At 29.7% G+C, this 72,089-nt stretch overlaps 4 protein-coding genes and 2 long non-coding RNA genes across 7 annotated transcripts; 2 read left to right on the top strand and 4 right to left on the bottom strand.

Annotated features, from left to right (window-relative positions):
* The first annotated feature begins 17,502 nt into the window (after positions 1 to 17,502).
* Positions 17,503 to 19,023, top strand: LOC107941944 (uncharacterized). Its single transcript, XR_005924107.1, has 2 exons — positions 17,503 to 17,839; positions 18,050 to 19,023. It is a non-coding gene; the product is annotated as an uncharacterized lncRNA (long non-coding RNA).
* Positions 19,024 to 20,834: 1,811 nt separating this feature from the next.
* Positions 20,835 to 21,671, bottom strand: LOC121226252 (uncharacterized). Its single transcript, XM_041110284.1, has 2 exons — positions 21,184 to 21,671; positions 20,835 to 21,066 (listed from the first exon to the last, which is right to left on the bottom strand). Coding segments are annotated over exons 1-2 (489 nt in total). The 3' UTR covers positions 20,835 to 21,065.
* Positions 21,672 to 39,542: 17,871 nt separating this feature from the next.
* LOC107941945 (uncharacterized) lies at positions 39,543 to 41,881 on the top strand. 2 transcript variants are annotated; one of them, XR_001695728.2, is made up of 2 exons: positions 39,543 to 40,459; positions 41,354 to 41,881. It is a non-coding gene; the product is annotated as an uncharacterized lncRNA (long non-coding RNA). The 2 variants fall into 2 exon arrangements; XR_001695727.2 differs by lacking the exon at positions 39,543 to 40,459 and adding an exon at positions 40,466 to 40,816.
* A 3,469-nt stretch (positions 41,882 to 45,350) lies between these two features.
* On the bottom strand, positions 45,351 to 46,446 carry LOC121226258 (uncharacterized). The gene is made up of 4 exons (XM_041110291.1): positions 46,238 to 46,446; positions 46,030 to 46,151; positions 45,519 to 45,543; positions 45,351 to 45,376 (listed from the first exon to the last, which is right to left on the bottom strand). The coding sequence occupies exons 1-4, from the start codon at positions 46,374 to 46,376 to the stop codon at positions 45,351 to 45,353; spliced, it is 312 nt and encodes a 103-aa protein (XP_040966225.1). The 5' UTR covers positions 46,377 to 46,446.
* Positions 46,447 to 56,303: 9,857 nt separating this feature from the next.
* On the bottom strand, positions 56,304 to 58,774 carry LOC121226256 (uncharacterized). The gene is made up of 3 exons (XM_041110290.1): positions 58,271 to 58,774; positions 56,510 to 57,479; positions 56,304 to 56,392 (listed from the first exon to the last, which is right to left on the bottom strand). Exons 1-3 carry the CDS (start codon positions 58,772 to 58,774, stop codon positions 56,304 to 56,306), a joined length of 1,563 nt encoding a protein of 520 aa, XP_040966224.1.
* Positions 58,775 to 61,167: 2,393 nt separating this feature from the next.
* LOC121226255 (uncharacterized) lies at positions 61,168 to 62,067 on the bottom strand. Its single transcript, XM_041110289.1, has one exon. The coding sequence runs from the start codon at positions 62,065 to 62,067 to the stop codon at positions 61,168 to 61,170; it is 900 nt and encodes a 299-aa protein (XP_040966223.1).
* Between the last annotated feature and the right edge of the window lie 10,022 nt (positions 62,068 to 72,089).

Here is a 72,089-nt window from a genome sequence, read left to right as displayed (position 1 = left end):
TCCGGATAAAAATAATTTGGTGACTATAACTTGATTAGACAGCTTTAAATTTAAATATAAGCGGATAGTGAAATTATGTATAATGCTATTTAAGCATGTTTTATACATAAAGGATGTGGAATGGAGAGGAGGAGGAGGACAATAAAGTATATGAATGAATTGTGTATAAATGGTCATATGCTCGATAATCGATAAACGATTGAAAAGAAATGATGTTTATAATTGTGCATTATTAGTTATGGTTAAAGTTCATGTGAGAAAATAAAGTTTTATAGTATGTATATGTGGTGTACTTGGTATATGATTTGGTGGGTAACAATGTCAGAAAAGTCTTATGAATTAACTCATGTTAGTAAGTTTGATACGTGAATAAATGTGGTGCTTATCCATGTTTATAATGCTTATACTATATGTTTACTTGGCTAGCATGTTTGGTGTGTATGCTTAGGCTTTGGCCAAGTTGTGGTTGGATTACGCCACATTAAATTTATAAAATTATGTATTGAGATGGTAAATGTCTAGATGGAAATATGCTTGTAATCATAAAAGAGTGGTAAGGTTTAAAGTTTGTAATCTTTATTAAAATGGTTTATCATTTGGTTAGTCTTCAAAAAGACTAGCTTGCGACTATGGTTATGTGTAATGTTTATAACTTGCGTGATATGCATAGGAAAAAGGAGTGGAAAGGAAATGGAATACTAAGTTCATGCTTGAACTGTAGAATGACGCAAAAAGAGGACGTTAAACTGTACGTGAATTAAATGGAAATTGCAAATGATATGATTTGAATTAAATGAATTATTGTGGTATTGAAATATATATTGGATTGAGAAATTGAATTGAATTGTGGATTAAATGAAATGGAAATGAAGTATTGGAATGCATGAGTATGTATTGGGTCCCAGAAACCCTATTTATTACAAACATAGTATTTGAAGTTATAATGTGAAAATTTATAAAAGCATGTTCAAAATTAGAAGAGTTTAAAATTTGAATGAAATTTTACAAATTGGTTTACTACGGTTAAAAGTGTATATGTTCTGGTAATACCTTATACCCTATTTCGGTATCGAATACGGGTAAAGGGGTGTTACATATGGCATTGGCACCGAGATGAGAGGTCCCCAGTAAGACCATGTCTGGGACATGGCATGGGTACCAATATGAGAACTCTCATGTAAGACCATATATGGGATATGACATTGACAGTATAATAAACATCCCATGTAAAATCATGTCTGGGACATGGCTTTGGCATGTTATTATCATATAGGAGACCCGAGTATCCTTAGTATTCTAAGTGGTTCAACGGGCAAGTAAATAGACTATGTTACATGAAATTTCAAGTAAAAGCATAATAAATAGATTCAGGTGAGTTATAAGGGTTAAGAATATCTCAATTATCAGTTGAGAAAAATATTTCAGCAAAGGAGGAGTAAATTATAATCATGAGTTATTTAGGCAAGCAAGTAAGTAAACAAGTAAGAGAGTAAGTAAAGAAGAAAGTAAAGATCATGGTACTTGATGATAACTTATGAGTATAATTATTTATGATAAATGTTATTATTTATTTGCTTGTAAACTTACCAAGCTTTATGCTTACTTCCTTTATTGTCCTTATTTTTATAGTATCACCAAGCCAATTCGGGAATTGTAAGGACGTCGGAGATCATTTCACACTATCAATAGACCGTTTCAGTATTTTATGATTCCAAATATGTAAAGTTATGGTATGTATAGGGACTTAGACATTTTGTATGTGTCCGTATGATATGGCCAATGAATGGCATGAAAATACTCAATGATGATTAGCTATTGAAATGGCTATTTAAGAACATGTTTTGGTGTTATGTATGCTTAAATGATAGTTAATATAAAGAAATGATAATAGAGTAAGAATTTACAATGGAACAGTTTTTGGACAACAACATATGATGTGATTTTGAAAAATCACTAAGGATAGTAGAAATGGAATTAGAGAGTGAATGAGATATATAATTAAATCTTATCGAGTCTATTTTAACATGAAAGAAACGGTGTAGGCAAATGAATTTTATATTATGAGATATTTGAATTTTAGTGAGACAAGGTCAGAATTGTTTTTGAAGTCCCCTATTTGAATTTAGAAAATCATTAAAAATTGTACAGAAAGAATTATGAGTTATAATTTATATGTATAGATTTTTTGGTGAGTCTATTTTCAATATAAACAAGCCGAAGAACTATATGAAGCCTGTACAATGAGATAAATGATTTTTAGTGAATAAGGATCAGAACCATTAGATAGTGAAATAGGGGAGAATTTAACAAATAACTGTACTATTTGGCTAACCTAAAAATTCTGGAAATTTTATGATAAGAAGATACATGAGTCTAGTTTCAGGAAAAATTTACGGATCTAAATTTCAAGTTTCGTAGCTCGATTTATAATTAAATTAGTGACTATTGTACGTGTGGACAGTTTTATTGTGAACAGTGAAATAAATTATTTTGTTTTGTTTAAGTATTCAAAAAAATTTTAATGTTCCCGGTTTGGACCAAAACCGTTTTTGTTACATGTTTTAGGGTTTCGAGGGCTCTTTTTAGGTACATATTGAATGAACCTGAGTGAATTAATTTTAAAAGCAAATTTTTATGCTCCGAACTAGTAAGTTAAGTCATGTAACGCCTCATGCTTGACTCCGACAACGGTCTCGGGTAAGGGGTGTTACATGTTGAAGTATCCAAATCTTATCACTTTAATAATAATAAAAATAAAAGTATTGTGGTTTTGCTTAATTGTAAGCACAAATAATAATAATAATAATAATACCTTAATTGTTTTAAAATACTTAAGTTTTGAAATAATCCAAATATTCATTTCAAGTTTTCCAAGAAAATATGTATATGGTGTATAAGTTTTGGAAAACATTCAAAACCATATTTATTGATCCAATATTAACCATACTTAAAATTATTATTCTATAACTCTTAAATTAATAAGAACAATAATAGATTGTGCTATACATCAGTGATCATCAACCCGAGTTCTTCATATTGTACCATCATTTATTTATTCAATTACTGAAAAGCTGAAGCCTTCTTTACCTGGGATTTTTCCCTCTTTGAGGGTTTTTCACGTAAAATATTTGTGTTCGTCTTCTCCAAATTTACTTGTTTATTGTTTATATGTGTCGGGGAGTCAAGGTAGTACAATTTCTTTCTAATAATGAGTTTAAATTTCCCATTACAGTTAGTGATTTATATTTTTATATTTTATTATTTTTAATGGACTTATTCGCCAAATAGATGATGATCTCCTAGCCTATTAAGCCTGTCCCACCTTGACTCAAGAACGTGAAATGTCGAGCTTTAATATCAAACTGTGCAGAAATCGAAACCTTTATGTAACAGCCCGATTTTAGTTAAATTAGAACAGTGATTTCGGAACTACAAATCTAAGGTCGAAAAATTATTTTAGTATTATTTTTGGTATTTACAGCATGTGATTATATATGTGTGAAAGTCTTATTCTTATGCTCTTTTGGAAAGTATGTTTCGAGGTATATATGTATGATAATGTTTGGTTATAAGATTCAACTTGAGTAATGATTTAGTTGGTGGATGTGTTTTGTTATAATGTAATATGATTAGACGTATGTTAGTTGGTTCGAAAATTTGAATAGTAGAATGATTATGACTTGGTTAAATTTCAGAGTATGATTTGTATTGTGAAATTGGTTTGCACGGAAAAGAAGTATGGTTTGTATATGAGATATGATTAGTATACATGAATTGTAATAAATGACTGTGTTAGACTGTGTTGTGTTAGGTAATTCCTGGTAACCCTAATCCAGCGACGGATATGGGTTAGGGGTGTTACACCTTACCAATGACCAGTGAACATCTCTATCTTGCTTGTTTCAGTAAACAACAATTGTTGAACAATGATCATACCAGAATCAAATCAAACCCTTGACAATGATCAATGAAATTTCACCTATTGAACCTGATCTCGGCCATGTAAATGATGTTAAGAATTATGGTCAACACATAGTATTATAGCTACAACATTTGCAAAGATGGCCCCATCACACATCGTTGAACCTATATTGTTGTACTATATGAAAAGATGGCGACACATTGTAATACAACATATGAAAAGATGGCAAGCAAAAGGCCATCACACATTGTTCTACTTTAGAAGTTGTATACTAACCGTTCTCCATGGATTCATAGTTGTTTAATTCCAAATAACGACATTGATTTCACTTTTCTATATCTTTTGATACATTTGGATAATTGTATCCCATAACCATGTCCGAGTATGTGTTACGTAAAAATAAAGAGTTTTTTTTCTTTAATTGAAATTACAATTACAATTACTTACAAGTAATACATCTGAATAGTTACAACAAAAATCGATCATTACAATACACACTGATTGTTAGACTAGCTGCATGTTTATGTACCTTGGTATTACTATATTATTATACTGTATCTCATCAACTCATACTATAAAAGATACTATTGGAAAATAATTAAGGTAATGCACATCAAATTCGTGTTTGAATGTGGTTAGATTCTGGGTGAACTCAAGGGTGTAGTTAGGGAATGGCAGAAGTCTAGCTCCCCTTAAAATGGAAAATTTTTCATTTAAATATTTTAAAATTTTTAAAATTTTAAATTAGTAAAGGTAAAATTACACTTTGACCTCCTAAAAATAATAAAAAGTTGATTTAATCATTTAAAAATTATAAAGAAATAAACTATTAAAATGATGAAATTGCATTTTTACTATTGAAAAATTTACTATTTAATTTCAGCACTCTAACAAAATTTTGTAACTCCACCCTAGGTTAACTTATTTTTTCGAATCTAAGCTTCGAGTGACATCCCTCATAAGCTTGTCAAAATGATGCATCAAAAGAATAAACAAAGTTAAAATCTTGGAAAAAAGTTTATGTATTGTAAATAAAATAAAATTTGTTCCATGTACAGTATAACATAATAAGTCAGTAAGTTCGTCACTCACTTGCGAAAATAAACTAGGGCAGGCTAGTCTGCAATATGCTGGGCAAGTTTAACAATAGCAGATGAAGTGGGTGCCTCCACCTTTGCAATGTTGTTGAAGTAGAATGCATCCAAATTGTTGATAGCAGATGCACACTAAAATAATGTGTTCATTCTCCTACATTCAACTTTAAACAAATATAGTATTTTAGTTAAGGAAAAGTCAGCAATATTTATTTTAAGTTATAGTAAGCACTGATATGAATTTGTAACACTTCAGACTCAACCTAGACGTTATTGTCAAATTTAGAGATGTCACAAAGATGAGTTTTGAAAACTGAGTCATTACTATAAATCGTTCCAGTTTTATAACTCAAATTCGTTTATATTTATTATCAAAAGTGTTATTTAATTAACTTATTTTCCAAAATGTAATTTATAGCAGAAGTCATAGAAAACGTATTTTTTGGAAATCCCATTCGTATAAATATATATTTGAAAACCTTTGTTTTAGTAAAAACCACATTTTTAAATATCTGCCGCAGATAAAATGTTAAAATGAAAATCCTAAAATTTAACCAAACAGTCCGGAGAGTCCAATTATAACAAAACTCCCAGAAATAAACCTTAAATTAAAAAAACCCACAACCTTAAACAATTTATGAATTCATTGTCACCGTGAGGCTCCGTCACATCGATTCGCCTAAGCCCGTGGGTTACCTGAACAAAATAGATAGGCAGAAGTGAGTTTTCGTAAAATCAGTGTAACCCAACAAAATAGACATAGAGTTCATACAGAAATCACAGATATAGTCAGATTCAGTCTCGAATCTATGTCCTTTACAGATACAGATAACAGAATCAAATATGCAGAACAAATATACAAAATCCTACCCCCATCCTCTATACACCAACTCCGACCATCCCATCACATAATGTGGGGTTAAAAACACCTACCCATCCCTACACACCACATTGTGTCTTTACGACACATATCAAATAATATGCAACCAAGATGCCAGAATATAGGCGAAGGTCACCATGCAAATTACTTCATCCACATATACAATACCCACCCCAGACATAATTATAGATTACAGATAAAGAAATATCATACTTAACATGCTCGCATACAAATGTTAGATATATATAGTAGAATAATCAAACATGTATTACAGTGTCCTACTCAGAGCAAACTATCAGAATATCAAATCATAGAATCTAAGGTTTAGTTAGCCCTTACTGACCCTACGTTAAGCCCACAGTTGATCGAAATGACTCGTGTGACCTTAGGGAAAATTTTAGAATTATGGGCCTACATGCCCGTGTGGGCCCACACACTCAGATTGGTCTTACCTGTGTGGCTCACACACCCCGTGTGGCATGTTCGTGTGGCCCATATGCCCAACTTGGCCTAGCTCATGTGGCCCACATGGCCATATTCACACCACCACATGACCATGCCCTGCGCATGGCTACGCCCTCGTCAAACACACGGTCGTTTCTCGCACACGGCCAACCACACGGCTAGGCACATGCCTATGTGACGTCAACAGAATACCTTTTTTAGCTTTCACCGAAGCTCAGTTTTTCGCGTTAGGAGTACACACCTGGTTCAGTTTTGATGCGAAAACACACCTGAGACCACTAGCACCTAAAATTGACCAATAAATCACCGAATTAGCCGTTCAAATCGATAACAAACCGAACTACCTCGAAATAGACAATCCTTTAATCAACAAAAACTCTCACCTTTAACGGTTAAATGATTTAATAAATTAAAATACATTCAATAGCTCAATCGAATAATAAAAAAAGAAGTATAAGGGCTTAATTATTTTTGAAAAAATTCAGGGGCTTTTAAATATCCTTTAGCCTTAATTATACACCATAGTTAAAAAAAAATTTAATGCATCAAGCGTATCATACACTCAAAAAATTTCTTAAATGAAAAGACAATTAAATACGAAGTAAAGTTTATATGTTTTCAAAAAATCCAAACAAAGTAAAACATTTCTACAAGAATAATATTTTGCTTTCTTTATTAAAGTAAAAATTGTTCTTTTCTTTTACTTGCAAATTAGGTAACTATTTTGGTTCTTTACGGATTTAAAATTACTTAATCATGCTATGAATACATGGACAATAGTCGAAAACCATAAGAAACTATTATACTTACATGTTTCACTCGATATTATTGTCATTTATATATTCTTATATATCTAATTCACCCATCAATCGAGGTAAATGAGATGCTTTGCTTTTGCTAATTAAATGGAGGAGTTCAAAGAATTTTACTTTTGCTAATTAAAAAGTATTTTGCTTTGATTAATTGTAAGCACAAAGAATGTTACTTTTTGGTAATTAAAAGGAAGCATGTCTTATTCTTAGAAAATATAGGTCTGAGAAATGAGTTTGGACTTAAGAATATGACCCGTATAAAAAATGGGTTGAGCTTCAGGCAAAGTTTTTCAGTCCGAACCCAGCCTCATTTTATTACCTAAATTTTTCTACCCTATTCCCTCCCAGACCCAGTCCTTTATTTGGTCATTCCCCTTCCCAATTCCAATCCCTAATTCCCTATCAGTTCCTATTTCTTAAAAAAGAAAACCCCTAGCGCTAAGTGTCGCTCACCACCTCCACAACTACACGAGTGACCTCTAGCACCACTACCCATACGTCCGTCTGCCCATGAATATAATTGTACATGCATTTATTTATTTGAATGATGATTGCATAATGCGTAATATGCTATTATGCTATGAATTAAATATTTTATTGTTTGAATAATTATATATAATGATTTAAAATTAGTCTCATGTTGAGTCATTGTAAGTTCTTTCTCTTTTTTCTTTCTTTTCAGGTAGCACAGAAAATCAAAATGGCATCGAAGGAATCTCAAATTAACAGCTTATTTTGCTTTTATTTAAATGTTTCAGTAGAGTTTTCTTAATCGTTTATTTTTGTGTTTGTAAGTTTTAATTTTATATGATATGATATGTTGTATATATATATATATATTGATTTTCGGTATTCAATTTGGTTGGTTGATGTTAGACTTAAATTTAGGCATATAATGTAATGGATGAAATGGCATTAGTTTGGCCACATTAATTTGGTTTTAGTAGAGTAAATTTAGCATTAGGTTTTAAATACGACAAGTTAGTTTGATTATAAGCATGCTTATATTCAGTTTATGAACGAATGGCTTAACTCGTACCATTTAAGTGGTTAATTAAACAAGAATGAATTTAGAAAGCATATGTGGGATTGGCATACTATATAGCTTTTCAAATTTCAGTAAGCTTAACTCGGAAAAATGCATTAAAGATATGGAAAATAATAATCAAGGTTTGAACATGAAGAGCATAGAGTTTTATATGGTTTATTGATAGCCGAATATAGGTTATAGTGTGCACTTAACCATGCTAGAATGACTTATTTGGGTGAGATTTTTTGTGCATAAGTTTTAATATTAAATAAAGTATGATTATTCATGTTACTCAATGGTTAATGCCGTATTCATGTGGACATCAAACTATGATCAAGTATATATATATATATATATATATATACTTTAAGGCATGTTTAACTTTCTGAATATTATAATTATATTCCTAAAATGGATTCGAATAAATTTACTAAGGTATGATTTGTATTTTTGATGTGAGTATGTCTTGCTTGAAAGTTAAAATTTGCACTTGTGTTTGGTAATACCTCTTGACCTTAATCCAGAGACGGACGTAGGTTAGGGGTGTTACAATGTTTCTTAAAATAAATAATTTATTTAGTATAGAATTCCAATTTGCAGTTGAAGTATATCATACCAATAAGTGTTAGATGTTGTGATAAGACATATTACACTCTTAAGCAAAGAACGTAGGTTTGAACCTTGAATGTGACATTATTGAGAGAGGCAATCACGAACCCAGAACATGAACAATAAAATAAACTTGAAGAATGGTAAAAAAAAGTCATTATTTATAATAATAAGTTAATTATTTTAAATATTTTATTAACAAATTTATGCTTTTTTATAATAGTTTTGAAATTTTATTAACAATTTTAATAATTTTCTATATTTTAAAATATTTTTTCATAGTTTTACAATTTTTATTTTTTGTAATTTTAATAATGATTAATGTCATACTTTTTGTTATTTTAATAATGATTAATGCTTTTTTGTAATTTTTAATAATTTTTATAGTTTATATATTTTATTTCATTTATAATATGTTTTTATATGTTTTTATAAATTTTTATATATTTGTATTATTTGTATATTATTTGTAATATAAAATATCATATTTCGTTGCATAGCACAATCTTGGTGTGCCATGTGGCAAAAGCAACCCTTAGAAATAGTTATTGTTACTCTTCAACGATTGACCACTAACTTTAACGGTTAAATAATTTAATAAATTAAAATAAGTTAAATAGCTGAATATATATATATATATAAAGAGGTATAAGGGCTTAATTAGTTTTTAAAAAAAATTCAGGGGCTTTTTAAATCCCTTAGCCTTAATTTTTACATCATAGTTAAAAAAAATTTAATACATCAAACGTATCATACCCTCAAAAAATTTCTTAAAAGAAAAGACAATTAAATACAAAGTAAAGTTTATATGCTATAAAAAAATCCAAACAAAGTAAAGCATTTCTACAAGAATAATATTTTGCTTTCTTTATTAAAGTAAAAATTGTTCTTTTCTTTTACTTGCAAATTAGGTAACTATTTTAGTTCTTTACGGATTTAAGATTACTTAATCATGCTATGAATACATGGACAACAGTCGAAAACCATAAGAAACTATTATACTTGCATGTACTCGAAGTTATTGTTATTTATATATTCTTATATATATCTAATTCACCCATCAATCGAGGTAAACGAGATGCTTTGCTTTTACTAATCAAAATGAGGAGTACAAAGAATTTAAATACAAAGAATTTTACTTTTGCTAATTAAAAAGTATTTTGCTTTGATTAATTGTAAGCACAAAGAATGTTACTCTTTGGTAATTAAAAGGCAACATGTCTTATTCTTAAAAAATATAGGTCCAAGAAATAAATTTAAACTTAAGAATAAGGCCCGTTCAAAAAATAGGTCAAAGTTGAGGCAAAATTTTTCTACCCTATTCCCTCCCAAACCCAATCATTTATTCGGTAATTCCCCTTCCCCTTCCCAATCCCAATCCCTAATTCCCTTCCTTATCAGTTCCTATTTCATAGGAAAGAAAACCCCTAGCGCTAAGTGTCGCTCACCACCTCCACAACTACACCAGTGACCTCTAGCACCACTACCCATACGTCCGTCTACCCATGAATATAATTGTACGTGCATTAATTTATTGAATGATCATCGCATAATGCGTAATATGCTATTATGCTATAAATTAAATACTTTAGAATAATTATGTATAATGATTTAAGATTAGTCTCATAATAAGTCATTATAAGTTCATTTCCTCTATCACGCATTATGCTATAAATTAAATACTTTCAAATAATTATGTATAATGATTTAAGATTAGTCTCATACTAAGTCGTTATACGTTCATTCCCTCTTTCTTTTCCTTTCAGGTAGCACAAAAAATTAAGACTCGAAATGACATCGAAGGAATCTCAAATTTGTAGTTTATTTTACTTTTATTTAAAAGTTTCAGCAGAGTTTTCTTTAATCGTTTATATTTATGTTTGTAATTATTAATTATTTCTTTATTTTATAACGTAGCTTTGAGATTGCTTATTTAAAGTATGATAGTTGGTTTTCCTGCATGGTTTTTGAACTATATGTTCTCTTTTATCTCTATTTCTTTAGTGTTTGTGGATATAAGTTAATTGTTTCTGACATTTGAATCTTGCAGGCTGCCCCAGCTAGCTCCTCTGGGCTGGCACTTGAAGCATCAGCAACAACACCATCAAGGGTTAGATTTTTTTTTCCTTTTAACTCCAAAAGTCATTGTCTATTTCTATTTTTCTAGAAAATATGTTTGGTAGTTAATTGATTAAATATTAAAAAAATTAAATGGTCCAATTAAGATCAATAAAAACCATTTTTTAAAACAACATGTTATTAAACTATTAATAAATTTACGTTTTAGTCATTCAATTTCAAAAATTTATAAAATGGTTCTTGAATTCTTTTAAAATTTTTATTTAAGTCACTTAATTATCACGGCTTCTTTGTTCGCACCGTGAAAACTTTGCTTACCCTTCTCTTCCATTGTTCAGTTTTTTTTTTTATATAAAACAATTCTAAATGTCACGAATTAATTAATAAAAATCCAAACAACATAAAATAGAGTCACTTTTAAAATAAGATCTATCCTATTTTAGTCACTCTAAATTTCTTTCCTCAATTTAATAACTCTAATTAAAATAATTATGTGAAATAATGATTGCAGCTAAATTTTCCATTTTCTTCCACTGATTTGTTCACATGACATTTTTTTAATTTTCAAAACTCTACTACAGTGAAAATTGGAAATTATATTTCCTCCATCATCATCATCATCATCTTCATCATCATCATCAACAACCTCTGTGGCAAGCGAGTTTTGCCAAAAACATTGAGAAGAGCAGCCTGGATAATATGTAGCATACAAATGGGCCCATTCACTCATTTTCTATTTCTAATATTATATATAATTTTTGCATTTGTTCTATTTTTCTTAAAAAAATTGTTGGCAGTTAATATATAAAATATTTTTTTAAAAATCAAATAGTCAAATTAAGATTAAACTTTTGATTGTCCAATAAATGTTGAAAGAGTAAATGATAATTAAATAAAATAATACTTAAAAAATATAAAATAAGTTAAAATTTAATAAATTTTATTTGAATATTTTATAAAAAATATTCTTATATGAAAATTTTAAGAGATTTAATCCATTTGTGTAACAGCTTAATTTTCAGCAGTGTCGGAAACAGTGATTCGAGATCACTAAATCTGACCAATCAGTCATAAAATTTAATAAACTAATAATTATGGGTCAAGTGTGAATTTAGAAGAATTTTTGAATTAGTGAATTTTGTGATTTATTGAATTTTGTAATTTAAAAAGAATTTAATAGGTAAATTGGGTCTAAAATGAGGCATCAAGACCTCGAGTTCATAAACCGAGCCATAAATATTTTTATAATTATTTATGGAGTGTCATTGAGTTAGTATAAAAGTTTCGTTAAAAAATTTTAACGTTTGGATAGTCAATTAATTAAAAAGAACTAAATTGAAAATAGTGCAAAATTTGTTAAATTGTGATTAAATAGCTTAAGTGATAAATAAGGAGGGAATTAAGACATAAATATGCCAATAAGGGATAGTTGAGACGGCATAAGAAAAGAAAAATCTGGAAAAGTGATGTAATAAGGGCAAAATTAGAAATTTTGTAAAAGTTAACAAATAAAAATCTTAATTAAAAGAGTTTCTAGGCAATTCTTCATATTTTTCAGCCAAAAATGCCATTGAAGAGTCCCTCCAAGCTGGTTTTTCATATATTTGAATCATGTAAGTTTAATTCTTTATTATTTCTTATAATTTTTGTGATTTTGATACTTTTACAATTAGGTCCAACTAATTATTTCATTAGTTATTGATTTCATGGCTGATTTTGAAAGTTACCATTGATGACTGCTGGATTTTTATGATTAATTAATATGGAATTAAAGCTTTAATTTTATTATATGATGAATTTATTAAGTAATTTTGATAGAAATTGATTTTAGGGACCTAATTGTGAAAAAATTTAGAATTAGGGTTTGATGTTGTGGTTTTGAATATCAAAGGCAATATAGTAGTCTAAAATAGTTGGACAAGGTGTTAATTGAGAAAAAATAGATCAATTGAAGGGTTAATTGAGTAGAGACCAAATTGTAAAAATTATAAATTTTGGGGGTAAAAGTGTAATTTCAAAAATTGGAAGGAATAAATTTTGAAGCAAATTAGTATTAAATTAGATGCTAATGAATGAAAAATTTTATATTATAGATTAGGAATCTGAAGATAAATGTGGAAAAGAGAAAGTATCGAACTAGTTTCTAAACTTTTATAACTCTTGCAAATTGGCCCAGGTAAGTTCATATGGCTGAACTTTTATGATTATTTGTTAATATGGGAATGATATAATGTATCAATTCATATATTGTTGATGAATTATGATTATGGTAAAAATGAGAATAAAATGAGATTGTTAGTTCAAATTAAGGGATACGCAGGATTGAGTACATACGTTCGGTAATCAGTGATGAATTGACGAATAAGTCCATGGTGAATCCATGGCAAAGTGTGAAACGTAGGTATGGTATTTCGATAAAGAAAACCATACTGAGTTGTGAAAAGTAGGTATGGTATTTCCGTGAAGAAAACCATACTGAGTTATAGCAATGTGAAATATTCAAGCAAATCATGGCACTGGGCAAACAATGTACTCAAATCCGTAAGACGATCCTTAATTTGACAGGCATTTGTAAGTGCAATTGAAGCTAAATGTCGGAATATAAGTTGACATATGGTATTGAGCTTGATTGGATAGATTCACTGTTTGAGATTATGGTTGGTAGGAAATGTTGAATTTTTGTTTGTTTGTTAATATTATTAGTGAAGTTGTAGTAAGATTTTATTATGGGCCTATGAACTTACTAAGCTTTCTGTAAGCTTACTCCTGTGTGTTTAATGTTCTTTGTAGATTGATGTGAAATCGGTGGATCGGATCAACACATCAGGGCACACTATCCAGATTACTTTGGTAAATTTTATTGTGCATCATAAGGTTTATATGGCATGTATAGGGTTTAATTGAAAGGAAGTGAATGTGTTATAAACTTGGTTATTAACATTTTTTTTACTAACACAGTTTTGGACAACATCAGTAGTTTGATTTTGAAAAATCACCAAAAATAGTGGAAATTTAATTAGAAGCTGAATGAGATATGAAATTAATGCTAAATGAGTCTATTTTCACATGAAAGAAATAGAGTAAGCAAAAGAGTTGTATATTTTTAGATATTTGAATTTTAGTGAGACAGGATCAAAATAGCTTTTGAAATCCCCTGTTCTAAACTTAGAAAATCATTAAAAATGGTACAAAAAGAATTTGGAGTTATAATTTATATTTTTAGATTCCCTAGTGAGTCTATTTTCAATAGAAACAAACGATAATATTATCCAAATTCTGTACGTTGAAATAATTAATTTTTAGCGAAGAGGGATCAGAGCTGTCAAACAGTGAAACAGGGGAAACTTTAAAGAATAAACTTTAATAATTGGCAAAACTAAAAATTTTAAAAATTTTATTATAAGAAGATATATGAGTCTAGTTTCAGAGAAAATTTACGGATCTAAATTTTGAGTTTTGTAACTCAAGTTATAATTAAATTAGTGATTGTTGCGCAGGTGGACAGTTTTATTGTGAATAGTGAAATAAATTGTTTTAATTTGATTAAGTATTCGGAAAATTTTTAGTGTTTCCGGTTTGGACCCAAATCATTTTTGTTGCATGTTTTAGGGTCTCAAGGGTCATTTTTAGGGACATATTGATTGAACATGAGTGAATTAATTTTAAACTCAAATTTTTATGCTTCGAACTGGTAAGTTAAATCAGATAACGCCTCGTGCTCGACTCCGGCAACGGTCTCAGGTAAGGGGTGTTACAATTTGACTATTAAAAAAATTAAAAAATATATATTTTTATAAATAAGTCTAAATAAAAAAATTAAGTTTATTATTAAAAAATTTAATTCAAGTGAGGGCAAGATAGATGTCATAATACAAAGAATAGATGCCATCAAAGTTTGCAAAATTGGGCCAATGATCCAATCGGTTAAACCACCAATTCTTGATTTGGTCAATCCAACCAACTCATTTGGTTTGATTAAATATTATATATTAAAAAATTTGATTTAATCTTATCACGAATCCTAGATATGCATGAACTTAAAAAATAGTAAAATAAAAATAAAAATATAATTATTCAAAATATTTAAATTTTGGAATATTCCAAAAATTCATTTCAATATTTTCAAGTATAAGTTTTATAAAACATTCAAAATCATATTTATTAATCCAATATTAACCTTACTTCAAATTAGTTTTGAAAAACTAATTATTTTAAAATTTATTTAAAAAATTAAAGAAATTAAGATATTCACCGTGAGTGACATAATAATGATTGATCCTCTAATCGTAAGTGTTCTCTAAAATGATAAACAGTTTATCACAAAATGTAGTCTAAAGGGGAATCAAACCCTCTACCACATTAATATTTTTTTATTAAATGATAAATTTATCCAAAACATTAATATTATAAAATTTGATATTTAAATTAGCAAGTGAAACAAGATTTTTCTCCTCTGTTTTTTAATTATTTGATATTTAAATTAGGTATATTTTGATAATTAAATTAAACTTTTACTATTTATTTCTTTGAATGAAGGATTATTGTGTGTGACCCAAGCTGAAAAGGAGGAAGTCTAGTCCAGATTCTATTTACGTTGGTAATGTGCTGGAAGCGGAATTGTGGGGCATTTTTCATGCTCTCAACGTTTTGTACATCTTTCTTACTCTGTATTTCTTTATATGTCTTTGTAACATCAGGTAGACTATGCATGAACACCTGAGGAAGTTCACCAGCAATTCCAATCTTGTGATCAGAGTAACAATTTTGACAGACAAGTTTGGTCAACCTAAAGGATTTGCCTAGGTTGAATTTGTTGAAGTTGGTGCTGTTCAAAGTGCTCTACTGTTAAATGAATCAGAATTGCATGGTCATCAGATGAAGGTTTGTAACTTGATCTACATGTGGATTATTACAACCTGCATGAATACAACCCTTCATTATAGAAACCAGCATACGGCATAAATTATTAGCATGATGGGAAAATATATAGTATAGAAATGGGTCCATTCACTCATTTTCTATTTTTATTATTATATATAATTTTGGTGTTTGTTTTATTTTTCTTAAACAAAATTGTTGACAGTTAATAGATAAAATATATTCTCAAATTAAGATTAAACTTTTAAATTACTCATATAAAAAATTATTTTTAAAAATTGTCCAATAAATGTAAATGATAATTAAATCAAATACTACTTGAAAAATATAAAAGAATTAAAACTTAATAACTTTTATTTCAGCATTTTATTGTGTGTTTGAATTATGGGTTCCGCAGCCTAAGCTCAAAAGTACTATTGAGAATAATTAAATTAATTAAGATAATTTAAATAAGAAATAATTTAAATCTTACAAACCCAAACAAATCATAGATGAATCCCGAAGTAATATTGAATCAAATCATACAAACCCAAATCAATCATGAACAAAGCAACAATGAAACCAAATCCTTTGTGAACTCCTTTTATCAAATAAATCCTTTGCTACTTTTCATTGAACAAATCACATCTACAACTATGAAGACAATTACAATTGATGTTAATAATGAAAACAAAATCATGAAATAATAGCAATCAACAGTGATTGAAAAATTATTTTTTACTCATTTAGAGTACTTACCACAAAGCTTTAGGATTAGTAACCCCAACGACATTTGTAATGAATGATATAGTTGCATGCAGACTTTTCACACATGAGAATTTCTTCTTGGCAAAGCTTACCACAATAAGAGCATTCAAGGTAGCCCTCGACCTTCCTAAAAAAATTAAGATCACGATTATGTTTGTAATAATAAAAAGGCACTATGCTCCCATCCTTTAGAAATGAAAATTCTCCAAGAACACATTTGAGATGAGCAAGAAGTATCACAATAAGATTGCTCCTTATCATCATGATAAGTAAGGTTTAGCATGTGTTCATCAATTTTGTGAAGAGCTGAATGTGATAATGTTAACCATGAAAAATTCAAAGTAAATCTGCACTTTCCACATCTAAATGCACCACGCCAACACTTGATGCCACAATCATTACAATTCTCCTTGCATTTGAAATCAAAAAAGAGAAAATGTTTGGACATGCAACTAAAAAGGCATTACAAATACTATTACAACTCCCTACCACATTCATGTTTTTTATTGAATGATAAATTTATCCCAAAACATTACAACTCTACGTTATAATAAAGTTTGGTATTTATATTCATTTAAATTATCAAGTGAAACAAGATTTTTCTCATCTATTTTTAGGTATATTTTTGAACAATTTTCGGTTTTAAATTGAGTTTGGCATATGCTTTGTTTGGCTTGTTTAGGTACCTTGTAGACTGTTTAGGTGTACAATTAATAAATGATCTCATTGTTTTGTACATCTCTCTTACTCTCTATTTCTTTATATGTCTTTGTAACATCAGGTAGACTATGCATGTACACCTGAGGAACTTCACCAGCAATTCCAATCTTGTGCTCAGGGTAACAATTTTGACAGACAAGTTTGGTCAACCTAAAGGATTTTCCTATGTTGAATCTGTTGAAGTTGATGCTGTTCAAAGTGCTCTACTGTTAAATGAATCAGAATTGCATGGTCATCAGTTGAAGGTTTGTGACTTGATCTACATGTGGATTATTACTTCATTAAATACAAACCTTTATTATAGAAACCAGCATACGGCATAAATTATTAGCATGATGCGAAAATCGACAAATGGTTCACTCATTTTATCCTGATTTTTCTTGTGCAATTTTGGAGGTCGGGTTCCTTCTCTGTTTACTTTGCATTTGTACAATTAGCTTCATGGATTATGCTCACTTAATATTGCAACTTAAAAGTGGTTTTGTGGGTTCAGTCTGTTTTACTCTGTTGAGTATGCATCGGACATGGGTGTCCCACATGCTTAATGAAAAGATGGACTTCTGCAGCCATATAACTTATTTCATTGCTCTAAAAATGTCAAAGGTACAATTTTTCTAATTCTTTTTTTCTTTATTAGCAACCTAAACCACGATTTTAACAGCAGAAGCAATGTGTTGTGTCAAAGGTTCTTAGCTTGAATATATTTATTAGTTTAGGAAGAAGTTCTTAGCTTCTTCTTTATTGCTCTAAAAAGTTTGTTTTTATTGCTCTAAAAATGTAATATATTTATTAGTTTGAATAGTTGATAAACAGTGAACCTGTCTCGGGTGGCTCTGCTGCATCTGTATCAACCTGGGAATGTGTTGTGTCACCTGGGAGTGATACTTGTGGAAGCGTGAGGCAGACATCATTATTTAGCGGCCAAGTTGGCTTGAAGCCTGATTGCGCATAGAAACTGTTTGATAAAATGCTTAAGAAAAGCTAGCGTCTATTGCTGCCTGACATTGTTCAGCTCAGAAACTTGACATATTAAGTTGGCAATTTTTTATAAGAAAAATCTTTAGGTTGTCATTCTTGCTAATACTTTGATGACTGCAAACCCATTCTTAATATCTAAACTGTTTATAACAACATATTTAGGAGTTTTGTTTGGATTGAATTGAGGAAAATGTTTTTCTAATGTTTTCCTAACTTTGAAGAAATTGGATCGGATTGGATAAATGCAGAAGCTCGTCCTGAAGATCAAATACTTATCTTGAGCTCGTTGAAGAGAATCTCTTAAATAGGATCGGTTAGTTTCAATCCTGGAATTAGTTTGTGTGAACAATAAAGATGTTAACATAGAATAAGTAGGAAAATGTGTTTTTGAGGTTTGATGCTAGCAGGAGAAAAGCTTAGCCAAATGGAAGAGGCGAACGAGTCGAATTCCGGCATTGTTTAACATGCAGAGTTGAAAGCTGGCAACATGAGAATCGGGGCTGTTTGATATTGGGACTGGTGACAATCGTATATCTTCCAAATGGAGTTGTGCTTGGTTAGGTTATATTCTCGGTTTAGTAAGGGTGTGATTTAGAGGGGATAGCTAGTGGCTTTAAGCATTTGTATTCCGAGAGCAAGTAGGTTTTCATGTATCTAGAGAGTCGTCAGATTATCGTATCCTTTCATTGGAGACTTGTGGGATCTTTGCTTATTTTTGTGTAATCTTATGTTAAATGTTAGTAGCTTTGTATTAGGGGGTGAGTGTCGAATATTCGATATGTTGGATATAAATATGTTTCATTCATCGTGTTTCTAAGTTATGTGAATTGTATTCTTATATTCATGTCCGAATGTGAGTGATTTACGATCGTCGGATATGACCAGACGAGAGATCAAAATGAGAGAACCTGACTAATAGTATCAAAATACATGGTATTTAACTTTTGCCAGTTTAAACTATTTGCCATTCAAGTTTTGTTCTCATACTTAAAATTTATTGATTTATTTGTTTTTATTGTATTATATATATATATATATTCAAACAGGGATGTGGGGTTGAAATAAGAAATAAAAATATGCCAAAATAATTGGTAGTAAACCTTAATATAATCAAGAATCACGCCATTGAACTATAGTTATGATTTTATTGTATGCATTTCCTCCGACATGCTTTTCATATATATATATATATGAATTGTATTGATAGATTTGATAAAATCTAGAATTGTTGATTGATTTGATCCAATTCTAAAATTATTGACCATGAGAGCTTGTGTCTAGAGGATGATTTAATCATTTGATAATAATAGGTATAGAAATTACCCATCATTTTCTATTATTATATATAAATCATTTTTTAGGGGAAAGTAAGTTGAAATTTATTAAATTATTAGTCAGTTTAGATATTTCAACTTTAAAAAATTATAAAATGATTATTGAATTATTTTAAAGTTTTCATTTAAGTCACTTAATTATTCAAAATGTTTTTGTTAAAACTATTACTGTACGACTTTTTTGTCTGCATTTCATTGTTCAGTTTTTTTTTTGTAAAACAATTTTAAACGTGAATCAAAATCTAAACAACATAAAATAGTCACTTTAAAATAAAATTTGTCATGTTTTGGTCACTCTAATTCTTTTTTCAATTTAGTTATTCTAATCGTTGCCGTTAAATATTTCGTATATAATTTAGAAATGGGTGCATTCACTGATTTTCTATCATTCTCTATTTCTATTGTTATATATAATTTTTTAAAATATTTTTAATAAAATTACATAATGAAATTAAGATTAAACTTTTGATTATTCATATAAAAATTTTATTTTTTAAAATTGTCCAATAAATGTTGAAAGAGTAAATGATAATTAAATCAAATACCACTTGAAAAGATATCGAAGAATTAAAACTTAATAACTTTTATTTGAGCATTTTATAAAAAAAATATTTTTATACGGTAATTTTGAAAGATTTAATACATTTTACCATTACAAAAAAAAACTCAAAAAATATTTATATAAATAAATCTAAATAAAAAATATTAAGTTTATTATTAAAATTTTAATTTAGAGGGCGAGGTAGATGTCACAATACAAAGAACAAAATTTGAAAAAGTCTAACCTATTATGCCACTAAAGTTTACAAAATCGGACTAAGGATCCAACTGATCAACCCACTAATTATTTATCCCAACAGTAATTAATCATCTTGTCACGAGTATTCTCTAAAATGATAGATGATTGATTACGAAATGTAGTCAACTCCCTACCACATTCATGTTTTTTATTAAATGATAAATTTATCCCAAAACATATTGTATATAATAAAGTTTGGTATTTATATTCATTTAAATTACCAAGTGAAACAAGATTCTTCTCATCTCTTTTTATGTATACTTTTGAGCAATTTTTAGTTTAAAATTGAGAAAGAAAATATCTTCTCTAATTTCAAAAAATAAAATAAAATAAAATAAATATCTTTATTATTAGTTTTTTAGAATTATGGATTATTGTGTGTGTTTAAATTATGGGTTCCACAATCCAAGCTGAAAAGTAGGAAGTCCATTCCAGAAATTGGTGGCTTCTAAAACCCATAAATCAATACTGTTGAGAATAATTAAATTAATTAAGATAATTTAAATAAGAAATAATTCAAATCTTTCAAACCCAAACAAATCATAGATGAATCCCAAAGTAATATTGAAATCAAATCATAACAAAGTAACAATGAAACCAAATCACACTTAGAATTCGAGCATCCTTTCATCAAAGAAGTAGGAATGAAATGTCAAATCCTTTGTGAACTCCTTTGATCAAATAAATCCTTTGGTGCTTTTCATTTTAATAAATCACATCTACAACCATGAACACAATTAGAACTGATGTTGATAATGAAAACAAAATCATGAAATAATAGCAATCAACAACATTGATGATTGAAAAATAATTTTTTAATCATTTAGAGTACTTACCACAAAGCTTTAAGCTTAAGCTTAGTGACCTCAATGCAATTGTATTTGTTGTGGACAATATAGTTGCATGTAGACTTTTCACACTTGAGAATTTCTTCTTGGCAAAACTTTCTACAACGAGAGAATTCAGGGAAGCCCTCAACCTTCCTAAAAAATTTAAGAGCATGATGATGATTGTGATAATGAAAAGGATATGTGACCCCATCTTTAAGAAATGGAAATTGTCCAAGAACACATTCGATATGAGCAGAAGTATCGCAGATTGAACAAGAATAGTACCAAAGGCTTGGATCTCTATATTGCTCACAAATATCACAATAACTTTGCTCCTTATCATCATGATAAGTAAGCTTTAGCTTGTGTTCATCAATTTTGTGAAGAGCTGAATGTGGTAATGCTAAGCATCCAAAATCCACAGCAAATCTGCACTTTCCACATCTGAATTCACCATTCCAACACCTATTGCCACAACCATTACATTTCTCCATGTATTTGAAATCAAAAAGAGAAAGTGTTGGTGTGCTTCACATTTAATGATATCAGCAACTTTAGCGCACCTTAAGCACATGCCTTTATATCCTTCAATATTGTAGAAGAAACCACTAAAATTTCGATTGCAAAATTGACACCATCTGAAGCTGTCAAAATTGAGGTGGCATTGCTTTGACGAAACCAATGTTGCTTGATTCTTGGCATTTCAGCACAGGTTTTATGAAGAAAAAAGGGGCATTCTGAACAATAATAGAAAATATTTGAGATAGGTAGCATGCACCCATCACATTTTCTATCAATTTCCTCCTCCATCTTGTCTGCTAACACCAAGCAATGTTGATGAATGAAATGTTGAATCATTGCAGCTTCCCCAGCTTCATTCACCTCAATAACACGAATGATGGAAGACTGCATAGATTTTTCATAAAGATCCTCAGATTGCTTTTCGTCCTCAATTACCTCGTACAATTCATCATCCTCTAAGACACAATTCACATGGACAATGTAATTACAACCTTGTTTTATACAAGAGTAACTCCCACGCTCTAGTCTCACTTCTTTGAAACAAATCTTGCAATCTTGCCTTGTAAGACCTTTAAGAAAATATTTGTGAAAAACGCAGTGATGATGTCGAGAAAATTTGATGATGCGTGGGAGTGAAGTGCAATCCTTATGGACCATGAGGCTGCATGTTGAACATATATATGAAATATAATTTCCTTCCGTGCCACATTCATCACAAATGAATGAGTCTTGTCTCCAAAATAAGGTGAATGGGTGCTGATGACGACTTTTATATTCAACAATGGACCTCGGCCAAGCACATCCAACATCGACGTTGAAATGGCAAAGAGAACAGCCATAAAAGGCTCGAGAATGTTTCTTTTGGCATAGGTTGCAAGAATTATAACTGTCACTGTAATTAAGAAGCAGAGGGTGTATGTGATGGGAAGGGTCACTGTAATTAAGAAGCAGAGGGTGTATGTGATGGGAAGGGTGATTAATTTTAGTAGGTAACTCATCAAGGCATTTCTTGTGAATGATGAATGATGGACAGTCAGGACAAAGATATATATCATCTGTCAATGGTTCATGACACCAGCAGCAGTTCAATCTTTTGAGTACATCTATGGCCATGGGACTTTCTATGAAGGTCAATGGATGTTGGTGGATGTCATGTTCGGACAGTTGGCTAAACTTAAATGAAGAAGATAATTGAGCACATTTGATGTCAATGGAAAAATGACACCAATCACATTTATAAAAAAACATGTTACGTTTTTCCTTGCATAATGCACAACCATATACCCTGCTAAAAGCATATGGTCTTTGTCTAAGTAAAGAACCAGAGCCTGAGCAGTCAGGATGGAGAGGGTGATTAGGAAGGTAAAGGGGTGCCTTTGCACATTGCTTGTGAAGGTGATAATTGCAATGAATACAAGTGAAGCATGGAGCTGAAAGCAGTTCCCCACATCCATCGCAGTGGGCTTTGAGACCTTCATTGCTTTGCTCTGCCACTAACACCAAGGGATGTTCCCAATGATAAGGATGTCGAATCTGTTGCATCAACTCGTCGTGACTCACATTCTCATTCTCGTTTTTCATCTCGATTAATTAGTGTGGTTGTGAGAAATGAAAAAGAGGAAGGAGATGATAGGAATGAAAGAAAGGCAGAGGATGAAGAAAGGAAAGAGAGAAAAAGAGATGGGTAGAAAGAGGTAGGAAGAAAAGAAAGAAAAGAGGGTGAAGATGGTGGAAGGCATTGCAATTCATATTTAATAAAAAGAAAAGATGCCAACTTTCTTCTCTTTCATATCATTCCTTTTTTAATTTTGTAACAAACTATTTTACTTCTTCTTTTTCAAAATTCAATTTGTTTATAATATTTTGAGAAATAGTTACCACTCATGATTTTTCAAATTTAACTATATCTAAAAATAGCTATAGTTACTCTTTTAATAGTTGACTATTAACTTTAACAATCAAATGGTTTAATAAATCAAAATTTTAACATCAATTGAATGCAAATATATATATAAAGACTTGATTATCGTTTGAAAAACTTGAGAGGCTTTTAAAGACCCTTTAACCGTAGTCTTTATGTCATAATTAAAAATTTTTAATACATCAAATGTATGACGTTATTAGTAGAATTTTATTCAATACTTTTAGCTTACCGGTTTCCAATTAAATTCTTGTCGTTAATAAAATTAATTAATTAAATTTATGTATTTATGACATGATTAAGTAATCTTAAACCCATAAAGAACTAAAGTAGTTGCCAAATTTGCAAATAAAAAAAACAATTTTTACTTTAATAAAGAAAGCAAAGTATTAATGTTGTAGAAATGTTTTACTTTGTTTTGATTTTTTTTATAACATATAAACTTTACTTTTAATTTAATTTTCTATTTTTTTCTAAGAAATTCTTTACTCTTTTGAATTGGTATGTTTTCGGATCAAATTTTTTGAGTATATCATATATTTGATGCTTTGAAATTTGTTAATTATGATGTAAAAATTAAGGCTAAAGGATCTTTAAAGCCCCTAAATTTTTTCGAAAAGATCAATTAAGCCCTTATACTTTTTTTGAATTCAATTGAGCTATTGAACATTAAAATTTCAATTTATTAAATAATTTAACTGTTAAAGTTAACGGTCAATCATTGAAGAGTAATGATAACTATTTTTAAGGTTATTTTCGCCACGTGGCACACGAGGATTATGCCATGCAGTGAAATATGATATTTTATATTAAAAATAATATAAAACTAATACAAATATATACAAATTAAAAATATATAAAAGTACAAAAAACATATTATAAATGAAATAAAATATATAAATTATTAAAAATTACCAAAAAAATTAATAATTATTAAAATAACAAAAAGTATATGTAAATTATATATACGCAAAGAATTTGATATCAATTTAACAATGTAAAAAAATTCTTAAAAGAAAAGATAATAAATAGAAAGTAAAATTTATATGTTATAAAAAAGATCCTAACAAAGTAAAGCATTTCTATAAGAATAATACTTTGCTGTCTTTATTAAAGTAAAAATTGTTCTTTTCTTTTATTTGTAAGTTAGGTAACTACTTTGATTCTTTACGGGTTTAAGATTATTTAATCATGCCATGAATCCGTGGACAGCAATCGAGACACATTTATGCTTGTATGTTTTATTCGATATTATTGTTATTTATATATTCTTATGTATCTAATTGGCTCAAAGAAAAAAATAATTATGAGAAGGATTTAATTGATTTTCTTGTTATTCTACTAATAACACAAAAAAGCATTCCTCTCATCCATGAATAGATTTTATGCATACTTATCAATATCTTAAAGAATAGGGAATGAAAGATTAAGAGATTTTATCATCACCATAGGATTTTTTTAATAAGTTCACTATTATAAAACAAAGGTTAAAATCCTTGAAAACATCTACATTTATTTTTATAAAAGTAGATTGAAAAATTATGAACTTTAATTCATATATTTTTATTTGTAAAAAAATTTACGAATTAATTCCATATGATGGATTAATTAAATTAGAGTTAATTGTAGGAAGTAAGGTATATGGGAAAGTCGTATATTTGAGACTTTTAAAAAGAAAAAATTAAAGTATTGTGCTTTGCTTCACTGTAAGCACAAAGAATGTTAGTTTTGGTAACTATTTTAATAATTTTCTATATTTTAAATAATTTTTTATAATTTCATAATTTTTATTTTTTGTTATTTTAATAATTATTAATGTTTTCTTTTGGCAATTTTTAATAATTTATATATTTTATTTTATTTAAAATATGTTTATATATATATATATATTTACTTTTATATCATAGTTAAAAAGAAGTAATGCATCAAACGTGCGATATACTTAAAGAAATTGATCCGAAAACATATCAATTAAAAAACACGAAATTTCATGAAAGAAGAGACAATTAAATAAAAAAGTAAAATTATTCTTTTCTTTTATTTGCAAATTAGGTTATTCATGGCAAAATAAATTTTGATGCTCATATGATATAAATGTAGGAAGTAAGGTATATGCCAAAGTGACTTATTTGAGATGTTGAAGTATCCAAAGCTTATCACTTTAATAATAAAAATTAAAATTAAAATTAAAGTATTGTGTAAGCACAAAGATTGTTAGTTTTGGTAATTAAAGGGGAGGACTACCAAACTTAATTACATAATCATTAATCTTCTAAAGAGTAAGAAATGAAGAATTAAGAGATGATTATAAAATTTAAAGACATACATGTCATTTATGTAATTTTCTAATATCAAATTTCATAATTTCTTTATTAATAAATTAAATCTCTATTGACTATATGATTAATATATGGATTTAGTAAGTTGAAATAATAATATAAATCGAATATTTCAAATTTAAATATATTTCTTAAACTTAGTATTTATTTTTAGTAGAGAATTACAGTTAGTTATTTAAGTATATCATACCAACAAGTGTAGGGTGTAATGATAAGATACACTGCACTCTTAAACAAAGAACGTAGGTTTAAACATTGAAAACGATATTCTTGAGAAAGATAATCATGAACTCAGAAAATAAATAATAAAACAAACGTAAAAACAAATAATAAAAATGTCATTGTTTATAATAATAACTTAGTTATTTTAAAATAATTAAGTTTTAATAATTTAAAAATTTTACGTTTTTGATAATTTTTACATTTTTGATATCGTTGCTTCGTGACATAGTTAGCCCATACCCTAATTTTTGAATTGGTTGATGAATTTGTGAGTTACCATTGATGATAGCCTGATGTTTTTGAATGTTGATGATGGAAAATGAATAATTGTTGATAGATTAATATGTTTTGTAAAGTGATTTTTGACAAAAAAGTCAAATAGGGATTAAATTGTGAAATATGCAAATTGAGTGGTTGAAATGTGAAATAAATGAAAGTTTTGGGCCTCTAGGGGCACTATAGTAATTCTTCTAAGCTTGGATTATATTGAATTGTGTGAATTTTGTGTATTTGTGAAATAGGGACTAAATTGAATAAATATGAAACTTTAGGGGCTAAAGTGTAAAAATGTTCAAATAGGTATTTTTGGATGAAATTGAATGAATAGGTCATTAAATGAGTTAAATTTTAATTCATAAAATATTTTTTCACAATTTTAAATTTTTTTTTTGTAATTTACATATACTTTTTGTTATTTTAATAATTATTAATTTTTTTGGCAATTTTTAATAATTTATATATATTTTATTTCATTTATAATATGTTTTTATTTTTTGTACTTTTATATATTTTTATAAATTTATAATATTTTAAATTTGTATATATTTTTATTATTTTTAATATAAAATATCATATTTTGCTGCATAACACAATCCTCGTGTGCCACATGGCAAAAACAACCTTTAAAAATAGTTATCGTTACTCTTTAACGGTTAAATAGTCAATAAATTGAAATTTTAACATTCAATAACTCAATTGAATTTTAAAAAAAAAGTATAAGGGCTTAAAAAAAGTATAAAAATTATTTTTTTATTTATAAATTTGGCAACTACTTTGATTATTTGTGGGTTTAAGATTACTTAATCATGCCATAAATACATGAATATTTTTATTTTTGTAATTTATATATATTTATGTTTTCTTAATATTTATTAAAAAATTTCAATTTTTAATAATTTATAATTTACTCCACTTATAATGTTTTTAATTTGTAGATATTTATATGATTTTTAATATAAAATGTCCTATTCCATTGCATGGCACAAACCTGATGTGCCACGTGGTGAAAACAACCTCTAAAAATAGCTATCATTACTCATTTAACAGTTGACCATTAACTTTAACAATAAAATGGTTTAATAAATCAAAATTTTAACGTTCAACGGCTCAATTGAATGCAAATATATATATAAAGACTTGATTATCTTCTGAAAAAATTCAGAGGCTTTTAAAGACCCTTTGACCGTAGTCTTTATGTCATAATTAAAAATTTTTAATACATCAAACGTATGATATATGCAAAGAATTTGATATCAATTCAACAAAGTAAAAAAATTCTTAAAAGAAAAGATAATAAATACAAAGTAAAATTTATATGTTATAAAAAGGATCCTAACAAAGTAAAGCATTTCTATAAGAATAATACTTTGCTTTCTTTATTAAACTAAAAATTGTTCTTTTCTTTTATTTGTAAGTTAGGTAACTACTTTGATTCTTTACGGGTTTAAGATTATTTAATCATGCCATGAATGTATGGACAACAATCGAGACCCATAAGCAATTGTTATGCTTGTATGTTTTATTCGATATTATATATTGTTATTTATATATTCTTATATATCTAATTGAGTTTAGTGATTAATGTGATGAAAGAAAAAAATAATTATGAAAAGGACTTATAAATATGGAATGAAAAATTAAGAGATAATATCATCACCATAGGATATTTTTAATAAGTTCACTATTATAAAACAAATGTTAAATTCCTTGAAAACATCAACATTTATTTTCATTGGATTCAATTTCAATCTCTTATAAAAGTAGATTGAAAAATTATGAACTTTAATAAATCTATTTTTATTTGTAAAATATAAAATTATGAATTAATTTTATATGATGGATTAATTAAATTAGAGTAAATGATAGGAAGTAAGGTATATAGGAAAGTCGGATATTTGAGACTTTCAATAAGAAAAAATTAAAGAATTTTGCTTTGCTTCACTGTAAGCAAAAAGAATGTTAGTTTTGGTAACTAAAAGGAAGCATGCCTTATTCTTCAAGACTTAATTTCAATTTTGATATATTAATGTGTAAGCAATGAAATTTAAAGAGATTACATCAACATAATTTTTGTAATATTTCAAATTTGTTTATTCTAGTCCCAAAAAAAAAATTATTTATTAGTAGGAAGCCCATTCCAGAAATTGGTGGCTTCTAAAATCCATAAATCAATACTGTTGAAAATAATTAAATCAATTAAGATAATTGAAATAAGAAATAATTTAAATCTTACAAACCCAAACAAATCATAGATGAATCCCAAAGTAACATTGAAATCAAATCATACAAAACCAAATTGATCTTAAACAAAGTAACAATGAAACCAAATCACACTTAGAGTTCGAGCATCCTTTCATCAAAGAAGTAGGAATAAAATGCCAAATCCTTTGTGAACTCCTTTGATCAAATAATGGCAATTACATTGATAAAAAAACATGTTACGTTTTTCCTTGCATAATGCACAACCATATACCCAGTAATCACTAGGATCTGGCCTTTGTTGAAGAAAAAGATAATGGTATGAGTGCTGGGGATGGAAAGGGTGATTCTGAAGGTAAAGGGGTGCCTCTGCACATTGTTTGTGAATGTGATAATTGCAATGAATACAAGTGAAGCATGGAGCTGAAAGCAGTTCCCCACATCCATCGCAGTGAGCTTTGAGACCTTCATTGCTTTGCTCTGCCACTAACAAAATTAAATTTTGTTTATAATATTTTGTAAATTTTATTAACAATTTTAATAATTTCCTATATTTTTAAATATTTTTCATAATTTTAAAATTTTTTTGTAATTTACATATACTTTTTGTTATTTTAATAATTATTAATGTTTTTTTGGTAATTTTTAATAATTTATATAATTTTTCATTTATAATATGTTTTTATTTTTTTGTACTTTTATATACTTTTATACATTTATAATATTTTAAATTTGTGTATATTTGTATTATTTTTAATATAAAATATCATATTTTGCTACACAGCACAATCCTCGTGTGCCACGTGGCGAAAACAACCTTTAAAAATAGTTATCGTTACTCTTTAACGATTGAGAGTTAACTTTAACAGTTAAATAGTCAATAAATTGACATTTTAACGTTCAATAACTCAATTGAATTTTAAAAAAAGAGTATAAGGGCTTAAAGAAAGTATAAAAATTATTTTTTTATTTATAAATTTGGCAACTACTTTGATTATTTGTGGGTTTAAGATTACTTAATCATGCCATAAATACATGAATATTTTTATTTTTTGTAATTTATATATATTTATGTTTCTTAATATTTATTAAAAACTTTCAATTTTTAATAATTTTACAATTTATTCCATTTATAATGTTTTTAATTTGTAGATATTTATATGATTTTTAATATAAAATGTCCTATTTCATTGCATGGCACAAACCTAATGTGCCACGTGGTGAAATCAACCTCTAAAAATAGCTATCATTACTCTTTTAACAGTTGACCATTAATTTTAACAATCAAATGGTTTAATAAATCAAAATTTTAACGTTCAACGGCTCAATTGAATGTAAATATATATATAAAGACTTGATTATCTTCTAAAAAAATTCAGAGGCTTTTAAAGACCCTTTAATTGTAGTCTTTACATCATAATTAAAATTTTTTAATACATCAAATGTATGATATATGCAAAGAATTTGATATCAATTCAACAAAGTAAAAAATTTCTTAAAAGAAAAGATAATAAATACAAAGTAAAGTTTATATGTTATAAAAAAGATCCTAACAAAGTAAAGCATTTCTATAAGAATAATACTTTGATTTCTTTATTAAAGTAAAAATTGTTCTTTTCTTTTATTTGTAAATTAGGTAATTACTTTGATTCTTTACGGGTTTAAGATTATTTAATCATGCCATGAATGCATGGACAACAATCGAAACCCATAAGCAATTGTTATGCTTGTATGTTTTATTCGATATTATTGTTATTTATATATTCTTATATATCTAATTATGAGAAGGACTTATAAAGATGGAATGAAAAATTAAGAGATAATATCATCACTATAGGATATTTTTAATAAGTTCACTATTATAAAACAAAGGTTAAAATCCTTGAAAACGTCAACATTTATTTTCATTGGATTCAATTTCAATCTCTTATAAAAGTAGATTGAAAAATTATCAACTTTAATTCATATATTTTTATTTGTAAAATATAAAATTATGAATTAACTTCATATGATGGATTAATTAAATTAGAGTTAATTGTAGGAAGTAAGGTATATGGGAAAGTCGCATATTTGAGACTTTTAAAAATAAAAAATTAAAGTATTGTGCTTTGATTCACTGTAAGCACAAAGAATGTTAGTTTTGGTAATTATTTTGTAAATTTTATTAACAATTTTAATAATTTTCTATATTTCTAATAATTTTTCAGAATTTCAGAATTTTTATTTTTTGTTATTTTAATAATTATTAATGTTTTCTTTTGGAAATTTTTAATAATTTATATATTTTATTTCATTTATAATATGTTTTTTATATATATATTTACTTTTATATCATAGTTAAAAACAATTAATGCATCAAACGTACGATATACTTAAAGAGATTAATCCGAAAACATATCAATTAAAAAAACACGAAATTTCATAAAAGAAGAGACAATTAAATAAAAAAGTAAAAATTATTCTTTTCTTTTATTTGCAAATTAGATTATTCATGGGTTTAAGATATTCATGGCAAAAGGAATTTTGATGCTCATATGTTTTAGTTGTTATAAATATTTTTTTTAGGAAAAATTACACTTAAGGTTTCTAAACTATTAGTAAGCTTACGTTTATAAAATGATTATTGAAGTATTCTAAAAGTTTCATATAAGTCACTTAATTATTCGAATGGTTTTTTTTTTAAATCATTACTGTATAGCTTCTTTATTTACACAGCGAAAGCTTTCACTCTCCTTTTTTTTTTCCACTGTTCAGTTTTTTTTCATGAAACAATTTTAAACCTTACGAATTATGAATCAAAATCTAAACAACATAAAATAGTTACTTTAAAATAAGATCTACCCTATTTTGATAACTCTAATTTTTTTCTCAATTTAATTATTTTAATTAAAATAATTTTATAAAATAATCACTGGGTTAAATATTTCGTTTTCTTCTCATGAGTTATTGACATAATAATTTTTTTATTTTTTATTTTGATGAGACGAGGTGAGTTCATCTACACCCAAAGACCTTGAGAAGAGCAGCCTGGATAATATATAGTATAGAAATGGGTCCATTCACTCCTTTTCTATTTTTATTATTATATATAATTTTGGTGTTTGTTTTAATTTTCTTAAAAAAATTGTTGACAGTTAATAGATAAATATATTCTCAAATTAAGATTAAACTTTTAAATTACTCATATACAAAATTATTTTTTAAAAATTGTCCAATATATGTTGAAAGGGTAAATGATAATTAAATCAAATATTACTTGAAAAAATATAAAAGAATTAAAACTTAATAAATTTTATTTCAGCATTTTATTGGGTGTTTGAATTATGGGTTCTGCAAACTAAGCTCAAAAGTACTGTTGAGAATAATTAAATTAATTAAGATAATTTAAATAAGAAATAATTCAAATCTTACAAACCCAAACAAATCATAGATGAATCCCGAAGTAATATTGAATCAAATCATACAAACCCAAATCAATCATGAACAAAGAAACAATGAAACCAAATCATACCTAGAATTTGAGCATCCTTTGATCGAAGAAGTAGGAATGAACTGTCATGTAACACTGTAACACCCCTTACCTGTATTCGACACCGGAATAGGGTACGAGGCATTACTAGAACACATACACTTATAAACATGTTAACCCGAATTATAAAATTTCATTCAAATTTAAACTCTTCAAATTTTTAATATGATTTTATAAATCTTCACGTTATAACTTCAAAATACTATATTTGTGACAAATAGGGCATCTGAGACCCAATACATACTCATGCAATCCAATACTTTATTTCCATTTCATTTAATTCACGATTCTCATGTTCACTATTCAATTCAATATACATTTCAATACCACAATAATTTATTTAATTCACGTACAGTTCAATTTCATAAAGTTAAATACTAATACATATTTATCGTTTAACTTAACGTCCCCTTTTTGTGTCATTTTACACTTCAAGCATGAACTTAGTATTTCGTTTCTTTTCCACTCCCGTTTCCTATGCGTATCACTCAAGACAAAAATATATCATTCAACCATAGTCACAAGCTTATGCATTTAACCACAATCTTTTTCGAATTGATCACATGATAAGTCATTTCATAAGAAATTGCATAATCTAAACCTTACCACTTTTTAGTGAGCGCTAGCGTATTTTCACTTAAATACTTTCCAATTCAATGCATTATATAAATAATCATAATACCATTCAACCATTAGCTTGGCACTTGCCTAAGCATCAAGCAAGAATACTGGTTAGGATACTTGTACACATTACATATAAACTCACCATGCATAATTTTCTTGTATCAACATATTAAAGATAATCATACATTTACATGTCATGATACATATCATTCTCTTATCGTTTCTTCAGAGGCATATATCATTCATTTCATTATTTTGATATTTCATGTACCATCATTTTCATGAATTTCGCGTACATACCGGTAATAGTTCATTCCAAACTCATGTTATCTCACTTCAGAACTTTACCCGTTATATCATTTAAATATCAATGGTTACATTTATTTTAGATCAATACCAATAATAATCTTTCAATCTTTCAATTCAACCACATAAGTCTTTTACCGTTTCTTTCTGTATCGAAGAACGACTTACGGATATGAGTAAATCGTTTTCAGAAGCCCGAAGGCTGAACTTAAGCTCATGAGAGCTAAACAGATAATAAACACGAAAATCCACAACAAATGCTGAACCTCGGTTTACTTGGGTAATTTGCAGTCAATTTATCCTTTGGCACAGAACGATTGTACTCAATCCCGCGTTAAATCCAAACTGCGTTTTAAATTCGATAATGTATTTCCAATAATGATTCAATTCCATGTTTTCTATTACCCTTATTATTTACCAAATTTATCCCGTTGAATTTCTTGGAAATTCGATGGATTTTCAAAGGTACACTTTTAGTGTACAAATCCGGGTCCGTCATTTCATATTCATGTGTACACATTTCCATTTCAGAGAGCACACTCCCGCGAACCTCATCCTTGCAGTGGGATTACCAGTCCAGGCTAAATCCCTTGCAAGAGAGCACACTCCCGCGAACCTTATTCCTTACAGTGGGATTACCAGTCCAGGCTAAATCCCCTGTAATATAAACTCGTAGAGTATTGTCGGGATTACCAGTCCAGGCTAAATCCCCTGCAACGACAATTACTCTAATGAGCTTGGATCTGAATTACCAGTCCAGGCTAAATTCAGACCCTAATTCGGATTACCCGTCCGGGCTAAATCCATTTTTCCACATATTCTTCGGGAGGGCTATATTAAGATCACCCGTCCGGGCTAGATCCTTTTTACCATCGATTCCTTTTCAGAGATCCATCGAATTTTCCTTCCATTCAACTGGGATTTCTTCCCCTTTTTATCAAATATATCAATGTTTTATAAATTTTCATACAATGAACATTCAAATCATATTCACATCAATAACAAACATTTCTGACATTTAAGAATATAATTCAAGTTACACGAACTTACCGGGCTAAATTGCAGAAATACCAAAATTCAGGGACATTTTGCTAATTTTCCATTTTCCTTAAATTTCCACTCAATCTTGATCTAAATTAATATTTCATTTAATTTATTAATTTAACTGATAAAACAATTCATTTCATGCAATTTGGTCATTTTTGACATTTTTATAAAATTTCCCTTAAAATTTTACTTTTATTCAATTTAGTCCCTGAACCTAAAACATGTAAATTAGCTATTTTAAAGTAAACTCATACTAGCTGAATATTCACATATATTTTTCCTCCTCCTCCACTCTATTCCACATCCTCAATGTATAAAACATGCTTATATGTAACATTATCTATAATTTCACCATTTATTTATATATTCATTCAAAGCTGTCCACTTGAGTAATAATCACTAAATTATTCATATCTTGAGCTACGGAACTCCAAATTAAGATACGCTAATTTTATCTGAAACTAGACTCACATATATTCTTACTATAAAATTTTCAGAATTTTTAGTTTAGCCAATAAGTACAGTTTATTCTTTAAAATCATCCCTATTCTGCTGTCTGACAGTTTCGACCCTTCTTCACTAAAAATTAATTATCTCATTGTACGGGATTCGGATGATATTACTGTTTATTTCTCTTGAAAATAGACTCATTTAATATTTTAAACATATAAATTTAAGCTCATATTTATTTTTATTCAATTTTTGATGATTTTCCAAAGTCAGAACAGGGGAACCCGAAATCATTCTGACCTTGTCTCACATAATTTATTATATCTCATTATTTAAAATTCCATTGCTTACATCGTTTCTTTTATGAGAAACTAGACTCAATAAGCTTTAATTTTATATTTTTTTCACACTCTAATTCGATTTCCAAAATTTATAGTGATTTTTCAAAGTTAGCCTATTGCTGCTGTCCATAACTGTTTTAGTGCAAAATGTTGATTACTAAATTTATAACACCCTTATTCCCTTTCTCTATAGTATTTCTCATCACTTTCTCTTATTTTTCTTCACTAACATATCAAGAACATAGAACCTTATATAATAAAATCCTAAAATAACATCAATTTCATACTTTTTCAATAATATCAAACTCAAAATATATTGAAAACTTGATGTTCTTACCTTGCTCTATTGATTTCAATCTTTAGCTTGATTTTCTCTCTCCTCCAGCCTCTATTTCTTGAATCTAACTTGATATTCTAGCTTCCCATAGTCTCCTTATGAATTTTCTCTCTTGGTGGTTATGGAAATTTCTTTGAATTCTAGGTGAAAATGGTGGATTTTTGGTAAAAAGGACCAAATTGTAAAGAAAAGAAAACTTTCTTTCTTTCTTTCTTCTTCTTCTCACGTTGGTGCATGGGAAAGATGATGAATTCTCTTCATCTTTCCTCCCTTTTATATTAATCATTTAATAATAAAATAACACTAAAAATCTTAATAAAATATTAATTAAATAACATTTATCTAATTATTTAATTAAAAATATCACCAACATCATCATTACCTTCTAGAATTCTCTCTCTAATTGACCATTTTGCCCTTCATAATCTTTTAAAATTCCATCCTTGAGTCATCACTTAATTTGGTAAAATTGCAATTTAGTCCCTCAAAATTCTTCACCTTTTTCAATTTGGTCCTAATCCATCCATTTTACTTAGCTTCTAGATCATTCCACTCTTAAAATATTTACACCATTGGTCCTTCAACTTTTTCATATTTACACTTTAACCCCTCAAATTTTGAGTATTTACTCTTGGGCAACAAACTTTTCTCACTTTTGCGATTTAATCCTTTCTTGAACTAATATGTCATAATATACTTTCCAATGTTGACATAACTCCAAAATTTCCCCTTTTTGTCACTTTATTTCCTCATTTATTATATCAAAGATAATATCTCACTGTAAAATTTTTGGGGTATTACATACACCCCCTACCCGTATCCGTCGCCGGAATAGGGTACGAGGCATTACTAGATTTTACCGAATTAGTTTTCTATTATTACGAGTTTAAATACTATTCATTTGTCGAAACATGTCATGACGTCCCTTGGATGGGCCTCCGAAGCCCAAAACATACATCGGGACTAAACTGATATTAAATCGAAGCTATAAGAAAATTTTCGCAAAATCTCAAAGTAATACTTACTCTAGCCATACCAATAGCTAAGTCACAAACATTCATTTCTATGCAATATTAGTATTTAGTCCATACATGCCATTTTTTTTCAAAATAAGTCATTTTCAAATACCAAAATATATGGGTTGATAGTGTGATAAAGCTCCGACTAAACTCCAACCTTCGAGCTCCCGAGCACTACAAAACAGGGAGAAAGAGAACGGGGTAAGCACATTGTGCTTAGTAAGTTCATGCAACAGGAATTATACTTACCATACTTATACAACCATCACATAACAACACAAGCACACATCCAATTCATATAAACATAAACCTATCACATACAAACTCAACTTTTGCATTAGTTAAGTAACATAATATAAATTCATTACAAAGATAAATGATTGATGAACTCATCAATTCCATATTTTTTATTCTCTTGTTATTTTTCCATATTTATCCAGTTGAATTTCTTGAAATTTCGATAGATTTTCAGGGGTACACTTTAGTGTACAAATCCGGGTCTGTCAATTCGTATTCATGTGCGCACATTTCCATTTCAGAGAGCACACTCCCGCGAACCTCATCCTTATAGTGGGATTACCAGTTCAGGCTAAATCCCCTGTAATATAAACTCATAGAGTATTGTCGGGATTACCAGTCCAAGCTAAATCCCCTGTAACGACAATTACTCTAATGAGCTTGGATCTGAATTACCAGTCCAGGCTAAATTCAGACCCTAATTCGGATTACCCGTCCGGGCTAAATCCATTTTTCACATATTCTTCGGGAGGGCTATATCAGGATAGGATCACCCGTCCGGGCTAGATCCTTTTTACCGTCAATTCCTTTTCAGAGATCCATCGAATTTTCCTTCCATTCAACTGGGATTTCTTCCCCTTTTTATAAAATATATCAATGTTTCATAAATTTTCATACAATGAACATTCAAATCATATTCACATCAATAACATACATTTCAAGCATTAAAGAATATAATTCAAGTTACACGAACTTACCTCGATACTTGTCCATAAACAAAAATCTACTAATCCCGAACTTGTTCTTTTCCTCGATCTAGCTTCGTATTTGAATTTTCTGGATATAAATGAATAAATTTAATCATTAATCTAATACATTTCATGTTCATATATAACATTCTCTATAATTCCATTATTATTTGTAGTGCATTCAAAGCTGTCTCACTGAGTGACAGTCACTAAATTATTTATATCTTGAGTTACAGAACTCCAAATTGAGATCCGCTAATTTTCTCCGAAACTAGACTCATATATCTTATTACCATTAAATTTTCAGAATTTTTGGTTCAGCAAATAAGTACAGTTTATTCTTTAAAATTTCCCCTGTTTCACTATTGGACAGTTCCGACCCCTCTTCACTAAAAATTAATTATCTCATTTTACAAAGTTTGGATGATGTTCTTGTTTGTTTCTTTTGAAAATAGACTCATTAATTATTCTAATAATATGAATTATAACTCATAATAATTTTTTTACAATTTTTAATTATTTTTCAAAATCAGAACAGGGGAACCCGAATTCATTCTGACATTGTCTCACAAAACCTATTATATTTCAAGATTTACAATTCCATTACTTACACTGTTTCTTTTATAAGAAACTAAACTTAATAAGCTTTAATGCCATATTTTTTTCATCCTCTAATTCGATTTCTACAATTTTTGGTGAATTTTCAAAGTTAACCTACTGCTGCTGTCCAAACTGTTTTAGTGCATGGTGTTAATTACCATTTTTCCCCTAAGCTTTCAATAAATGATAATTTCATCTTTGCTCAATTAACCTCTCAATTGAGCTGATTTTTCTCAATTAACACTATTTTCCATCACTTTAAACTACTTTATAACCTTTGGAAATCATAATTTTAGTACTAGACATTAATTCCAAACTTTTTCACAATTAGGTCCTACAAATCAATTTCTATTGAAATTACCTAATAAAATCATCTCATAAACAAATTAAAGCTTAAATTTCATGTTATTTCATCATAAAATTACAGCACTCAACCATGGTGACTTTTAATTTCATCCATGAAATAAAAAACTAATGAATTTAGTAATAGGACCTAGTTGTAAAAGCCTTAGAAACACAAAAATTACAAGAAAAAGGTAAGTATTAACTCACTTGGTGCAAAAATTATGAAAAACCAGCTTGAATAAACCCTTAGGACCTTTTTGGCTGATGAGAATGAAGAAAATATGAAGAGAATTCTAGATATTCCATTTTAGTCCTAACTTTTATAGTAAATTTTGCAATATTCCAATTTTACCCTTAATTCTCCAATTCTCCTGATTTTTCTCTTGCCGCCCAAAATATCTCCTTTTCACGAGTATTCTCGAAAATGATAGACGATTGATCACGAAATGTAGTCAATTCCCTACCACATTCATGTTTTTTATTGAATGATAAATTTATCCCAAAACATTACAACTCTACGTTGTATATAATAAAGTTTAGTATTTATATTCATTTAAATTATCAAGTGAAACAAGATTTTTCTCATCTCTTTTTAGGTATATTTTTGAACAATTTTCGGTTTTAAATTGAGAAAGAAAAGTGGGATGCAATTAATAATTTGGATAAAGCGAGAGTTGGTAGTGTGAGATCGGATAAAGCGGGATATGAAATCTAGTTGGGATTGGATTGGTGTGAATTCCTAAGGTTTACAAACATTTGGGGGATTACTATAATTTTTTCGAAGTTTGGAGCATGATTGCAATTTTTCAAAGTTGGACAAATTAAAAGGAAAGCTAAAAAGGTGTGACTGTTGCGGAAGCGACGATAATATTAATAACAATATTATCAGAAATATTTAGATAATTATTATGCCAACAATTATACTAAGAAAATTTCCAGTTAAATTGGAGGGATCACAAATGGTCCCACTTAAAACCCAACAACTAGACAGAACTCACTTAGTTATTTATAGCAATAATAACTAAATAAATATAACCAACATAAATCTATTAAATATAAGCAAACAAATGAGAAATAAAACACCAGAATATAACGAGATTCGGCCAATTTAGCTTACGTCCTCGGACACTACAAAATTAATATTTCCTCTAGAAATATTACAATAGAGAAGATCAACACCAAGTTACAATTAGCTACTTGGATTTTGGGATGATGAAACCTAAGGGGGAAGGATTCTATATATAACAAACCAAAACCCCCTTCCTTTCTATCTTTTCCTAATGTGGGATATTGCCAATATTCAACAGTGACCTGATTCAAATATAGGTTCCCTGGAAGACTAATACCTTAATCACTGGGTTATCGCCATTTTTTTGCTAAATTTTGTTGTTGAATTGTACATATTGTTTTTTGGAGTGTTATTGCCGAAATTACGAATCAAGCGGTTGGGATATTTGCATTGTCCGTCTCCCTTGGAGTGCGAATCAAGTGGCTGGCAAAACAGGGGTTTAACATGGGTTTCGAGCTGCAAATTTTTGTTTCCCCTCCCGCTGGTGCTTGGAATTTGCTTTGTCAGGATGTTTTTGAGATCCTGTTCTCTATAATTTTTTGATATCATTCTTTATTCAAATAAAATTAGGATCATGCTTTTTAGTTTGGCCAAAGGATGTAAGAGTAGTTCTACCAGTTTGATCCCTTCAACCCAATTTGGTTTTATGCTTGTGTATATTGTGTGGCATGAAAATGCTCTGTTTTGTCCATGTGCATGTGCATGAAAAATTAAATCTTAGTTATTACAGATGGCGAGTTCGATGTGATTCAAACTAATTTCACCCATTTGTAGTTAACAACTTATTCAGGGGAAACATTAATTTAGTTTGGCATATGCTTTGTTTGGCGAGTTCAATGCTCTGTTTTGTCCTTGTAGACTGTTTAGGTGTACAATTAATAAATGATCTCATTGTTTTGTACATCTCTCTTACTCTCTATTTCTTTATATGTCTTTGTAACATCAGGTAGACTATGCATGTACACCTGAGGAACTTCACCAGCAATTCCAATCTTCTGCTCAGGGTAACAATTTTGACAGACAAGTTTGGTCAACCTGAAGGATTTTCCTCTGTTGAATCTGTTGAAGTTGATGCTGTTCAAAGTGCTCTACTGTTCAAAGTGCTCTACTGTTAAATGAATCGGAATTGCATGGTCATCAGTTGAAGGTTTGTGACTTGACTACATGTGGACTATTACTTCATTAAATGCAACCTTTTATTATAGAAACCAGCATACGGCATAAATTATTAGCAAGATGGGAAAATCGACAAATGGTTCACTCATTTTATCCTGATTTTTCTTGTGCAATTTTGGAGGTCGGGTTCCTTCTCTGTTTACTTTGCATTTGTACAATTAGCTTCATGGATTATGCTCACTTAATATTGCAACTTAAAAGTGGTTTTATGGGTTCTGTCTGTTTTACTCTGTTGAGTATGCATCGGACATGGGTGTCCCACATGCTTAATGAAAAGATGGACTTCTGCAGCCATATAACTTATTTCATTGCTCTAAAAATGTCAAAGGTACAATTTTTTTTAGTTCTTTTTTACTTTATTAGCAACCTAAACCACGATTTTAACAGCAGAAGCAATGTGTTGTGTCAAAGGTTCTTAGCTTGAATATATCTTTTAGTTTAGGAAGAAGTTCTTAGCTTCTTCTTTATTGTTCTAAAAAGTTAGTTTTTATTGCTCTAAAAATGTAATATATTTATTAGTTTGAATGTGTTGTGTCACCTGGGAGTGATACTTGTGGAAGCGTGAGGCAGACATCATTATTTTGCGGCCAAGTTGGCTTGAAGCCTGATTGTGCATAGAAACTGTTTGATAAAATGCTTAAGAAAAGCTAGTGTCTATTGCTGCCTGACATTGTTCAGCTCAGAAACTTGACATATTAAGTTGGGAATTTTTTATAAGAAAAATCTTTAGGCTGTCATTCTTGCTAATACTTTGATGACTGCAAACCCATTCTTTATATCTAAACTGTTTATAACAACATATTTAGGAGTTTTGTTTGGATTGAATTGAGGAAAATGTTTTTCTAATGTATTCCTAACTTTGAAGAAATTGGATCGGATTGGATAAACGCAGAAGCTCGTCCTGAAGATCCAATACTTATCTTGAGCTCGTTGAAGATAATCTCTTAAATAGTATCGGTTAGTTTCAATCCTGGAATTAGTTTGTCTGAACAATAAAGATGTTAACATAGAATAAGTAGAAAAATGTACTTTTTGAGGTTTGATGCTAGCAGGAGAAAAGCTTAGCCCAATGGAAGAGGCGAACGAGTCGAATTCCGGCATTGTTTAACATGCAGAGTTCAAAGCTGGCAACATGAGAATCCGGGCTGTTTGATGTTGGAACTGGTGACAATCGTTTATCTTCCAAATGGAGTTGTGCTTGGTTACGTTATATTCTCGGTTTAGTAAGGGTGTGATTTAGAGGGGATAGCTAGTGGCTTTAAGCATTTGTATTCTGAGAGCAAGTAGATTTTCATGTATCTAGAGAGTCGTCAGATTATCGTATCCTTTCATTGGAGACTTGTGGGATCTTTGCTTATCTTTGTGTAATCATGCAACTCTCTCTTTAATCTTATGTTAAATGTTAGTAGCTTTGTATTAGGGGGTGAGTGTCGAATATTCGATATGTTGGATATAAATATGTTTCATTCATCGTGTTCCTAAGTTATGTGAATTGTATTCTTATATTCATGTCCGAATATGAGTGATTTACGATCGTCGGATATGACTAGACGAGAGATCAAAATGAGAGAACCTGACTAACAGTATCAAAATACATGGTATTTAACTTTTGCCAGTTTAAACTATTTGCTATTCAAGTTTTTGTTCTCATACATAAAATTTATTGATTTATTTGTTTTTATTGTATTATATATATATATATATATTCAAATAGGGATGTGGGGTTGAAATAAGAAATAAGAATATGCCAAAATAATTGGTAGTGAACCTTAATATAATCAAGAATCACACCTCTGAACTATAGTTGGCATTTCCTCATACATGCTTTTGATATATATATATATATATATATAATATAAAAAAGTTAATTTTCATAATTCCAATACAACAAATCACAAAACAAACCCAAACAAATTATAGATGAATCTCATACTAATATTGAAATAAAATCATACAAACACAAATAAATCTTAAACGAATAAATTTTAAACAAAGTGACACTGAAACTAGTATATATGAATTGTATTGAGATAGTTGATGAAATAAAAAACTGGTGATTGATTTGATCCAATCCTAAAAATATTGACCATGAGAGTAGCCTGGATAATATATACCTTGTGCCTAGAGGATAACTTAATCATTTGATAATAATAGGTATAGAAATTACCCATGATTTTTCACTATTATATATAAATAATTTTTTAGGGGAAAGTAGGTTGAAATTTATTAAATTATTAGTGAGTTTAGATAATTCAACTTTAAAAAATTATAAAATGATTATTAAATTACTTTAAAGTTTTCATTTAAGTCACTTAATTGTTCAAAAGGTTTTTGTTAAAACAATTCCTGTATGACTATTTTGCTTGCATTCCATTGTTCAGTTTTTTTTTTGTAAAACAATTTTAAATGTAAATCAAAATCTAAAAAACATAAAATAGTCACTTTAAAATAAAATTTATCCTGTTTTGGTCACTCTAATTCTTTTTTCAATTTAGTTATTTTAAATACTATTATTAGGTGAAATAATCATTGCTGTTAAATATTTTGTATATAATTTAGAAATGGGTGCATTCACTGGTTTTCTATCATTCTCTATTTTTATTATTATATACAATTTTTTAAAATATTTCTAATAAAATTACATAATGAAATTAAGATTAAAATTTTGATTATTCATATAAAAAATATTTTTAAAATTGTCTAATAAATGTTGAAAGAGCAAATGATAATTAAATCAAATACTACTTGAAAAGATATCGAAGAATTAAAACTTAATAACTTTTATTTGAGCATTTTATAAAAAAATATTTTTATATGGCAATTTTGAAAGATTTAATACATTTTACTATTACAAAAAAACTCAAAAATATTTATATAAATAAATCTAAATCTAAATAAAAATATTAAATTTATTATTAAAATTTTAATTTAGAAGGCGAGATAAATGTCACAATGCAGAAAAGAAAATTTGAAAAAGTCTAGCCTATTATGCCACTAAAGTTTGCAAAATCGGACTAATGATCCAACTGATTAAACCACCAATTCTTGATCCAGTCAATTCGACCAATTCATTTAGATTCATTAAATAAATGATTAAAAATTTATAAAAAATAATACATATAAAAAGTTTCAATTCAATCTAATCACGAATCCTAAACATGCACAATAAAAAGAACTTAAAAAATAATTAAAAAATTATCATTATTTGTAATTATAATTTAATTATTTAAGATATTTAAGTTTCGAAATAGTCCAAAAATTCATTTCAAAATTTCTAAGAAAATACCTAACTACTTTATAACACTACACCAAAACAGGCTTTTAGCGGCGCTTTTTTAGGCCTTTAGCGGCGCTTTTTAGCGCCGCAGATACTTTTAGCGGTGCTTTGATAAGCGCCGCAACAGAAGCCGCTAACTTTAGCGGCATTTTTAGAAATAAACGCCGTTAAAGGTGTTGGTCTATAGCGGCGCTTCTAGCACAAACGCCGCTGAAGACTAAGAGCTTTAGCGGCGCTTTAGTAGAGGCGCCACTGAAGACTTATTATACCTTTAGCGGCGTTTTTGAGAGAAGCGCCGCTATAGATCAGGGTCTTTAGTGGCGTTTGTGGTGTAAGCGCCGCAATAGACCCTGACAATAGCGGCGCTTTCCCGCAAAAAACGCCGCTAAATACCCTGATCTATAGCGGCGCTTCTCTCAAAAACGTCGCTAAAGACCTTAATCTATAGCGGCGCTTTTACCAAAAACGCCACTAAAGGCGAGCACCTTTAGTGGCGTTTTTTAAAAAACGCCACTAAATTTGGCAGATTTGTAAAATAGTTTTTTATATTTTCAGCCCTCCTGTAAAAAAACAAATCAGAAGAAATCATATCTAAACCAGCCAAAAGTAATAAATCTATATATTAAACAAATAATATAATAAATATCAATAAATATAATAAAATTCGTATTATTCTTACAAAAATGTTAAAAGTTAAAATGATAATTAAAAGTCAAAATTGAAGTATATTTACACGATAGTCTAAGACGGCGGCTGTTGCGACTGCTAAAACATCTTCATCATACTCTGAAGCTGCTGCTGGAGTTCATCGAACTTTTGACGCTGCTCTGTTTCCCTCGCTGCAGCCTCTACTTCCCTCGCTTTAGCCTCTGCTTCCCTCGCTGCAGCCTGTCTTTCTCTCGCTGCCGCCTCTGCTTCTCTTGCTGCGCATCTGCTCTAAGCTGCTGCTGGAGTTCTTAATACTTTCGTTGAACCTCAGCTTCTCTCGTTGCTGCATCTGCTTTAAGTTGTAGCCGGAGTTCTTCATATCTTTTTTGAACATCAGCTTCTCTCGATGTTGCCTCCGCTTTAAGTTGTGTAATTTGCTCAGCTGTTGTCGCTTGCATCTGAGCCATCTGGTCTCTTAACCTCTGAACTTTAGCTTCAGCTCGACTACCCGAAGGCATATATTGTTACGAGCTAGATCCAAAATATTGGGATGGGTTAACAAAAGATCCTTGAAATCGAACCCGACCATACCTTTCAGGACCCAAAACTTCAGTGATAATCCGGTTATCAATGTCGTCAATATGAACAGAACTATCACTGGAAGCAATCGCTTCGTACTCCGCCTTTTTATCCTTTAATTTTTCTTAAAAAATAAATCACATAATTAGGAACGCAATATATATTAAAAAACCGAATGCAACATAACTTAACAATATTTGCATTACAATAAATGAAATAAATCATTAGAAAGTAAACACTATAAATAATTAAAACAAGTGAAAATGTATTAAGCAAACATACCATAATTTCTGCAGCTTCAGGAGTCATAGGGTTTCCATCTTTCTTCCTATGTGTAATGTCAAAAAGTTGAAGTCGTCTAACTCTTTGACCGGATGACAGTTCCTACAATACAATAGTAAAAACATTAATTGATAGAAAGTAATAAATATCTGCCAATATTAAAAAATTCAAAATACCTCTGCATGAGCTACACACGTAAAACTTTTCGACCCAGCTGTGTGAGTGAATTTTTGTTGCTGCCTACTTTGTTTTCCAACTTGTTCACGATCCTACATTATGAAATTATTAGTACGTTAATTAGGAAATACTATACACTAAAATAATTACAAAATTTTATAAGTTACACATACCTCTCCTTTCTTCGAAGTCCAAAATCTAACGACCTCTTCCCACTGGTACCTCAGCATTCTCGGCGGGACATTTTGTAATCTCTCGTTGAGTGTTGTTTTTGTTTTAAAATATTCTTTCTTTAAAATGCTCTTATGGTCTCTCCATCTTTTTCCCAATGCCTTCTTTACATAAGCATCGGAGACCTCTAGAGCAAATCGCGCCTACAAAAAACACAACTTAAGAAAGTAAATGTAAACGAAACTTAAACCCAAGTATTATAAATAACATACACGTTTTGTTACCTTAATGTTATCGAGAGCTTGGTTCTTGTTACTCTCGGGAACTTTATGCCATGACTCGAAGTTAATTGGCAACATATTTGCATTCCGTGCTAGAATGCCCATGTATCCTGCTAAAAGGCGGGCTTCTGATCCAACAGGCTGACCAAAGCTATTACTGGATACTTGGACACGCTCGACTGGATCTAGGTCATATAAATCGCTCAGTACTATACGTCCGCAAACTCTCCGCGTCCCACCAGTTTCATCTGAAAAATAAAAGTATTGTAATATACGAAATTTAAAAAAAAACAAACAAGAAGTCAACACACATGTAAATTAAATGTTAAATTACTTTGAACTTCTATAGGTTCCTCAGGTGTAACCGGAACATTCGAAGATCCAATAGCAGTCTGTTGTTCAGTGCTGTTTGTTTCCGCCGAGTTTGGAGTACCTTGAACAATGAGGTGCGATCGCACTTTTCTTTTAGGCATTTTATCTGTAATACAAATAAATTAGTTGAAAACTTAGTATACAATTACAACAATAATATCACATATAAAATAGTTGAAATATCATCATTCGTAAATATAATTAGATAATCGTAAAAGCTTACTACATTATAATTCGTAAATATCTTCATCCGTATCCTGGCGGGCCCATTGAAATTGTGTACTAGTACTAGGGATGTTTTCGTTTAAGTTCTGTTCTGGAAATGGTAAAGTTTGTGTTCTGTCGTCAATGTCATCTCTACTTCCACTGCCCATGTCAAACAAGTCTCTAGGGATGTTACGCGTACCAACCCTCATCAGTTGGATCTTTTGAGTAAAAAACTTGTTTGACTTGAGAAGGAAATACATACGGCTCATCAATCAATTGTTGTCCTGTGTGAATCAATCGAGCGAAGTTTACCATTGTGAAACCAAATTTATCTTGCTTGATTCCACGTGCAGTATTAACATCGGCCCAATCACCTCGAAATAAGACAACTTTTCATTTGCTGTAGTAATCCAACTCAATTATGTCAGTAAGAAGTCCAAAATATTCCACATTTCCCTCCACAGGATTATTGTCCCTAGCACTATCATAACTTGTAATTGAGGAATTAACAACTATTCCACAATTTTGCGTTCTCCTCAATCTCTCGCGATATTTTGTATGAAATCTGAATCCGTTTATGAGGAACGCACTATATCTTTTAACCACCCGATTTGGACCTTAAGAAAGCCATTTAACTTCGTCGGTGACGTTCTTCCCACTCCAAACCTATTGAATGGAAAGTAAACTGAGTAATTACAAATGTTTTGAACAAATATTATTATTTGTCGGTGAAAGCTCCAATTACATACCGTTTGGCTTAACCATTCATGAAAAGATTCTGTAAACAACTTATTGATATCTCGATGTTGTGTTCTTCGGGAGGGCGAACGAGATCTTAATATTTGTCTGTACTCACTATGTTAAAAATATGTTCAGTTTGTTAGACTATAAACAATTTTTAAATGATGAATATTTATCAAATTTCTAGAAGTTACTTGCGTAAAGGTTCCATTGATTCGTGGTGAAACAGAACATATCGATGTGCTTATACCCACGATAAATCATCTAATTCTGCAATTTCAACTTTCCGATTGGTTCTCCAAAACTTTGGAGCAAATAATTGTCGGCAAAGTTATGATCCGTGAGTCCAGCATTTCTATTTGGTCTGTTCAACCTTGTTTCAACATCTTCCAAATATCTTGAACAGAAGGTCATACATTCATCTGCTAAGTAGCCTTCAGCAATCGATCCTTCTGGATAACGCTTGTTGCGGCAATAAGACTTTAATTTGGATAGGAACCTAAACACGATATACAACATTATCAAAAGTTGTAACTAAAGGCATATAGGTGAATGAAGGAAAATTTTAAAAATTGTAATTAACACCTTTCTATGGGATACATCCATCGATAGAAAACGGGTCAGCCAAGAATTGCTTCATGCGGAAGATGGATTATCAAGTGAACCATAATAGTGAAGAAGGAAGGTGGGAAGATTTTCTCCATGTTGCATAAAGTTAAAGCGGCTCGATCCTGTACCTTCTGAAGTTCTTGAACATCCAAAACTTTGCCACAAATGGCTTTCATTATATTGGATAGTTCAATTATACAAGATGTCACCTTCTTCGAAATACAACATCGTAGAGCAGCTGGCAGTAAATCTTGCATCAAGATGTGATAGTCATGTGATTTTAGCGAATATAGTCTTCGATCTTTAACACTAACACATCAAGATATATTTGATGCATACGCATCTAGAACCTTTATATCCTTCAACACCATGCATAACACTTCTTTTTCTATCTTCGACATTGAGAAACTAGAAGGCGGCAACCGATATTTACCATTCGGAAGTGGAATCGGATGAAGATCAGGTCGAATTCCCATCTGAACTAAATCAAGTCGACTCTGAAGGTTGTCTTTTGATTTTCCGTCTACATTCAAAGTTTACAGACAATGTTCTTGCAGACATTTTTCTCAATATGCATAACATCAAGATTGTGTCGTAAAATGTGGTGCTTCCAATAAGGCAACTCAAAAAAATACTTCTTTTTTTCCACAAGTCTGCCTCATTAGGATCATCCTCTTCATCGGAGTTATCATCAGCTTCATCATTTGATCTTCTATTTCTTTGCGTGTTTGCCGGTTGATTCGTCTTCCCATAACTGAAATTCATATCTTCCAACATTAACAAGATTTCAGATCCACTTGTCTGCGAAGGAGCTTCTCTGAACTCTTCAGTACCGTCAAATGCCGAACTCTGAGATCTAAATCTATGATTTTTCGGTAACCACCGACGATGCCCCATGTAAGAGAACTTCTTCCCATTCTATAACCATTGCGAACATGTTTGTGTAGCACAACAAGGGCACGTATAACGACCCTTGGTACTCCAACCGGATAAATTGGCTTAAGCGGGGAAGTCATTAATGGTCCACATCAAAGCTGCACGTAAATTAAAGTTCTCCTTTCTTAGCACATCGTATGTCTCGACACCAGCCCATAATTGTTTTAACTCTTCAATAAGTGGCTGTAAATAAATGTCGATATCATTCCCGGGCCCTTTCTCTCCAGGGATAATCATAGATAAGATAAGGGAAGATTGCTTCATGCAAATCCACGGAGGCATATTGTAAGGAACAAGCACTACTGGCCAAGTACTGTATGCAGTACTCATGATCTTGTAAGGATTAAATCCATCAGATGCTAGGCCAAGCCTGACACTCCTGGGATCGCTTGCAAAGCTTGGAAATTTATTATCAAATGATTTCCAAGCTAAAGAATTTGCCGGATGCCTTAATAGTCCATCATCGGTTCGTCCTTCATGGTGCCACGTCATTGACTCCGCTGTCTTCAACGACATGAAAAGCCTTTGAAGCCTTGGTATCAGCGGAAAATACCGCAAAATATTAACCGGCTTCTTTCTTGGCTGTGCATCATTTTTATCGTCTTTCCCATCTTCTGTGTTTCTATTCATCCAACGAGATTCGCCGCATACATGACATCACTGTTGGTTTCTCTGATCACCCCAGTACAACATGCAATCATTCGGGCAACTATGGATTTTGTTGTACCCAAGACCTAAGTCTTTTATCATTTTCTTCATATCTTTGCATGACTGAGGGATTTTTGCAAACGGAAACATTTCTCTCAAAAACTCTAACAGCATTGTCAATGAGTTCCCGGTCCACCCTCCCAAACATTTTAACTGGAAAAGACGAATGCAGAAAGACATTTTTGAAAATTTCGATCCCTCATATAGTTCTTCGTTCATCTTATTAAGTAGTGCGTAGAACTTTGCCGCTTCTCCATTCGGCTCTTCATGATGTTGGTTTCTTCCGAGTTCGGTAAAAGCATTTCCACCGAGATTACAATCATCAGATGGCACAAAGTCGGGTGGGAACGACTGTAAACCATGACTGTGAATATTAAATGCTTCCCGCAACATCCCTTCCATGTCATCCCCTCTAATAGACTGATGGTAAGCAGTACTATCATAAGATACATCCATCCTTGAAGAGGAAGTACTAGGCAGGCATTCTCCATGAAAAAACCATTGTTTATAACCACGAACAAACCCATCAACAATTAGATGCTCGTCTACAACTTCACGATAATGCCAGTTTATGTTGACACACTTCTTACACGGGCAAAGAATCATGTTCTCTTGGCTTGCATATTGAAATGCAAAATTTAGAAAAGTTTGTACTCCATTTCGATAACCGTCGCTTACCCTTGACAAATTCATCCAAGACCGGTTCATTTCTTATTTCTTGAAGCCTAATCTTGACAATAAATTGCACGGGTTTAGGATTTAGGAATAAGTATAGTTAAGCTATGTAAGTTATGTATTATGTAAGTTATTTATTACCCAAATTATGTAAGTTGTGTATTATGAAAATTATGCTATGTAAGTTATGTAAGTCACATAAGTTATGTAAGAAGTTATTTATGTAAGTTATTTATTATGAAAATTAAGTAAGTTATGTAATTTACGAATAATTAAAAAAATGTAAGTTATGTAAGTTGTAAGTTATGTAAGTTGTAAGTTATGTATAATATTAATTAACTAACTTATGTAATTTAAGTATAATATTAATGTAAGTTATGTAAGTGGTAAGTTATGTAAGTTATGTATAATATTAATTAACTAACTTATGTAATTTAAGTATAATATTAATGTAAGTTATGTATAATATTAATTAATTATGTAATTAATGTACTGCATTAATGTAAGTTATGTAATTTATGTATAATATTAATTAATTAAGTCATGTAATTTATGTATAATATTAATTAATTAAGTTATGTATTTATGTATAATATTAATTAATTAAGTTATGTATAATATTAATTTTTTATACATTTTTGGACAAATTTAAGTGCCAAATATATATATTCCACTACTTTTCCCCCTAAATCCTAGGTTTAAGGCTCGTTGGGTTGCAAATGTAAGCCTAATTCATTTTTAATGAACCCTATTAACCAAATTCGACTTTGATTTTTCTTAATGACTTATTAGAGAAAAATAATTTAATTATCCTGTTATTTACCCACAATATTGGTTAAGTTCTATATGAAATTCTCTTGTCTTGAGGGCTTCGGTTTGACTTTAATCTATTATGTTTTAGCAGTTATGAGTACCATGTGGATTTGAAATGTTGACATGATAAACTTGGTGTAATATGTGAAATTATTACTTGAAGTATCTAGAATAAAAGCATTAATTGGAATGAGCAAAAAGAACCCAAGAAAACTGGAAAATGACTCCAACTGTAAAATTTGGTTTGGGTTATAGTTAAACAAATTTGGTTTTTGGTTCAAAAGTTTAAAACCGCAATTATTCAAACTAACCAAAACCTATTTTTTATTTAATTTATAGTCAGTTTCTTATTTTTTGAGAGTATGAAATTAGTATTTTATGCCTAAATTATTGAAAAATACTATATAAAAAAAGTATTTTAAATTTTAAAAGACCAGTGAACTGAACTGTTAGAAAAACCAGATTATTGCTAATTAATTGCATTTTTTTTTACAAAACCGAACTGAACCGTTATCACCTCTAATATTCACATGATATGTATTATACAGACTTCTCATCCTTGAGTATCAAGGCCTCCTTTTTCTGACCTTCTAATTGATCTAGCTAGAGGTTAATGATTTTATTGCTCTTGAATCCAATGGTAATATAGGAAATTGGGGGAGCTAGGGTGATAGGAACAGGGAGATTGAGCAGAAAAATTTGAATTTTAATCAGACTTAGGTATTGTCTTCCTATCTAGGCATATGAAGCATGGGAGGGGGGCGTATATGATTTCAAAGGGCCCTAACATTCGGTATGCTTTCTTTTTCCGTTACTTCATATGGCATTAGTCTGCAATCAGGCATGTTTTGAGTCTTTTTTTTCTGTTCTTTTATATGTAACAGATGTTACATATGCCTTTTGGAGTATGAAGAGGGAGATAGCATGCGGATATTGCCTTGTAACCATGAATTCCACAGAACTTGTATAGACAACTGGCTCAAGAAGGTTCACAGGTAGGATGGATGATTATTATTGCAATGTTTTTAAATTAACATTATGGTAAATATGTGATTAAGGGTGTGCTAGATAAAATAGATGTGTCATTTCTTCCTCAGAAGTAGAACATGGGTTGTAGTAGTTAAATTAACACTGAATTTATTTTCATTCTTATTCTGCTCCAGGAATATCTCCGTCATATACCGGGATAAGCTCCACCTCACAAGCCCTCTTATTCAGTTTCAAACACTACTTTTTCTGGTAAATAATATGGTGATATTTTGATGCTTTTCCTTCTTTGAGGTGCTAAAAGTATCTCCATTAATGATTCTATCTTGGATTTAAGAAACTCACCATATATGTTTGCATGTTTATGCCACTTTATAATTCAAAGTAAGTCTTAAAGAAAATACAGGTGTGGGTTCAAAAGCTTCAGCTTTAAACTCAAATAGATGAATTCCGTAATGATTTCAACTCAAAAAATATTCAACAAATTTGTAATTAACATCGACAGAATAAACAAATTTTTATGCGCAAATTTGTAATTAACATCGACAGAATAAACAAAAAATATTCAACAAATTTGTAATTACCTATGTTAAAAATATGCGCAAATTGCCCATTCCCAATCGATTCATCAAATAAACAAATTTTTATGACAGAATCAGTTTAATCGAAACCCTGGATCCCAAAAAACAAAACCCTAAAATTTTAATCGGTCATCGACAGAAATGGCTTACCTGGGATACAAATCTCGCAGCTTTGCCCAACAATGGTGTAAAGATCGATTCCAAACTTCTGTTGATTCCTGAGATGTCGGCTCCTTTTTTTTTCTTGCTAATTTTTTTTCTTCCCTGTCGAATCGCTGCTGTTACTCTGCTTAAGTTTCTTCAAATTTTGGTAAAGGAGACGGATGGGAGGGATTAAGTAAAAATGTCCTCTTAGGAAACGGCACCGTTTAAGGTAATTTTAAGTCTCGTTTGCGGCGTTTTTAAAACAAACGCCTCTATTGTATTCACATTTGCGGCGTTTTAGACAGAAACGCCACTAATATTTTAAAGCACGTAAAGAAACGGTGCCGTTTTAATAAATTATAGTGCCTGTTGTGGCATTTTCTGAAAAATGCCACAAAAATTAATTACATGAATTGAACCGGCGCCGTTTTTACAAACACTTTTATATCCTTGCGGCGTTTTCAATAAAACGCCAGTAACAGATTCTATTCTTCCACTGAAATGGCGCCGTTTTCCCAAATTTTAAATTTTTTCCGTAAACTGAAACGACGTCGTATCAAAACAGCTTGGAATTTTTTTGTGGCGTTTTTTTATAAAAACGCCGGTAATGTCTACCTTTAGTGGCGTTTTTGGCAAAACCGCCACTAAAAAAGTTAAATTCTTTTAACAAAATGGTGCCGTTTTGGAAAATTTGTATATATTAGCGGCGTTTTTTCTAAAAATGCCGCTAAATTTCACATTATTTATTTATTTATTTATTGTATTTTCATTAAAATTTTTAGTAAATAATTATTAAAGTTTTAAGTAATCTTTAAAAGTTTTTGATAAAATTATAAATTTTAGTTTTTTTATTTCCTTTTTACATTTTTTATTTTTTCTTATATTTTGGTCCTGTCCAAATTAAATAATTAATTACATATATATATATATTCATATAAAAAATATCAAATTGTTAAGGTTAAATATTTTTCAGACAATTTAGTATTAATTAATTGTATCATTTAACAAGTCTCAAATAATAAACCTTAATACCCTAATTTAACCATTAATCAATATATATACATGCATAAAGTGATATATATATTATATATTATTATATCTCTTAAATAATATAAACTATACATCTTTGAAATATCTTAAATGATCACTGAACCTCCACCAATTGTAGGATTCTTGACATGTGCTATCGGTGCCCTAGGAACAATATTGAAATATCTAGGAACATTGCCAAAAAACCGAAAGGGGCTTGTAGCTTCCAACAATCCAAATCCCGTCGTTCATCAATAAATATTTTTAGAACGATCCTTTCTACTGTAAAAAGCCTGAACGGATTTTGTATGGTAGTGATGAAAAATTGGGGAAACAAAACCGCGCGGCCGGGCGGTCAATATATAAATTAATATATTTTAGTAATATATACTCATAATTTAAATATATTTATTTTATTATTAAGAACATATTTAATATATAAATTAATAAAACTAATTAATCTGAGCTTAAACTTTAATCTGATCTAAACCTTAAATCACTTACTCTTAACCCCAAACCCTTACCCCTACCCCTAAACCCTAAACATTATTTAATATATAAATTAAAAACACTAATTAATCTAAATCCTAAACCCTAACTCGGCCCCGAATCACTAACCCCTAACCCCTAAACATTATTTAATATATAAATTAAAAACACTAATTAATCTAAATCCTAAACCCTAACTCGACCCCGAATCACTAACCCCTAACCCCTAAACATTATTTAATATATAAATTAAAAAACACTAATTAATTTAAATCCTAAACCCTAACCCTAAATCCCTAATCCCTAAACATTATTTAATATTATATAATTTAAAATATATTAATTAGTCTAAACCCTAAACTTTAACCTAACACCGAATCCATAAACCCTAAACTTCTAACCTTTAACCTCTAACCCCTAACCCCTAACCAATAAACCCTAATTCCATAATCTATAAACATTAAAATTGTAACTCTTAAACCGGCCCTAAATCCTAAATTAACCATATATATATACCCTAAACTATAATGATAATTAAATTAAATATTTTAAAATTAATACTATCGTATCTTTTACAATTATATTTGAAATTATTTAATATATAAATTAAAAATCAATCAATTATGTACCCAAAAATTTTTAAAATTATTTTAAATAATAGTATTTTAATTTCTCCATTTTTAACAAATATTTTTCTATGTTTTTTTATTTCAAATTATTTCTACGTGTCATTATTTCAAATTTATTCATTTTTAACAAATATTCAATTAATAATAAATTGGATTTTAATTAATATAAATAAACAAATTACATAGCAAATAGATAGATAAAATGTTTTTGCGGCGCTTTTTAAACAACGCCGCTAAATGCCTGAGCATTAGTGGCGCTTATTCAGAAACGCCGCTAAAGACCCCAAAAACTCAGAAAACGGTGCCGTTGGGCTTAGGATTTTTGCGGCACTTTTAAAAAAACGCCGCTAAAGACCTGAGCATTAGAGGCGCTTTACGGAAACGCCGCTAAAGACCCCAAAAACTCAGAAAACGATGCCGTTGGGTTTAGGCTTTTTGCGGCGCTTTTAAAAAAACGCCGCTAAAGACCTGAGCATTAGCGGTGCTTTGCAAAAACGCCGCTAAAGACCCCAAAAACTCAGAAAACGGTGCCGTTGGGTTTAGGCCTTTTGCGGCGCTTAAAAAAACGCCACTAAAGACCTGAGCATTAGCGGCGCTTTACAGAAAACGCCGCTAAAGACCCCAAAAACTCAGAAAACGGTGCCGTTGGGTTTAGGCTTTTTGCGGCGCTTTTAAAAAACGCCGCTAAAGACCTGAGCATTAGCGACGCTTTACAGAAACGCCGCTAAAGACCCCAAAAACTCAGAAAACGGTGCCGTTGGGTTTAGGCTTTTTGCGGCGCTTTTAAAAAAACGCCGCTGGACCAAGCATTAGCGGCGCTTTACAGAAACGCCGCTAAAGACCCCCAAAAACTCAGAAAACGGTGCCGTTTGGCTTAGGCTTTTTGCAGCGCTTTCAAAAAAATGCCGCTAATGCTTATTTTTAGCGGCGTTTTTTAAAAATCGCCGCTAATAATCGACCTTTAGCGGCGTTTTTCCAAAAGCGCCGCTAAAAGCCTATTTTGGTGTAGTGTAAGTTTTATAAAACATTTAAAACCATATTTATTAATTCAATATTAGCCATACTTAAAATCATTATTCAGATTAATACAAAAATAATAGAACGTAGGCTTTATGTTTTGAGAAACTAATTATTTTAATAAAAATAAAAAAAAATTCATTTTTTTTAAAATTATTTAAAGAAATTAAGATATCCATCATGAGTGTAGCAATAGTGATTAATCATCTTTTCATGAGTATTCTCTAAAATGATAGACGATTGATCATGGAATGGAAGTCCATTCTACAAATTGGTTGCTTCTAAAACCCATAAATCAATACTGTTGAGAATAATTAAATTAATTAAGATAATTTAAATCAGAAATAATTCAAATTTTACAAACCCAAACAAATCATAGATGAATCCCAAAGTAATATTGAAATCAAATCATAACAAAGTAACAATGAAACCAAATCACACTTAGAATTCGAGCATCCTTTCATCAAAGAAGTAGGAATGAAATGCCAAATCCTTTGTGAACCCCTTTGATCAAATAAATCCTTTGCTGCTTTTCATTTGAATAAATCACACCTACAACCATGAACACAATTAGAATTGATGTTGATAATGAAAACAAAATCATGAAATAATAGCAATCAACAACATTGATGATTGAAAAATAATTTTTTAATCATTTAGAGTACTTACCACAAAGCTTTAGGCTTATTGATTGTAACGGCATTTGCTTTTGTAGTGGACAATAGTTGCATGTAGACGTTTCACACTTGAGAATTTCTTCTTGGCAAAGCTTACCACAATAAGAGCATTCAGGGTAGCCTTCAACCTTTCTAAAAAATTTAAGATCATGATGATGATTGTGATAATATCTAGAAGGAAATGTGACCCCATCTTTGAGAAATGGCAATTGTCCAAGAACACATTCGATATGAGCAGAAGTATCACAGATTGAACAAGAATAATACCAAAGGCTTGGATCTCTATATTGCTCAGAAATATCACAATAACTTTGCTCCTTATCATCATGGTAAGTAAGCGTTAGCTTGTGTTCATCAATTTTGTGAAGAGCTGAATGTGGCAATGTTAAGCATCCAAAATCCAAAACAAATCTGCACTTTCCACATCTGAATGCACCAAGCCAATTGCAAGTATTGCCACAACCATTACATTTCTCCCTGTATTTGAAATCAAAAAAGAGAAAGTGTTGGTGTCCTTCACATTCAATGATATCAGCAACTTTAGCACACCTTAAGCACATGTCCAAAATTTCTTCAAATTTATAGAAGAAACCACTAAGCCATTGATTGCAAAATTCACAATTCTTCAAGCTGTCGAAATTGAGGGTGGCATTGCTTTGACGAAACCAATGCTGCTTGATTCTTGGCAATTCAGCACAGGTTTTATGAAGAAAAAAGGGGCATTCTGAACAATAATAGAAAATATTTGAGATAGGTAGCATGCACCCATCACATTTTCTATCAATTTCCTCCTCCATCTTGTCTGCTAACACCAAGCAATGTTGATGACTGAAATGTTGAATCTTTGTGGCTTCCCCAGCTTCATTCACCTCAATAACACGAATGATGGAAGATTGCATAGATTTTTCATAAAGCTCCTCACATTGCTTTTCGTCCTCAATTACCTCGTACAAGTTTCCAGCCTGTAAGACACAATTCACATGGACAACGTAATTGCAACCTAGCTTCCCACAAGAGTAACTCCCACGCTCTAGTCTCACTTCTTTGAAACAAATCTTGCAATCTTGCTTTGTAAGCTCTTGTGTTTGAAGAAAATATTTGTGAAAAATGCAGTGGGCATGTCGAGAAAATTTGATAATGCGTGGGAGTGAAATGCATTGCTTATGGACTGTGGTGCAATATGTAGAACATATGTAAGAAATATAATTTCCTTCAGTGCCACATGCATCACAAATGAATGAGTCTTGTTTCCAAAATAAGGTGAGTGGGTGTTGATGACGGCTTTTGTCTTCAACAATGGACTTCAGCAAAGCACATTCAAGATTGATGTTAAAATGGCAAATAGAACAACCATAAAAAGCTCCAGAGTGTTCTGTTTGGCATAGGTTGCAAAAATGGTTGCGATCACTGTAATTAAGGAAAAGAGGGTGTATGTGGTGGGAAAGGTGATCAATTTTAGTGGGTAACTCATCAAGGCATTTCTTGTGAATGATGAATGATGGACAATCGAAACAAAAAAATGTAGCATCTGTCAATGGTTCATGACACCAGCAGCAGTTCAATCTTTTGAGTACATCTATGGCCATGGGACTTTCTATGATGGTCAATGGATGTTGGTGGATGTCATGTTTGGACAGTTGGCTAAACTTAAATGAAGAAGATAATTGAGCACATTTGATGTCAATGGAAAACCAACAAAATAATAGTTATAAAAAAACATGTTACGTTTTTCCTTGCATAATGCACAATATACCCAGTGATACATAAGATCTAGTCTTTGTCGAAGAGAAAGACCTGCGCCTGAGTGCTTGGAATGGGGAGGGTGATTATAAAGGTGAAGGGGTGCCTCTGCACATTGCTTGTGAAGGTGATAATTGCAATGAATACAAGTGAAGCATGGAGCTGAAAGCAGTTCCCCACATCCATCGCAGTGGGCTTTGAGACCTTCATTGCTTTGCTTTGCCACTAACACCAAGGGATGTTGCAGATGAAAAGGATGCCGAATCTGTTGCACCAACTCGTCGTGACTCACATTCTCACTCTCACTCTCACTCTCATTCTCAATCTCATTCTTACTCTTACTCTCAGTCACACTCTCATTCTCACTCACACTCAGACTCTCATTCTCAATCTCACTCCCACTCTCACCCTCACTCACACTCTCATTCTCAATCTCATTCTCAATCTCATTCTCATTCTCATTCTCGCTCTCACTCTCATTCTTACTCCCACTCACACTCTCATGCTCGTTCTTCATCTCGATTAATTAGTGTGGTTGTGAGAAATGAAAAAGGTGAAGGAGATTATAGGAATGAATGAAAGAAAGGCAGAGGATGAAGAAAGGAAAGAGAGAAAAAGAGAAGGGTAGAAAGAGGTAGGAAGTAAAGAAAGAAAAGAAGGGTGAAGATGGATGAAGGCATTGCAATTCATATTTAATAAAAAAGAAAAGATGCCAACTTTCTTCTCTTTAATATTAAATATTGTAACTCATGATTTGTTAATCTTCTTTTCCAAATTTCAATTTTGTTGTTTTCACGCAAAAGCATTTGATTTTATTTATATATAGGTATAGAAATTTGATAATATATACCTTATGCCTACAAGATAACTTAATCATTTGATAATAATAGGTATAGAAATTTCTCATGATTTTTCACTATTATATATAAATCATTTTTTAAGGGAAAGTAGGTTGAAATTTATTAAATTATTAGTGAGTTTAGATAATTCAACTTTAACAAATTATAAAATAATTATTAAATTACTTTAAAGTATTCGTTTAAGTCACTTAATTGTTCAAAAGGTTTTTGTTAAAACAATTCCTGTATGACTATTTTGCTTGCATTCCATTGTTCAGTTTTTTTTTTTGTAAAACAATTTTAAATGTGAATCAAAATCTAATACAATAGTCACTTTAAAATAAAATTTGTCCTGTTTTGATCACTCTAATTTTTTTTTCAATTTAGTGATTCTAATTACTATAATTAGGTGAAATAATCATTGCCGTTAAATATTTCGTATATACTTTAGAAATGGGTGCATTCACTGATTTTCTATCATTCTCTATTTCTATTATTATATATAATTTTTTAAAATATTTTTAATAAAATTACATAATAAAATTAAGATTAAACTTTTGATTATTCATATAAAAAATTATTTTTTAAAATTGTCAAATAAATGTTGAAAGAGTAAATGATAATTAAATCAAATACTACTTGAAAATATATCGAATAATTAAAACTTAATAACTTTTATTTGAGCATTTTATAAAAAAATATTTTTATACGGCAATTTTGAAAGATTTAATACATTTTACTATTACAAAAAAACTCAAAAATATTTATATAAATAAATCTAAATAAAAACTATTAAATTTATTATTAAAATTTTAATTTAGAAGGCGAGATAAATGTCACAATGCAGAGAAGAAAATTTGAAAAAGTCTAGCCTATTATGCCACTAAAGTTTGCAAAATCGAACTAATGATCCAACTGACCAAACCACCAATTCTTGATCCAGTCAATTCAACCAATTCATTTAGATTCATTAAATAAATAATTAAAAATTTATAAAAATAATAGATATAAAAAGTTTCAATTCAATCTAATCATGAATCCTAAACATGCACAATAAAAAGAACTTAAAAATAATTAAAAAATTATCATTATTTGTAATTATATTTTAATTATTTAAGATATTTAAGTTTCGAAATAGTCCAAAAATTCATTTCAAAATTTCTAAGAAAATACCTAACTACTTTATAAGTTTTATAAAACATTCAAAACCATATTTATTAATCCAATATTAGCCATACTTAAAATCATTATTCAGATTAATACAAAAAATAATAGAATGTAGGCATTATGTTTTGAGAAACTAATTATTTTAATAAAAATTAGAAATTTTAATATTTGTTAAAATTATTTAAAGAAATTAAGATATCCATCATGAGCGTAGCAACAATGGTTAATCATCTTGTTACGAGTATTCTCTAAAATAATAGACGATTGATCACGGAATGGAAGTCCATTCCAGAAATTTGTGGCTTCTAAAACCATAAATCAATACTGTTGAGAATAATTAAATTAATTAAGATAATTTAAATAAGAAATAATTCAAATCTTACAAACCCAAACAAATCATAGATGAATCCCAAAGTAATATTGAAATCAAATCATAACAAAGTAACAATGAAACCAAATCACACTTAGAATTCGAGCATCCTTTCATCAAAGAAGTAGGAATGAAATGTCAAATCCTTTGTGAACTCCTCTGATCAAATAAATCATTTGGTGCTTTTCATTTGAATAAATCACATCTACAACCATGAACACAATTAGAACTGATGTTGATAATGAAAAAAAATCATGAAATAATAGCAATCAACAACATTGGCGATTGAAAAATAATTCTTTAATCATTTAGAGTACTTACCACAAAGCTTTAGGCTTAGTAACTGTAACGGCATTTACAGTGGACAATATAGTTGCATGTAGACGTTTTACACTTGAGAATTTCTTCTTGACAAAGCTTACCACAATAAGAGCATTTAGAGTAGCCCTCGACCTTCCTAAAAAATTTAAGACCATCATAATGATTGTGCTGACATTGAGAATAAAATGTGACCCCATCTTTGAGAAATGGAAATTATCCAAGAACACATTCGATATGAGCAGAAGTATCATAGATTGAACAAGAATAATACCAAAGGCTTGGATCTCTATATTCTTCACAAATATCACAATAACTTTGCTCCTTATCATCATGATAAGTAAGCTTTAGCTTGTGTTCATCAATTTTGTGAAGAGCTGAATGAGGTAAAGTTAAGCATCCCAAATCCAAAGCAAATATGCAGCTTCCACATCTGAATGCACCATTCCGACACTTTTTGCCACAACCATTACATTCCTTCTTGCGTTTGAAATCAAAAAAGAGAAAGTGTTGGTGTCCTTCACATTCAATGATATCAGCAACTTTAGCACACCTTAAGCACATAGCCCAACCTCTAATATAGTAGAAGAAACCACTACAATATCGATAGCAAAAGCCACAGTACTTGAAGCTGTTGAAATTGAGGGTGGCATTGCTTTGACGAAACCAATGTTGCTTGAATCTTGGCAATTCAGCACAGGTTTTATGAAGAAAAAAGGGGCATTCTGAACAATAATAGAAAATATTTGAGATAGGTAGCATGCACCCATCACATTTTCTATCAATCTCCTCCATCTTGTCTGCTAACACCAAGCAATGTTGATGACTGAAATGTTCAATCTTTGTAGCTTCCCCAGCTTCATTCACCTCAATAACACGAATGATGGAAGACTGCATAGATTTTTCTTCAAGCTCCTTACATTGCTTTTCTTCCTCAATTACCTCGTACAACCTTTCATTCTCTAAGAGACAATTCACATGGACAACATAATTGCAACCTGGCTTCCTACAAGAGTAACTCCCACGCTCTAGTCTCACTTCTTTGAAACAAATCTTGCAATCTTGCTTTGTAAGCTCGTGTTTGAAGAAAATAGTTGTGAAAAATGCAGTGAGCATGGCGAGAAAATTTGATAATGCGTGGGAGCGAAATGCATTTCTTATGGGCTACAATGTAACATTTCAAACATAGATAAGAAATATAATTTCCCTCGGTATCACATGCATCACAAATGAATGAACCTTGTCTCCAAAGCAAGGAGAATGGATGTTGATGGCTTCTTTTATCTTCAATAATGGACCTCAACAAAGCGCATTCAAGGTTGATGTTAAAATGGCAAAGAGAACAAAAATAAAAGGGTCCAGAAAGTTCCTCTTGGCATAGCTTGCAAAAATGGTTGCGATCGCTATAATGAAGGAAAAGTGGATGTATGTGGTGGGAAGGGTGATCAATTTTAGTGGGTAACTCATCAAGGCATTTCTTGTGAATGATGAATGATGGACAATCGAAACAAAAAAATATAGCATCTGTCAATGGTTCATGACACCAGCAGCAATTACTTTAGAAATGGGTGCATTCACTGATTTTCTATCATTCTCTATTTCTATTATTATATATAATTTTTAAAATATTTTTAATAAAATTACATAATAAAATTAAGATTAAACTTTTGATTATTTATATAAAAAATTATTTTTTAAAATTGTCTAATAAATGTTGAAAGAGTAAATGATAATTAAATCAAATACTACTTGAAAATATATCGAATAATTAAAACTTAATAACTTTTATTTGAGCATTTTATAAAAAAAATATTTTTATACGGCAATTTTGAAAGATTTAATACATTTTACTATTACAAAAAAACTCAAAAATATTTATATAAATAAATCTAAATAAAAACTATTAAATTTATTATTAAAATTTTAATTTAGAAGGCGAGATAAATGTCACAATGCAGAGAAGAAAATTTGAAAAAGTCAAGCCTATTATGCCACTAAAGTTTGCAAAATCGGACTAATGATCCAACTGACCAAACCACCAATTCTTGATCCAGTCAATTCAACCAATTCATTTAGATTCATTAAATAAATAATTAAAAATTTATAAAAATAATAGATATAAAAAGTTTCAATTCAATCTAATCATGAATCCTAAACATGCACAATAAAAAGAACTTAAAAATAATTAAAAATTATCATTATTTGTAATTATAATTTAATTATTTAAGATATTTAAGTTTCGAAATAGTCCAAAAATTCATTTCAAAATTTCTAAGAAATACCTAACTACTTTATAAGTTTTATAAAACATTCAAAACCATATTTATTAATCCAATATTAGCCATACTTAAAATCATTATTCAGATTAATACAAAAAATAATAGAATGTAGGCTTTATGTTTTGAGAAACTAATTATTTTAAGAAAAATCAGAAATTTTCATATTTGTTAAAATTATTTAAAGAAATTAAGATATCCATCATGAGCGTAGCAACAGTGGTTAATCATCTTGTCACGAGTATTCTCTAAAATGATAGACGATTGATCACGGAATGGAAGTCCATTCCAGAAATTGGTGGCTTCTAAAACCCATAAATCAATACTGTTGAGAATAATTAAATTAATTAAGATAATTTAAATAACAAATAATTCAAGTCTTACAAACCCAAACAAATCATAGATGAATCCCAAAGTAATATTGAAATCAAATCATACAAACCCAAATCGATCTTAAACAAAGTAACAATGAAACCAAATCACACTTAGAATTCGAGCATCCTTTCATCAAAGAAGTAGGAATGAAATGCCAAATCCTTTGTGAACTCCTCTGATCAAATAAATCATTTGGTGCTTTTCATTTGAATAAATCACATCTACAACCATGAACACAATTAGAACTGATGTTGATAATGAAACAAAATCATGAAATAATAGCAATCAACAACATTGGCGATTGAAAAATAATTTTTAATCATTTAGAGTACTTACCACAAAGCTTTAGGCTTAGTAACTGTAACGGCATTTACAGTGGACAATATAGTTGCATGTAGACGTTTTACACTTGAGAATTTCTTCTTGGCAAAGCTTACCACAATAAGAGCATTTAGAGTAGCCCTCGACCTTCCTAAAAAATTTAAGACCATCATAATGATTGTGCTGACATTGAGAATAAAATGTGACCCCATCTTTGAGAAATGGAAATTGTTCAAGAACATATTCGATATGAGCAGAAGTATCACAGATTGAACAAGAATAATACCAAAGGCTTGGATCTCTATATTCCTCACAAATATCACAATAACTTTGCTCCTTATCATCATGATAAGTAAGCTTTAGCTTGTGTTCATCAATTTTGTGAAGAGCTGAATGAGGTAAAGTTAAGCATCCCAAATCCAAAGCAAATATGCAGTTTCCACATCTAAATGCACCATTCCGACACTTTTTGCCACAACCATTACATTCCTTCTTGTGTTTGAAATCAAAAAAGAGAAAGTGCTGGTGTCCTTCACATTCAATGATATCCGCAACTTTAGCACACCTTAAGCACATGTCCCAACCTTCTCCAATATTGTAGAAGAAACCACTAAAATATCGACAGCAAAATTGACACCATATGTAGCTGTCAAAATTGAGGGTGGCATTGCTTTGACGAAACCAATGTTGCTTGATTCTTGGCATTTCAGCACAGGTTTTATGAAGAAAAAAGGGGCATTCTGAACAATAATAGAAAATATTTGAGATAGGTAGCATGCACCCATTACATTTTCTATCAATTTCCTCCTCCATCTTGTCTGCTAACACCAAGCAATGTTGATGAATGAAATGTTGAATCATTGTAGCTTCCAAGCTTCATTCACCTCAATAACACGAATGATGGAAGACTGCATAGATTTTTCTTCAAGCTCCTCACATTGCTTTTCGTCCTCAATTACCTCGTACAACCTTCGATCCTCTAAGACACAATTCACATGGACAACGTAATTGCAACCTAGCTTCCCACAAGAGTAACTCCCACGCTCTAGTCTCACTTCTTTGAAACAAATCTTGGAATCTTGCCTTGTAAGACCTTTAAGAAAGTATTTGTGAAAAACGCAGTGATGATGTCGAGAAAATTTGATGATGCGTGGGAGTGAAGTGCAATCATTATGGACCATGAGGCTGCATGTTGAACATATATATGAAATATAATTTCCTTCCGTGCTACATGCATCACAAATGAATGAGTCTTGTCTCCAAAATAAGGTGAAGGGGTGCTGATGACGACTTTTATATTCAACAATGGACCTCGGCCAAGCACATCCAACATCGATGTTGAAATGGCAAAGAGAACAGCCATAAAAGGCTCGAGAATGTTTCTTTTGGCAAAGAGAACAACCATAAATTTTAATGACTCAAAAAATTTAATCCAAAAACATACCAATTCAAAAGGGTAAAGAATTTCTTAGAAAAAATAGACAATTAAATTAAAAGTAAAGCATTTCTACAACATTAATACTTTGCTTTCTTTATTAAAGTAAAAATTGTTTTTTTTATTTGTTCTTTTCTTGCAAATTAGGCAATTACTTTGGTTTTTTTTATGGGTCTAAGATGACTCAATCATGCCATGAATACATGGACAACAGTCCACAATCATACGAAATTGTTATCTATATATTCTTATATATCTAGTTGGTCCATCAATTGAGTTTAACAATTCATGCAATTAAAGAATAAAATATTTAATTGATTTTTTTATTAACGACAAGAATTTAATTGGAAACCAATTAAATCGATAAGTCAAAAACAATTGCACATTGCATTGATAATACACATTGCATTCTCAAATGAAGAACATAAGTTTGAACTTTGAAGACAATATCATTGAGAGAGGCAATCACGAACCTAGAACATGAATAATAAAATAAACTTGAAAAATAGTAAAAAAAATAGTGTCATTATTTATGATACTAACTTAATTATTTTAAATATTTTATTAACAATTTTATGCTTTTTATAATATTTTGTAAATTTTATTAACAATTTTAATAATTTTCTGTATTTTTAAATATCTTTTCATAATTTTAAATTTTTTATTTTTTCAATTTACATATAATTTTTGTTTTTTAATAATTATTAATTTTTTGACAATTTTTAATAATTTATATATTTTATTTTATTTATAATATGTTTTTATTTTTTTGTACTTTTATATATTTTTATAAATTTATAATATTTTTAATTTGTATATATTTGTATTATTTTTAATATAAAATATCATATTTTGCTGCATAGCACAATCCTCGTGTGCCACGTGGCGAAAACAACCTTTAAAAATAATTACCGTTACTCTTTAACGATTGACAGTTAACTTTAACGGTTAAATAGTCAATAAATTGAAATTTTAACGTTCAATAACTCAATTGAATTTAAAAAAAAAGTATAAGGGCTTAAAAAAAGTATAAAAATTATTTTTTTATTTATAAATTTGGCAACTACTTTGATTATTTGTGGGTTTAAGATTACTTAATCATGCCATAATACATGAATATTTTTATTTTTTGTAATTTATATATATTTATGTTTTCTTAATATTTATTAAAAAATTTCAAATTTTAATAATTTTAGAATTTATTCCATTTATAAAGTTTTTAATTTGTAGATATTTATATGATTTTTAATATAAAATGTCCTATTTCATTGCATGGCTCAAACCTGATGTGCCACATGGTGAAAACAACCTCTAAAAAAATAGCTATCATTACTCTTTTAACCGTTGACCATTAACTTTAACAATCAAATGGTTTAATAAATCAAAATTTTAACGTTCAAAGGCTCAATCAAAATTTTAACGTTCAAAGGCTCAATCAAATGGTATAAAGACTTGATTATCTTTTGAAAAAATTCAGAAGCTTTTAAAGACCCTTTAACCGTAGTCTTTACATCATAATTAAAAAATTTTAATACATCAAATGTATAATATACGCAAAGAATTTGATATCAATTCAACAAAGTAAAAAAATTCTTAAAAGAAAAGATAATAAATACAAAGTAAAATTTGTATGTTATAAAAAAAGATCCTAACAAAGTAAAGCATTTCTATATAAGAATAATACTTTGCTTTCTTTATTAAAGTAAAAATTGTTCTTTTCTTTTATTTGTAAGTTAGTTAACTTCTTTGATTCTTTACGGGTTTAAGATTATTTAATCATGCCATGAATACATGGACAACAATCGAGACCCATAAGCAATCATGTTATGCTTGTATGTTTAATTCGATATTATTGTTATTTATATATTCTTATGTATCTAATTGGCTCATCAATTGAGTTTAGTGATTAATGTGATGAAAGAAAAAATAATTATGAGAAGGACTTGTAAATATCTTAAAGAGTAAGGAATGAAAAATTAAGAGATAATATCGTCACGATAGGATATTTTTAATAAGTTCACTATTATAAAACAAAGGTTAAAATCCTTGAAAACGTCAACATTTATTTTCATTGGATTCAATTTCAATCTCTTATAAAGTAGATTGAAAATTTATGAACTTTAATTCATATATTTTTATTTGTAAAATATAAAATTATGAATTAATTTCATATGATGGATTAATTGTAGGAAGTAAGGTATATGGGAAAGTCGCGTATTCATCGCCGAAACGGGATATGAGGCATTACCAGATTTTACTGAATAAATTTTTCGCAAAATCCCTTTTTTTTTACTCAATATAATCCCCTTTACAAGTATCTAATCTTCCCTGCAATTTTAAACCGAGGCCAATCCAACACAACCAATCCATTTCAGCATATTTTCAAGATAGATTTAACGTATTCATAAGATAATCTTATCACATACCAAAACCAAAATTTGTTAGCCATACCAATGGCTAACCATACATTTATTTCACATTAACATTTATTTTACTAGCTTATACATGCCATTGATTTCCAAGATAAAGTTTTTTTAAATACCGAAATCTCGAGGTTGATAGTGTGATGCGTCTCCGACCAAATCCGACGTCCGAGCTCTTAACACTACAAAACAGGGAAAAAAGAAACAGGGTAAGCACTTTGTGCTTAGTAAGTTCGTATAACAAGAATTATACTTACCTAATATTTTTAATACAATGCAATAAACATTCATACATCCATTCAATACATTATTCCCCTGTCATGCACAAACTCAACATTCAAGTTAGTTCAATAATTTCCATGTATCAAATATATATACCATGATTGATGAGCTCATCAATTCCATGATTTCCATTCCCTTGTTATTTTTCCATATTTATCCTGTTGAACTACTTGGAATTTCGATGGATTTTCAGGGGTACTCCTAAGTATACAAATCTAGGTCCGTCAATTCATATTCATGTGCACACATTTACATTTCAGAGAGCACACTCCCGCGAACCTCATCCTTATAGCGGGATTACCAGTCCAGGCTAAATCCCTTGTAATATAAACTCATAGAGTATTGTCGGGATTACCAGTCCAGGCTAAATCCCCTGCAACAACAATTACTCTAATTAGCTTGGATCTGAATTACCAGTCTAGGCTAAATTCAAACCCTAATTCGGATTACCCGTTCGGGCTAAATCCATTTTCCACATATTCTTCGGAAGGGCTATATTAGGATAGGATCACCCGTCCAGGCTAGATCCTTTTTACCGTCAATTCTTTTTCAGAGATCCATCAAATTTTCCTTTCATTCAACCGGGATTTCTTTCCCTTTTTATCAAATATTTCAAGGTTTCATCAATTTTCATACAATAAACATTCAAATCAATAACATACATTTCAAGCATTTAAAATATAATTCAAGTTACACGAACTTACCTCGATACTTGTTCGTAAACAAAAATCTACTAATCCCGAACTTTTTCTTTTCCTCGATCTAGCTTCGTATTTAAATTTTTTGGATCTAAATAAATAAATTTAATCATTAATCTAATACATTTCATGTTCATATGTAACATTCTTTATAATTTCATTATTATTTATAGTGCATTCAAAGCTGTCTCACTGAGTCATAGTCACTAAATTATTTATATCTTGAGCTACGAAACTCAAAATTAAGATCCGCTAATTTTTCCCGAAACTAGACTCATATATCTTCTTACCATAAAATTTTCAGAATTTTTGGTTTAGCCAATAAGTACAATTTATTCTTTAAATTTTCCCCTGTTTCACTAAAAATTAATTATCTCATTGTACAGAATTCGGATAAAGTTCTCGTTTATTTATTTTGAGAATAGACTCATTAAGGATTCTAATAATGTAAATTATAACTCATGATAATTTTTGTAAAATTTTTAATGATTTTTCAAACTCAGAACAGGGGAACCTGAATTCATTTTGAACTTGTCTCACAAAACCTATTATATCTCAAGATTTACAATTCCATTACTTACACCGTTTCTTCTATGAGAAACTAGACTCAATAAGCTTTAATTCCATATTTTGTTAATCCTATAATTTGATTTCTAAAATTTTTGGTGAATTTTCAAAGTTAACCTACTGCTGCCGTCCAAACTGTTTTAGTGCATGGTATTAATTACCATTTTTCCCCTAAGCTTTCAATAAATGATAATTTCATCCCTGCTCAATTAACCTCTCAACTGAGCTAATTTTTCTCAATTAACACCATATTCCATCACTTTAAACTACTTTATAACCTTTGGAAATAAGAACTTTAGCACTAAACTTTAATTCCAAACTTTTTCACAATTAGGTCCTACAAATCAATTTCTATAGAAATTACCTAATAAAATCATCTCATAAAAAAATTAAAGCTTCAATTTCATGCTATTTCGTCATAAAATTACAGCACTCAACCATAGTGACTTTCAATTTCATCCATGAAATCAAAAACTAATGAATTGAGTAATAGGACCTAGTTGTAAAAGTCTTAGAAACACAAAACTTACAAGAAGAAGGCAAGGATTTACTCACTTGGTACAAAAATTATGAAAAACCAGCTTGAATAAACCCTTAGGACGTTTTTGGCTGATGAGAATGAAGAAAATATGAAGAAAATTCTAGATATTCCATTTTAGTCTTAACTTTTATAGTAAATTTTGCAATATTCTAATTTTACCCTTAATTCTCCAATTCTCCTGATTTTTCACAGCTATTTCCGCCCAAAATATCTCCTTTTGGGTTTATTTACAATTTATGTCCCTCCTCATTTAACAATTAAGCTATTTAATCCCTTTAGTAACTTTTACACCCTTTTCAATTTAGTCCTTTTCACTTAATTGACTACCCAAGCATTAAAATTTTCTAACGAAATTTTAATATATTTATAAAAATATTTTTGACTCGATTTTACGAGATCGAGGTCTCGATACCTTATTTTTACCCAATTTCTTCAATAATTTCTTTTTCTAGCTAACCACCAAATTGGTAAAATTTTTCTATCGATATTTTTATACGATTTTCCTATCATATTAATATTCATGCAAAAATATTAAAATAAATTTCTCTTTAAATCGGATTTGTGGTTACGAAACCACTATTTCGATAACCTTGAATTTGGGCCATTACATTGGTAACTATTTTGTAAATTTTATTAACAATTTTAATAATTTTCTATATTTTTAAACAATTTTTCATAATTTCATAATTTTTATTTTTTTTGTAATTTATATTTTAATAATTATTAATGTTTTCTTTTGGCAATTTTTAATAATATATATATTTTATTTCATTTATAATATGTTTTATATTATTTTTTGGTACTTTTATATCATAGTTAAAAAAATTTAATGCATCAAACATACGATATACTTAAAGAAATTGATCCGAAAACATATCAATTAAAAAACACGGAATTTCATAAAAGAAGAGACAATTAAATAAAAAGTAAAAATTATTCTTTTCTTTTATTTGCAAATTAGATAAGCATCTTGATTGTTTACGGGTTTAAGATTAGTTAATGATGCATTCATGCCAAAAGAAATTTTGATGCTCATATGATTGTAGCAAGTAAGGTAAATGCCACTTATTTGAGATGTTGAAGTATCCAAAGCTTATCACTTTAACAATAAGAATAAAAGTATTGTGGTTCTGCTTAATTGTAAGAACAAAGAATGTTAGTTTTGGTAATTAAAAGGGAGACCTACCAAACTTAAATACATAATCATTAATATTCTAAAGAGTAAGAAATGAAGAATTAAGAGATGATTTTATAATTTAAAGACATATATGTCATTTTTGTAATTTTCTAATATCAAATTTCATAATTTCTTTATTAATGAATTAAATCTCTATTGATTATATGATTAATATATGGATTTAGTAAGTTAAAAAAATATAATATAAATCGAATATTTCAAATTTAAATATGTTTCTTAAAATTAATATTTATTTTTAGTATAGAATTACAATTAGTTATTTAAGTATATCATACCAACAAGTGTAGGGTGTAATGATAAGATACACTGCACTCTTAAACAAAGAACGTAGGTTTAAACATTGAAAACGATACTTTTGAGAAAGATAATCATGAACTCAGAAAACAAATAATAAAACAAACGTAAAAACACATAATAAAAATATCATTGTTTATAATAATAACTCAGTTATTTTAAAATACTTAAGTTTTGAAATAATCCAAATATTCAATTCAAGTTTTCCATTAGAGTTTAAATTTCTTTCTAATAATGAGTTTAAATTTCCCATTAGAGTTAGTGATTTATATTTTTTTTTATTTTTAATGGACTTATTAGCCAAATAGATGATGATCTCCTAACCTATTAAGCCTGTCCCACCTTGACTCAAGAACGTGAAATGTCGAGCTTTAATATCGAACTGTGCAGAAATCGAAACCTTTATGTAACAGCCCAGTTTTAGTTAAATTAGAATAGTGATTTCGGAATCACAAATTCGAGGTCGAAAATTATTTTAATATTATTTTTGGTATTTGCAACATGTGATTATATATATGTGAAAGTTTTATTCTTAAGCTCTTTTGGGAAGTATGTTTCGATGTATATATGTATGATAATGTTTGGTTATAAGATTCGGCTTGAGTAATGATTTAGTTGGTGGATGTGTTTTGTTATAATGTAATATGATTAGACGTATGTTAGTTGGTTCGAAAATTTGAATAGTAGAATGATTATGACTTGGTTAAATTTCAGAGTATGATTTGTAT

This window comes from Gossypium hirsutum, unplaced genomic scaffold (assembly GCF_007990345.1).
Source record: "Gossypium hirsutum isolate 1008001.06 unplaced genomic scaffold, Gossypium_hirsutum_v2.1 scaffold_34, whole genome shotgun sequence".
In the NCBI taxonomy this organism is placed as follows: Eukaryota; Viridiplantae; Streptophyta; class Magnoliopsida; order Malvales; family Malvaceae; genus Gossypium; species Gossypium hirsutum.
This window is presented reverse-complemented; position numbering and strand designations above follow the sequence as displayed.

What these genes read in the sequence shown, in the direction of transcription:
- LOC121226258 (XM_041110291.1), bottom strand. Translation starts at nt 46,376, where the DNA reads ATGCCTAAAAGAAAAGTGCGATCGCACCTCATTGTTCAAGGTACTCCA. An exon ending in GTCAGCCTGTTGGATCAGAA is followed by an intron (nt 45,544 to 46,029) that starts GCCCGCCTTTTA and finishes TTCATAATGTAG; the next exon opens with GATCGTGAACAAGTTGGAAA. An exon ending in TGAACAAGTTGGAAAACAAA is followed by an intron (nt 45,377 to 45,518) that starts GTAGGCAGCAAC and finishes ATTGTATTGTAG; the next exon opens with GAACTGTCATCCGGTCAAAG.
- LOC121226255 (XM_041110289.1), bottom strand. Translation starts at nt 62,067, where the DNA reads ATGCTCACTGCATTTTTCACAACTATTTTCTTCAAACACGAGCTTACA.
- LOC121226252 (XM_041110284.1), bottom strand. Translation starts at nt 21,671, where the DNA reads ATGGAGAAATGTAATGGTTGTGGCAATAGGTGTTGGAATGGTGAATTC.
- LOC121226256 (XM_041110290.1), bottom strand. Translation starts at nt 58,774, where the DNA reads ATGAAGAACGAGCATGAGAGTGTGAGTGGGAGTAAGAATGAGAGTGAG. An exon ending in TAGATCTTATGTATCACTGG is followed by an intron (nt 57,480 to 58,270) that starts GTATATTGTGCA and finishes TGTGTCTTACAG; the next exon opens with GCTGGAAACTTGTACGAGGT. An exon ending in AATAAGCCTAAAGCTTTGTG is followed by an intron (nt 56,393 to 56,509) that starts GTAAGTACTCTA and finishes TCATGGTTGTAG; the next exon opens with GTGTGATTTATTCAAATGAA.